Source organism: Pseudophryne corroboree, assembly GCF_028390025.1.
Source record: "Pseudophryne corroboree isolate aPseCor3 chromosome 3 unlocalized genomic scaffold, aPseCor3.hap2 SUPER_3_unloc_15, whole genome shotgun sequence".
Taxonomy (NCBI): Eukaryota; Metazoa; Chordata; class Amphibia; order Anura; family Myobatrachidae; genus Pseudophryne; species Pseudophryne corroboree.
This window is the reverse complement of record NW_026967503.1, coordinates 460,125-532,213: the sequence shown is the minus strand read 5'-3', so window position 1 is coordinate 532,213 and position 72,089 is coordinate 460,125. Positions and strand designations below refer to the sequence as shown.

Here is a 72,089-nt window from a genome sequence, read left to right as displayed (position 1 = left end):
TGGTTTGAAGGAGAGGGAGGAGTCAAGGATTACTCCAAGACAGCGCACTTGTGGGCTAGAGGAGATAGTAGTGCCATCAATAGATAGTGAGATTGTAGGAGGTGAGGTTATGCGGGAGGGAGGAAAGATGATCAGCTCTGTCTTAGACATGTTAAGTCTAAGAAAGCGCTGGGACATCCAGGAAGAGGTAGCAGAGAGACAGCTGGAGATGCGAGTGAGGAGAGCAGGGGAGAGGTCTGGAGAGGAAAGATAGATTTGGGTGTCATCAGCATAGAGATGATATTGGAAACCAAAAGAACTAATGAGCTTACCTAGTGAGGACGTATAGAGAGAGAAGAGAAGAGGACCAAGGACAGAACCTTGGGGTACACCTACAGTTAGTGGAAGTGAGGGGGAGGTGGAGTCATGAGAAGAGACAGAGAATGAACGGTCAGAGAGGTAGGAAGACAGCCAAGAGAGGGCAGTGTCACGCAGACCAATGGAGTGAAGAATTTGCAGTAGGAGAGGATGGTCAACAGTGTCAAAAGCAGCAGAGAGATCAAGTAGAATAAGTATAGAGTAGTGTCCCTTAGATTTAGCAGCATGGAGGTCATTGCATACTTTTGTAAGGGCAGTTTCAGTGGAGTGTAGAGGACGGAAGCCAGACTGGAATGGGTCAAGCAGTGAGTGTGAGGATAGAAAGGAAGTAAGGCGGTTGTAGACAATACGCTCAATGAGTTTGGAGGCAAAAGGGAGGAGAGAGATGGGTCGGTAGTTGGAGAGAATGTTTGGATCAAGTGTAGGTTTTTTAAGAATAGGAGAGATGAGTGCATGCTTGAAGGCAGAGGGGACAGTGCCTGATGAGAGGGACAGATTGAGAAGGTGGGAAAGATGGGAACAAGCAGAAGGAGAGAGGTAGCGGAGGAGGCGGGAGGGGATAGGGTCAAGTGGGGAGGTGGTGAGGGGACAGGAACGAATGAGGGCCATGACTTCCTCTCCAGATGCATGTGAGAAAGATGTCAGAGTAGGTGCGAGGGATGGGGAGGGATGGTGAGGGATGGGAGAAAGCTGGTTACTGGTGGTCTGGTGTGATGTGATGTCCTGACGTATGGAGTCAATTTTGGATGTGAAGTAAGTGGCAAAGTCAAGAGCAGAGAGTGAGGAAGGGAGACGAGGTGGAGGTGGGCAGAGGAGTGAGTTGAGAGTGGCAAAGAGGCGCCGGGGGTTGGAAGACTGGGAGGAGATGAGGTTCTTGAAGTATGACTGTTTTGCAAGAGAAAGGGCAGCACTGAAGGATGAGAGCATAAGTTTGAAATGAAGGAAGTCTGCCTTAGAGCTTGATTTCCTCCAGTGTCGCTCAGCAGTACGTGAGCATTTTTGCAGATATCTGGTGCATTTGGTGTGCCAGGGTTGAGGTGTTAATTTGCGAGGGTGAATAGTGGTTGGTGGAGCAACAGAGTCAAGAGCAGAAGTAAGGGATGCATTGTATGTGGAAGTGGCTTGTTCAGGGCATGAGAGAGAGAGAATAGGAGAGAGAAGCGATTCAAACAGGGAGGAAAGGAATGTGGTGTCAATAGCTTCAATGTTACGCTTAGTGATGGTAGCCTTGGGAGGTAGAGATGGGGAAGTCGAGAGTGATAGGTTAAAGGAGAGCAGGTGGTGGTCAGAGAGGGGAAATGGGGAGTTGGAAAAAACAGAAATATTACAGCGGTGAGTGAAGACCAGATCCAGTGAGCTCCCATTCACATGGGAGGGTGAGGAGGTCCACTGGGAGAGACCAAGTGAAGAGGTGAGGTTAAGGAGTTTAGAGGCAGGGGATTGTGTGGGGATGTCAATAGGGATGTTGAAATCGCCTAGGATAATGGAGGGAATGTCAGAAGAGAGGAAGTGAGGAAGCCAGGAAGCAAAGTTGTCGATGAATTTGGAAGCAGTACCAGGAGGCCGGTAAATGACAGCTACTCTAAGATGGACTGGTTGGAAGAGGCGTATGGCATGGACCTCAAATGTAGAGAATGTAAGGGATGGTTCTGGTGGTATGAGTTGGTAGGAGTAACTAGAAGGTAAAAGGACCCCAACACCACCCCCATGGCGACCCCCAGGTCGGGGTGTGTGTGTGAATGTGAGGCCCCCAGCGGAAAGAGCAGCAGGAGAAGTAGTGTCAGAGGGCGTAATCCAAGTTTCAGTAATGGCTAGTAGGTGTAGGGAGTTGGAAATGAAAAGGTCATGAGTGGGGACCAGTTTGTTACAAACAGATCTGGCATTCCAGAGGGCACAGGATAGGGGGTATGAGTTTGTGGGAGAGATGTGAATGAGATTATTAGGGTTGCTGTAGCGGTGATGTGAGTGTAACTTCGAGGGCAGGGATGATGAGAGAGTAGTGATGGTGCGGGTGCCTGAGCTAGGAGGGGAAACTGCAGGAGGTGGGCAGGGAGGGAGGTCAGTGTGATGTGGATGGGGGTGTGGGGAGGTGACAGGGAATGGAGAAAGGGAGCAGGGCTGAGTTGTTGGGTAGCAGGACCATGGGGCAGAGGTAAATGAAAGTGGGGTAACAGGAAAGGAGGGGGAAGGAAACAGAGGGAAGGAGGGGAGACAGAGGAGGAGGTGTAGGAGACTAGGGGGGAAGGATAAAGATACATTATTAGGTAGACACTGAGTGATGTGGGGAGTATAAGAAAGCCTTGACATAGTGATAAGCAGCTAACTAGGTTGAGGGAAACTGGAAGTAGGAGAGGAGACTGTGAGGGAATCAGAGCAGAAGAATGGCAGAAATGCAGGTGAGAAAAGCAGTGTAGTCTCAATGGGTGTAGATATTGTATGAAATGAGTCAAAAGCGTAGATAAAGTGGGTGTAGAAATGTATATGGGCTGTAAGAAATGAAAGGATTATGAGAGGGTTAAGAAGCAATGATAATTCTGTTAGATTTTTTAAGTGTTTGTAGATGAGAAGATGAACTCACAATTGTCCCAAAGAAGATATTTGTGATCCTGAAACCAGATCTTACACTTTTCTGCGCATGGGTTGCATAGTGGTCACAGAGTGAAAGTTGGAGGGTGGTAAATTTGCATATGCAGTTGATATTGATAAGTAGTTCATCTGTTGTTGTTTGAGGTTGTTTGCAGTTGTTCGTCCAGTTGAAGTCCAGGCTAAGTCCAGGCTTTGATATTAAAATTATATATCTGCTCCCTTTGAGCCTCCTCCCTTAGAGTCCTACACACTGGATCAATCAGCCTGGCTTAATCAGCCAGCTATACTCTAATATGAACTAACATTAACATGTGTAAGGTATAGGTTCACTGATTAAAACCCCACCCATTGCCCAACACCCACTGGTGGCAATAAAGCTAAAATAAACAACTAATGATAGGGGAGGAGGACATCCCAAATTCCCCAAATATCTAACAATTAAACAGGCTAAAATATGTACAAAACAATAACTTTTGATTACCTAGGCAAACAGACACTGTATAGTATCCTAGATCACTGCAAAACTGCTGGGAGTTGTAGTAATTATTTTGATTACCTAGGCAAACAGACACTGTATAGTATCCTAGATCACTGCAAAACTGCTGGGAGTTGTAGTAATTATTTTGATTACCTAGGCAAACAGACACTGTATAGTATCCTAGATCACTGCAAAACTGCTGGGAGTTGTAGTAATTATTTTGATTACCTAGGCAAACAGACACTGTATAGTATCCTAGATCACTGCAAAACTGCTGGGAGTTGTAGTAATTATTTTGATTACCTAGGCAAACAGACACTGTATAGTATCCTAGATCACTGCAAAACTGCTGGGAGTTGTAGTAATTATTGTGATTACCTAGGCAAACAGACACTGTATAGTATCCTAGATCACTGCAAAACTGCTGGGAGTTGTAGTAATTATTTTGATTACCTAGGCAAACAGACACTGTATAGTATCCTAGATCACTGCAAAACTGCTGGGAGTTGTAGTAATTATTTTGATTACCTAGGCAAACAGACACTGTATAGTATCCTAGATCACTGCAAAACTGCTGGGAGTTGTAGTAATTATTTTGATTACCTAGGCAAACAGACACTGTATAGTATCCTAGATCACTGCAAAACTGCTGGGAGTTGTAGTAATTATTTTGATTACCTAGGCAAACAGACACTGTATAGTATCCTAGATCACTGCAAAACTGCTGGGAGTTGTAGTAATTATTTTGATTACCTAGGCAAACAGACACTGTATAGTATCCTAGATCACTGCAAAACTGCTGGGAGTTGTAGTAATTATTTTGATTACCTGTAGGTGAGAGAATAAGATGTTAGGAGATCACAGTCCTTTGCCTACTGTATTTAGTCCAGGCTAAGTCCAGGCTTTGATATTAAAATTATATATCTGCTCCCTTTGAGCCTCCTCCCTTAGAGTCCTACACCCTGGATCAATCAGCCTGGCTTAATCAGCCAGCTATACTCTAATATGGTGCGTCCTTTCTTGCCAGAGGTAAGGTCAGAGGAAAGAAGCTGCACAACACAGCTAGTTCCCAGGAACAGAAGTCCTCCCCGGCCTCTTCAAAATCCACTGCATGACGCTGGGGCTCCGCTAAAGGACTCCGCCCCAGTGGGGGCACGTCTTCGGGTTTTCAGCCACATCTGGGTTCACTCGCAGGTGGATCCCTGGGCCATAGAAATTGTGTCTCAGGGTTACAAGCTGGAATTCGAAGAAGTGCCCTCTCGACGATTTCTCAAATCGGCCCTACCATCTTATCCCCAGGAGAGGGAGACGGTGTTAAATGCAATTCACAAATTGTATCTTCAACTGGTGGTAGTCAAGGTTCCCCTGCTTCAACAAGGAAGGGGATATTACTCGACCCTGTTTGTAGTCCCGAAACCGGACGGTTCGGTCAGACCCATACTGAATTTAAAATCCCTGAACCTATACTTGAAAAGGTTCAAGTTCAAGATGGAATCGCTAAGAGCGGTCATCGCCAGCCTGGAAGGGGGGGGATTTTATGGTGTCTCTGGACATAAAGGATGCATACCTTCATGTCCCCATTTATCTACCTCATCAGGCCTACCTAAGATTTGTGGTACAGGATTGTTATTACCAATTCCAGATGTTGCTGTTTGGTCTTTCCACAGCCCCGAGAGTTTTCACCAAGGTAATGGCGGAAATGATAGTGCTCCTGCGAAAGCAAGGTGTCACAATTATCCCGTACTTGGACGATCTCCTCATAAAAGCGAGATCAAGAGAGCAGTTACTGAACAGCGGATTTCACAAGAGGGGATGGCCTGCTACTGAACAGACGCTAGCAAGATGGCTTCGAATGACTATTTCAGAAACATATTCTCGAGCTGATCTCCCTGTTCCGGCTAATGTCTCTGCTCACTCTACATGTAAGGAAGGTCCTTCATGGGCAGTACAACGTGGTGCTTCAGCAGAACAGATATGTAAGGCAGCCACATGCTCTTCCATTAACACATTCATTAGACATTATGCCATGGATACCTTTGCCTCTCATGACGCTGAATTTGGGCACAAGGTTCTCCTGTCTAATCAAGAGCTTTGGGAAATCCCATTTTCTCTTACGTCCTAGAGGATGATGGGGGCTCCGTAAGGACCATGGGGTATAGACGGGCTCCGCAGGAGACATGGGCACTCTGAGACCTTTTAATGGGTGTGAGCTGGCTCCTCCCTCTATGCCCCTCCTCCAGACCTCAGTTAGATTCTGTGCCCAGCGGAGACTCGTCACAAACTAGGGGAGCTCTACGGAGTTTCTCTGAAAAGTCTTTTGTTAGGTTTTTTATTTTCAGGTAGACCTGCTGGCAACAGCCTCCCTGCATTGTGGGACTGAGGGGAGAGAAGCAGACCTACTTTACTGATAGGCTCTGCTTCTTAGGCTACTGGACACCATTAGCTCCAGAGTGTCAGAACACAGGTGTCGTCCTCGCTGTTCGTCCCAGAGCCGCGCCGCCGTCCTCCTCGCAGAGCCGGAAGATAGAAGCCGGGTGAGTATAGAAAGCAAGAAGACTTCAAAGGCGGCAGAAGACTTCAGATCTTCGTGAGGTACCGCGCAGCGGTCGTGCTACACGCCATCTCCCACACACACACATACACACACACACACACACACACACACACACACACACAACGGCACAGCAAGGGCGCAGGGGGGGCGCCCTGGGCAGCATTTTTTACCTCATATATAGGCTGGCACAAGTATAGATACTGCTGAGGCAGTATATAAAGCCCCGCCAGTATAAAGAAACAGCGGGACCGAAGCCCACCATCGAGGGGGCGGAGCTTGTTCCCTCAGCTCTAACCAGCGCCATTTTCTCCACAGCGTGCTGCAGAGAAGATGCTCCCGGACTCTTTCCCCTGCTGTACACAAGTAACAGGGTACAAAACAAGGGGGGGGGGGGGGGGGGGGGGCACATTAATTTGGTGCATAATGTATTATTATAAAAGCGCTTACTAGTCTGGGACTTTGTTTCAGAACCACAGGGAGCTGGGTGTGTGCTGGCATACTTTCTCTCTGTCTCCCCAAAGGGCCTTATTGTGGGTCTGACCCCATATCCATATATCCCAATGTGCGTGGGGTGTCATTACGTATGTGTCGACATGTCTGAAGCGGAAGGCTCTTCTAGGGAGGATGCAGAGCAGATGGTAGTATTGTCTCCGGAGGCACCGCCGACGGCTAATTGGGTTGACATGTGGAATGTTTTGAATGCAAATGTGGCTTTATTACATAAGAAATTGGAAAAAGCAGAGTCTAAATGCCAACCAGGGAGTCACTCCATGGCTCTTACTGTGTCACAAGACCCTTCAGGGTCCCAAAAACGTCCCTTTACCCAGTTAGCAGACACTGATACCGACACGGATTCCAACTCCAGTATCGACTATGATGAGGCAAAGTTGCACCCAAGGGTGGCAAAGAGTATTCAATACATGATTATTGCAATAAAAGATGTATTGCATATCACAGAGGACCCGTCTGTCCCGGACACACGGGTCTGTATGTTTAAGGGGAAGAAACTCAAGACAAGAAAATGCAGATTCCCAAGAGAATTATAATGGTGTATCCCTTCCCCTGACAGGACAGGTTACGGTGGGAATCCTCACCCACGGTGGACAAGGCCCTGACGCGCTTGTCCAAAAAGGTGGCCCTACCGTCCCCGAACACGGCGACCTTAAAAGATCCTGCGGATCGCAGGCAGGAAACTACCTTCAAATCAATTTATGCGACTACGGGAGCCCTGCTCAGACCGGCGGTAGCGTCGGCATGGGTGGGGAGCGCAATTGCAGCATGGGCAGATAACTTGTCTTCTGACATGGACACCCTCAATAAAGACAGTGTTTTGTTGACATTAGGTCACATAAAGGACGCAGCGTTATATATGAGGGAGGCTGCGAGAGATATTGGTCTCTTGGGTTCAAGAGCAAATGCCATGGCAATTTCAGCTAGGAGGTCACCCGCCAATGGACTCGGGATGCTGACTCCAAGAGACTTATGGAGGCTTTGCCTTACAAGGGTGAAGTTCTGTTTGGGGAAGGCCTCGCGGACCTGGTTTCCACAGCTACTGGGGGTAAGTCTTCTTTTCTGCCTTACATTCCCCCACAGCAAAAGAAAACCCAGATGCAGTCCTTTCGGTCTCATAAATTCAGAAAGGGGCGCGGTTCATCCTTCCTCGCCAGAGGTAGAGGTAGGGGGAAAAGAACACCAGCTTCGGCTAGTTCCCAGGAGCAAAAGTCCTCCCCGACCTCTACCAAATCCACCGCATGACACCGGTGGGGGCACGTCTTCAGCTCTTCAGCCAGGTCTGGGTTCATTCAAACTTGGATCCTTGGGTGATAGAAATTTTGTCCCAAGGCTACAAACTGGAGTTCGAAGATGTGCCTCCACGCCGATTTTTCAAATCGGCCATACCAGCTTCTCTACCAGAGAGAGCAATAGTTTCGGCGGCTAAACAAAAGCTGTGTCAACAGCAAGTGATTATCCAGGTTCCCCAGTTGCAACAGGGAAAGGGGTTCTATTCAACCCCGTTTGTTGTCCCGAAGCCGGACGGCTCGATCAGACCGATTCTGAACCTAAAATCCCTAAATCTATATTTGAAGAGATTCAAATTCAAAATGGAATCTCTCCGGGCAGTGATCTCCTGCCTGGAAGGGGGGGATTTTATGGTGTCACTAGACATAAAGGATGCATACTTACATGTCCCCATATATCCTCCTCATCAGGCGTACCTGAGATTCGCTGTACAGGATTGTCATTACCAGTTTCAGACGTTGCCGTTTGCTTTCCACGGCCCCTAGGATTTTCACCAAGGTAATGGCAGAAATGATGGTGCTCCTGCGCAAGCAGGGTGTCAAAATTATCCCGTACTTGGACGATCTCCTGATAAAAGCGAGATCAAGAGAACAATTACTGAAGAGCGTGGCTCTCTCTCTGAGGGTGCTACAGCAACACGGAACGGCAGAGGGTTTTTCTCCTAGTGGAAAAAGCTCTGGAACTCCAGAACATGGTCGGGGTTCTGCTGAAATCGAAAAGAGTGTCGATTCATCAATGCACTCGAGTGTTGAGAAAGATGGTGGCGGCCTACGAGGCCATTCCGTTTGGCAGGTTCCATTCAAGAACTTTTCAGTGGGGCCTATTGAGCAAGTGGTCAGGGTCCCATCTCCAAATGCATCAGATGATAAGCCTGTCCCCCAGCGCCAGTATATCTCTCCTGTGGTGGCTCCAGAGTGCTCACCTTCTAGAGGGTCGCAGGTTTGGAATTCAAGATTGGGTTCTCGTGACCACGGATGCGAGCCTCCGAGGTTGGGGAGCAGTCACACAGGGAAAAAACTTTCAGGGAATATGGTCAAACCAGGAGGCTTGTCTGCACATAAACGTGCTGGAATTAAGGGCCATATACAACAGCCTGAGACAGGCGGAGCATCTCCTTCACAACCTATCCGTTCTGATCCAGTCAGACAATATCACAGCCGTGGCGCATGTAAACCGCCAGGGCGGAACAAGGAGCAGAGCAGCAATGGCGGAGGCCACCAGGATTCTTCGCTGGGCGGAAAATCATGTAAGCGCTCTGTCCGCGGTATTCATTCCGGGAGTGGACAACTGGGAAGCAGACTTCCTCAGCAGACACGATCTCCATCCAGGAGAGTGGGGACTTCATCAAGAGGTCTTTGCAGATGTAACAAGTTGTTGGGGACTCCCTCAAATAGACATGATGGCGTCACACCTCAACAAGAAGCTTCGGACATATTGTTCCAGGGCAAGGGACCCTCAGACAATAGCAGTGGATGCGCTAGTAACACCGTGGGTGTATCAAGCGTTCTATGTGTTCCCTCCGCTTCCGCTCATCTCAAAAATATTGAAAATCATAAGAAGAACAAAAGTTCAGACGATACTCATTGTCCCAGATTGGCCTCGAAGGGCCTGGTATCCAGATCTTCAGGAAATGATCGCATAAGATCCTTGGCCGCTTCCCCTCAGAGAGGACCTGTTACAACAGGGGCCGTGTGTGTTCCAAGACTTATCGAGATTAAGTTTGACGGCATGGTGGTTGAACACCAAATCCTAGCTAGGAAAGGTATTCCAGGGGAAGTCATCCCTACTCTACTTAAAGCTAGGAAGGAAGTAACGGCGAAACACTATCACCGTATCTGGATGAAGTATGTGTCTTGGTGTGAATCCAAGAATGCTCCTACGGAAGAATTCCAGCTGGGTCGTTTTCTCCATTTTCTACAGACCGGAGTGGATATGGGCCTAAACTTAGGTTCCATTAAGGTGCAGATTTCGGTCTTATCAATATTCTTTCAGAAGGAATTGGCCTCTATTCCAGAAGGACAGACTTTTGTGAAAGGAGTACTGCACATCCAACCTCCTTTTGTGGCACCGTGGGATCTGAACGTGGTGTTGCAGTTCCTTAAATCACATTGGTTTGAACCACTTCAAACTGTTGAGTTAAAATTTCTCACGTGGAAAGTGGTCATGTTATTGGCCTTGGCATCTGCAAGGCGGGTGTCAGAATTGGCGGCCTTGTCCCACAAGAGTCCCTATCTGATTTTCCATGTGGATAGAGCAGAATTGAGAACTCGTCCACAATTTCTACCTAAGGTGGTTTCGACGTTTAACATGAACCAACCTATTGTAGTGCCGGTGGCTACAGATGTCTTGGAGGAATCCAAGTCCCTTGATGTAGTCAGGGCTTTAAAAATCTATGTAGCTAGAACGGCTCGTGTTAGGAAAACAAAGGCTCTGTTTGTCCTATATGCGGCCAACAAGGTTGGCGCTCCTGCTTCCAAGCAGACTATTGCACGATTCAGCAGGCTCATTCTACGGCAGGATTGCCGTTACCAAAATCGGTGAAGGCCCATTCCACAAGGAAGGTGGGCTCTTCTTGGGCGGCTGCCCGAGGTGTCTCGGCTTTACAGCTTTGCCGAGCTGCTACTTGGTCGGGTTCAAACACTTTTGCAAAATTCTATAAGTTTGATACCCTGGCTGAGAAGGACCTCCTGTTTGCTCAATCGGTGCTGCAGAGTCATCCGCACTCTCCCGCCCGGTCTGGAGCTTTGGTATAATCCCCATGGTCCTTACGGAGTCCCCAGTATCCACTAGGATGTAAGAGAAAATAAGATTTTAAACCTACCAGTAAATCTTTTTCTCCTAGTCCGTAGAGGATGCTGGGCGCCCGTCCCAGTGCGGAATAAATCTGCAGTACTTGTACATAGTTACTGATGTAGTTACACGAGAGTTGTGTACGGTTGAGATCAGACTGTTGCTGATTTCTGTTGTTCATGCTGGTAACTGGTTTAGTTATATACCATGTTATACGGTGTGTTTGTGGTGTGAGCTGGTATGTCTCTCACCCTTACATAACAAAATCCTTTTCCTCGAAATGTCCATCTCCTCTGGGCACAGTTTTATAACAGGTCTGGAGGAGGGGCATAGAGGGAGGAGCCAGCTCATGCCCATTAAAAGGTCTTAGAGTGCCCATGTCTCCTGCGGAGCCCGTCTATACCCCATGGTCCTTACGGAGTCCCCAGCATCCTCTACGGACTAGGAGAAAAAGATTTACCGTTAGGTTTAAAATCTTATTGTTATCCTGTGGATAACCTGTGGACCCAGCCGGAGAAATATACGTTATGGTAAGAACTTACCATTGATAACGCTATTTCTCCTACGTCCACAGGTTTCCACAGGGATCTCACCCTGACGCACTCGATTTGAGAAACTTTATACTGACAAACCTCTTCCCTCTTGCATGGAAGGGTGTGCAAGTGTGTTCTTCTCGCCTGAATAGGGTTCTACATAAAGCTCCTGCCTAAATGCTTTGGAATACAACTGATTTGACTGAGCCAGTGGACGGGGATATATGGACGGGCCCGTTGCATCCTGAGAGCCCTGAAAGCTTGTGATCATTTGGTGCCAATCCGCTGTCGCTCCATCATATCCCATTGTTATCCTGTGGAAGTGCAGAATAATAAATGTGCAAGTGCGCAACCAACAGCAGCAGGTAAGAGGAAGGTCAGTTCCTCAAAAAAACCAAAACAGTATAAAGAAGAATGTATACCAGCGCTGGCTGAACAAATTAATAAAAAGATGGTTTGCTTTATGTAAAAGAGATAACAATTTATTAACAAATCTTATATAAAGACAATTTAAAAAAAAATGAATTCCTGTTGTCACTAGGTGGCAATGAAAATGTCTTATCTGGATAAGTTGATTAAATGAATTTAGCACTCTCCTGTGTTAGCAATGTCCATTCCTAAAGGCTAGGATAACCTCCCCGTGTGCATTCACCGTAAGGTAAATAATTACCAGATCCACAGAATGATAGGCATCAGCATTAGGATAAATCCATTTTATAGCTGTAGAGGTGGATCAGACCGTTTTGAAGAATATGTCCAGTGATGGGAGAGAGGTCCAAATTGTGCCGCAGGATGACAGGAACCTTGCAATTCGGTTTGGAGAGTCAGATTCAGATAAATGGAATAAGCTCAACGCGTTTCACTGGTATAATCCAGCTTCCTCAGGAGCATAAATCCCATGAGTATTGGGTGCTCTATTTATACCCATCCTAATGATTTGATAAGCACCACCTGTTTTGGGCCATTAAAATACATAAAAGCAAACCATCCAAAACAACATAAAAATCTAACAATTAAGATCACAATCATGATATACATTTATACAATATATTTCATTTAAAAACGAGTGTTATTACCTTATTTGTAAGGAATAAAGCATAAGATAGTGCCGATCATGTGATGTGCCTCATCACATGATCGACAAAAGTGGCAGTCTCATTGGTCCTGAAGCGTCTCTATAGTCATGTGATCTTTATCACATGACCGGGTTTCAATATCCCCTTCGTCTGAGGTACACTCATTCTCTTAGAGTGACCTCGGAAATTAGTCTATCCAATAGGTCTGCCTGCATCACCTGACGGAGCGCGTGCTCACGTGACGCACGTCATCACTCCGCCGGTCACGTGGGCGTGTCGTCCATATCACAAAAGGTTTCCCTTCAAACCAAGGACCCGGAACACATTATAGAAGCCCAAATAGGAGTGTTAAAACCACCTCGGACCTTCCCCATCACAGTTTATCCAATCGTTACGATGGAAACCCGTTTACAGAAGCTAATTTGTCACATATTAGTTCAATTCCTGCATCTTGATATATTACTCTGTTGTTAGAAATATAACAACAGAAAAAGCATTACATGAATGAACTAGAAAAACCTAATCATATATCTGACTTTCATTCTAAAAATGTAATCACAAGTTTGAAAATCCTATGTTGACAATTATAAGACTCCATGTAATTTAATTATGGAAGAAGGGGAATTCCTGGTTTCTCTGGCTATTAAGGATGCATATCTTCACATCCCAATATGGCCGCCTCTTCAGGCTTACCTCAGGTTTGCACTGCAGGACAGTCACTACCAAGTCCAGGCCTTGCCTTTCGGTCTATCAATGGCACTGAGGGTGTTATCAGGGGTGATGGCAGAGATGTTGCTACAACTCCACAAGCAGGAAGTGAACATTGTTCCATACTTGGACGATCTCCTCATAATGGCTATATTCAGAGCACTTGATGGAAAAGATCAGCCTTCAAACACGACTACTCACGGATCATGGGTGGATTCTCAATCTGCAGAAATCCCTCCTAGGACCTACGCAGAGGCTTCAGTTCCTGGTAATGATATTGGACACGGTGTTTCAGAAGGTGTTCCTTCCTATGGACAAGGCAAAGATAATTCATACGATGGTACGTTCCATTTTGAAGCTGAACAAAATCTCAGTACATCTTTGCATAAGCTTACTGGGAAAGATGATGGCCTCCTGTGATGCAATTCGATACGGAAGATTCCATGCATGACCATTCCAGCTGGATCTGCTGGACAAATGGTCTGGGTCACCTCTGCACATACGCCAGATGATATGCCTTTCACCAAACGCCAGGATTTCCCTCTTATTGTGGTTGCTGATCTCCCTCCTGGAGGGTTGACACTTCAGAATTCAGGATTGGATTCTGTTGACAACGGATGCAAGCCTCCATGGTTGGGGTGCAGTGACCCTAGGGGCTCGGTTCCAATGAAGGTGGTCTGATCAAGAGGCTTCCCTTCCGATAAATGTTTTGGAACTCAGGGCGATTTACAATGCCCTTCTGCTGACCTCTTTTATATCCTTCAGTATCAGGCCATACAGGTATGGTTGGAAAACGCACCAACTGTGGCATACATAAACCAACAAGGAGGTCCAAACAGCAGAACTGCAATGAGGGAGGTGTCACAGATACTCCTCTGGGTGGAGCGGAATCCCAAGGCCATTTCCGCCATATTAATTCTGGGAGTAGACAATTGGGGAGCAGACTTCCTCAGTAGACACTATCTGCACCTGGGGGAATGGGGCCACTACCTGCAAGTGTTTCAGCAGATATTTCATCGGTGTGGCTACCCGCAAATCAACTTGTTGGTTTCTCAGCTTACCAAGAAGCTTCTGCGTTACTGTTCTGGGACGAGGGATCCACATGCCGCAGCAGTGGACTCTCTGGCGACACCGTGGATTTACCGGTTGGTATACTTGTTCCCTCCAGTTCCTGCAATTCCAAGAGTTCTCAAAGGACTTAAGGGGACAGGGTTCAGGCAATTCTGATTGCCCCCACTGGCCCCGCAGGGCCTGGTATGTAGACATTCTAGCCTTATTACTCGTAGGCCCCTGGCTTCTGCCAATTGAGGATGATCGTCTTACACAAGGGCCGCTCGTCTATCTGTTATGCACACCAGTGCTTGCAGGAATGTACTGGTGTTTGAACTGTTATGCACACCAAATGGACTCACAGACAGACTGGGGAATATGACATAACGTACACAGAAGGTGATAGGGTAACAAAATACACACAAAGTGAACAGAGAAGACCAGAGGCTAAGGAACTGGGTATCTCCCTTGTATAAGAAATGCTCAGATGGGAAAAGCAAGATGTTGTGTTTTAATACATAGAGAACCCGAAATGCTGTTGCTAAGGGCAACAGCAAAACCCTAAAGGGTTACCAACGGGTGTGGCAGTAAACTCCTTGGTCAGAGATGGAATGATAGACACAAGGAGAGTCTCCACAATCCTAATTCTCACTTGCAGTGCACAGGTTCAGCTTACTGACACTAAACTGACCCCTGACACCTAGCACAGTGAGACAGGATTAGACAGGCAAGTCTTAGAATACAGCCGCAAACTTGCTAAGTTCACAGAGTAGTAACAGAACCCCTGCAAGCTAAACGACTGACTCCAGTCTTACTGCTAGGTCTGGATGGGCAGAGTGTAATACCAAATCCCCAGGCCTATTTGCAGTAAGCAACAAACAAATACAAAGCTACACAGTACTGGCTAACTTTCAGAAACTGACTAACCAACAAAGATTCAGCAGCATCTGTTTAACCTGGAAAGAGGCCTTATAAAGCAGGTGCTGTCCACGCCCCACTCAGACCTCACAGACTGTGAGCACAAAAACCAGCACCGTATCCCCTGCCGTGCACAGAGCCTATAACCACTGCACAGCAAAAGACCCGAACCGGAGTATCAGCTGCGCTCAGGTTACTCCGCTAGCACTTGTCTCCCGGTTGCCATGACGACGTGGCAGCACAGGGCAGGAGACCCTAACAGTACCCCCCCTCTGACGAGGGGTCAAAGAACCCCTACCACCGGGTTTATCGGGGAACTGCGAGAAGAAAGAGCGTATCAGTCTGGGGGCATGAAGATCACAACTGCGCACCCACGACCGCTCCTCCGGGCCATACCCCTTCCAGTGCACCAAAAATGACAGCCGACCCCGAACCATCTTGGCGTCAAGAATCCTTTCAACAACAAACTCCCTCTGGCCACGTATCAGAAGAGGGGAAGGTCTTCCACTGGAAGAAGGATTACTAATCGCCCGTTTTAAAAGGGAACAATGAAATGTTTTATTGATACCCAAAGAACGGGGCAGATCTAACTGAAATGCCACCGGATTGATAACCCTGGTGATCTTATAAGGGCCGATGAACCGGGGGCCTAACTTATGAGATGGCTGTCTCAACTTCAAATTCTTGGTAGACAACCAGACGAAGTCTCCTAACTTGAAGCTGCAGGGTCTTTTCCGCTTATCAAAAACCCTTTTGGTCACTAATGACACAGACACAAGGGCTTTCTTCACTTTCCGCCAAATACCTCTAAGGACCGAAACCACAGAGGAACCACCAGGTGTGGAGTCCAGGGGGTCAAAAGAATTGGCCTTAGGATGATGCCCATACACACAAAGGAAGGGAGAGATCCCTGTAGCAGAGTGAGCCGCGTTGTTATAGGCAAACTCCGCCATGGACAGATGAGCAACCCAGTCAGTCTGACACTTGGAGACATAACACCTGAGGAACTGCTCCAAGGACTGGTTCACCCTATTCAGTCTGCCCATTAGACTGCAGATGGTAGCCTGACGACAAGCTGACAGAAATCTGGAGATCGGAACAAAATGCCCTCCAGAATTTGGCCACAAACTGGGATCCGCGGTCAGAGACCACATCAAGTGGCAACCCGTGGAGGCGCACAACATGCAGCATAAATAATTCAGACCGGCGTCTGGCCGATGGCAGCCCAACCAGTGGAACGAAGTGCGCCATCTTCGAAAACCTGTCAACGACAACCCAGATGGCTGTCATCCCCGAGGATTTGGGCAAGTCCACCACAAAATCCATTGAAATGTGGGTCCATGGCTTAGATGGGATAGAGAGTGGATGTAATGGGCCAACAGGAACCCCTCTAGGAGTCTTATTTCGGGCACAGATGTCACATGCCCGAACCCACTGATCCACATCCTTAGCCACCGAGGGCCACCACACCGCCCTAGATAGCAACTCCCGAGTTCTGGCAATACCCGGGTGACCTGCCGACTTCTTGGCATGGAATTCCAGGAACACTCGCTGTCTTAACCTAGGAGGCACAAACAAAAGACCTACCGGAAGGTCTGGAGGAGCCTGCTCCTGTGCTCTAAGGACTAATGATAAGAGGTCCTGGGTAATGCCCACTTTAATACATGATGGGGAAACAATGGGCAACGGCTCCTCGGTGGTCTCCTGGATTAGAGCAAAACTCCGCGAGAGCGCATCAGCCTTGATGTTTTTGACCCAGGGCGATATGTTATCAAAAAATTAAAGCGAGCAAAAAACAAAGCCCATCGTGCCTGCCTGGCATTGAGACGCTTTGCTGACTCTAAATATGCCAGATTCTTATGGTCAGTGAGAATTGAGACCACAAACTTAGCCCCCTCAAGCCAGTGTCTCCACTCCTCGAGTGCATCCTTAATAGCCAACAATTCCCGTTTATCCACGTCATAATTCATCTCGGCAGACGAAAATTTACGGGAATAGTAAGCACAGGGATGAAGGCGATTATCAGACACTCCCATCTGAGAAAGCACTGCCCCAATACCCATCTCAGAGGCATCCACCTCCACCACAAAAGGACGCTCTGGATCTGGGTGTCGCAGCACCGTGGCCGATACAAATGCCCTTTTGAGACGGGCAAAAGCCGCTTTAGCCTCACAAGACCAGTGAGCAACATCCGCCCTGTCGAAGTCAGAAAAATGTCTCTATGCACGTTGCCATATTTGCACCGCACACTGGTCCGTGCTGCGCATGCGTGCGCTCTCCCGTGGAGGCGCATACCCGCAATAGCGTGCACTCGCAGGCGCGGTATGCGTATTTACGGTAGAGTTTACGTAGTCGTAGCGTGCGACCCATTCGTTACAACTGTTCACAATTAATGTAGTTTATAGATCATGGTCCCTTTGATAGATTCTGAAAGTTTGGTTAAAATAGAATGTCCCTGAGCTGAGGAATCCCTCTTTGCATCGTACGAAGGGTCTAACAGGAATCATACAGCAGTGTTTGGTACCCATCGGAAGAGTATTTAATTAGCAATATTCCGGTGTTGGTTTGGAGCGTATTAATCGCTCGTGCGAATAGTTATGGACATAAGAAGTTATGTCCATTTATTTATTATTATTTGTTCTTACTTAGTCATGCATCTGAACAGTTGGAGACAGGCATCAGTGGGTCTCAAATGTCTCTTTGACCTCAGAGATCCCCCAAACAATAGTTTGCATGTTAAGAGGGCCTCATATCTACACATGCATAAGGTAAACACAGGAATAGTAATTGAAGATCAATTGTACTCCAAATCAGTATCTTTCCCGCAGACGGAGTACAATAGCCTTTAATTACACTGAGCTTTTGAGACTCAATAAGGAGGGCCAACACCTGTGTTTACAAATGGGGCTGGATTTGTATACAGGAGAATGAGGGCTGAGATGTCATTGTCTCAACTGAAAGTGGACATCATGAATATAGAACAGAACCCAGACAGGATTCTGTTTTGTATTCGCCAAACAATCGCTCTCCAGAAGACAGGAATGTGTTAGTCATCACCCATTGTTTTGCATAACCAGGGCCACTGATATGAATCAACTTATGACCTTTTGTTATGATGCAGGGCCGAATTCCTTCGGCCAATGGACAATGGGATTGTAGGGACTATGAGATTGCATTGTGTGTGGGGCATAAATAGGCAGGCCGACCATATCCAACTTCACTCACTCTCATCAACGGTTATCTGCTGATAGCCGGGAGCTGGATATCGAGGCGCATGCGATCGTTACCCTTTGTGCGTAAGTTTCTCTCCGTAATCATTGTCTTTCTGTGAGCCAATTTCTCTCCATCTCTCTCTCTCTTTCTCTCTCTCTCTCTCTCTCTCCTCTTTTCTCTTATATCTCTCATAGTATTATAGTATTGTATTGTATTGCATTTAGGTCAGTGTAGTATTGTCTTTTTGTATTTATTGTTTAGTTCTGTGGTTAGGAAGTCTCTGTTATATTGTAGTGTATCATTTGTACTGTTATCCCCTTTTACAAGTATATTAGATATAATACAGTTAATAGGCTTTGGAACCTAAACCAGTATCTGTGTATTTTCTATAGTGTTAAGTGTTCACTTGAGCGTCGGTGACGCTCAAGCAGCTTTGTAGTTAGTCAGGTTACACAAGGTTGCACTTACACCCTGTACTCACATTAAGGTATTCAGTGTATTTCATTGGTATAAGGTTTTAACATAAAGGTATAGTGTTGTGAGCGTCTGCATCGCTGGTGACCTCCTCGTGGTCTCGAGCGTAAGCTACGCCATAGCGAATCATTACCCTAGACATAACCAATAACGTGTCCTGTGATCGCTGGGCCGCGAGCGAACGTGACGCTTGAGCGTCTCGCCTACGGCCGAGCGATCGTTACGCCAACAGCGTACCATTACGGTACTTCTTAAGTAAACAGCGTACAGTGTTCTTAGCTTCATAAAGGGTTGTTTATACGACAAAGGAATTTAGCATTGTCAATTGGGAACTCGTCCTATACTTCTCACATCTGCACTAGGTAGATCAGCAGACATTATCCCCCAGCAAAGGGTGGGAGATTGTCTCATAGTGCTGGCGGGATAAGCGTCTGCTTCGCTTAGATAAAGAGTGCTGAAGGAACCCGGTAACCGGAAGTAAGAACAAAACGCTTGTGTCTTTTTAAAACTGTTTATTTTTCTTTTGTCTTGCGTACGCACGCATATATCTGCATTTCTGTTTCATTTTCGTATATCACTATTCCTGTTTGCCAATTTTATAGTTGATAGAAAGTGCTAAAAAGAGATTTGCTGTTATTTCATAGTAGAGGTAATAGTTAAAGTATAGAACAAACACACGGTTTGTCTGAGATACAAGGCAGTCAGTGTGGATTGCGGTAGATGATCAGGGATCATTTACATTGATAAAAGTATATATTGTGTTACGGTGGATCCTTTGCATTGCGTACACGTGTCGCTAACAAAGACTAGCGTACGCAATCCAAAAGGCAGACGCACGCAGCGTACATTACGCAACGTAGCATCCGGTTACGCCCACGTAGCTCAAGTTGTGATAAAGTGAAGTAACGCAAAGGCGATAAGTAACGCACAGCGGTAGATAACGCGACGCGGAAAATAACGCAAGTCTATTTTTGGAGAATCTGAAATTTAGTTTAACAGATCCTGCTCCTAATTGGTAACACTGTTGGGCTAAAGACAAATTTCTGCGCAGAAATAGATATAGAAACAAAAGTGTACATGTGTTGAGTGAGTGTGTTTTGTATACAAATGTTTATATAACTGTAAGGTGGAACCAAAAGGAAAGCCGGGTACTCGTCAAGGGACATACGTGTAAGTGACATATACGGTGGCTAGGGAGGCATCCCTGGTTAAATAATATTTGAGCATTAGAGTATAGCGGACCATAAGGTAACAGACCAGGAGGTCATAAGGTAACAGACCAGGAGGTCATAAGGTAACAGGTAAAATAGACAAAGAGGTCCGCTATAAAAGTCCAGTGGCACAACGCCTGGGGTGTTGGTGCAGAACCCATATAGGCCATAAGCTCTTGCTGAAGGAATCGCGGCCGGAAACATCGATTCCATTGATCTCTCAGTACATAACAAGTAGTGCTTGTGTACTGAACGATTGGACCACACGTAATTGTGTGCAGTAGTTAGTAATCTGACCTAATACCATTAGAGTAAAGTGGTCACAAACGCTATTTGTACATTCTGACGTGATTTGTGTAATTTTTTATTTTTGGAAGGGAAGTTCGCTGGTCACTCAGGAACTATCCAACAACCGATACTTGCTGGGGAACGCGCCCCAGTAAATAAAGGTTCACAGGGGCCCTGGGTTGGGTACCGCAGCTCTGGATACAGTGATTGCAGCACAGGCCAACGTGGGCGAGAAGTAAGTGGGGTACTTGGTAAACCGCCACCGCCGGCCTGCCCAGGACTTCTTGGTTTGTTTGTAAGGGTTCGCTGAAAGCCTTGATATTCAAGGAGGAATAAGCAACGCCTGCAGATTATGGGGGCCAGTTGTTCAGGTAGGGGGCGATCAACCTCGGTTCGGGTTGATTCAGAGAACCGATCAATTGGGTCGGCAAGGTACATCATGTGTGAAAAATACGGAAGTCACACAGAAATTTTATGTGATGAATGGGAGAGAATGACTGTACAAGACAGGGACAAATTCCCAAGAATAGGTAGCTTCAGTCCAGTAGTGTTACAAAATTTAAGGAGGAGGATAAGTCTCATTGAACCAACGAAGAGACAAAATAAACATTATGAATATTTACAGTTATGGCAACAGGAAAGTGAATTACAAAAAGAGTCTATTGACTTTTCTGACTCTTATCTTGAGAGGAGAGACAGTGGCATCAGGAGAGGGGTTGATTGCGGAGAGAAAGACACAAGGGTGAACAATAAAAACGCTCTTAGCAACTGTAATATAGATTATAAGAATAAGTGTAATAAATGTAACAATGATTATTGTAATACTGTTGAATGTACAACTATTAACCTGTGCAAGCTGCACCCCATGTCAAACCTCCCTCAGGAATACAAACAAGAAAGTGAGCCCAGAACGATGTCAGCACCTCTTCCAGCAACCATCACAAATGCCATCCAGGTGGACGCGACCAAATTGGTAAAGGCAATAATCGAACCCCCTAACGGAGGGTCAGGTGAGGTCGTGTCCACAGGTACGTACAATGTTTCATATCACGCACAAACAGATGTACCCCATATTGTAAGACCAACACAAGATGATGTAACTGAGCTCGATCTGGCCAGGGTGATCACAGTCCCCAATGGGAAGACTGACGATCAGGGAATCATTCCCGTCAAGGACAGTGCAATGCGCTGTCTCTTGTCCCGGACCGAATTGAGATCAATTATGTCTGAATTTCCTGATCCGAGGAAAAATCTAGCCAAATGTCAAAGGTTTATTAAAGAACTAGGAAACGCCACAGAACCCACCAACAAAGAGTGGCGGACAGTGCTGAGGGCATGTTTGCCCTCCAGTGTTGACCCTGAAAAATTCATTGCTGATTGTAAATTAAACACGGAGGTACCCTGTATGGAGGAACACAATCAGGAATGTATTAGGCAGATTAACCGACAGTTAGGAATATATTTCCCAACCACTGTCAAGTGGAATGAAATTTTCTCCATAAGGCAAAACGAAAAGGAAAATGTTTCTAATTATTTCAATCGAGCACTGCAAATAATGGCTAGAAACACTGGGATCGCAGACATCAAGACAAATGCACAACATGAAGGAATAGCGGTTAAGGTATTAATGAATGGTTTAAAGGATGAATTAAAAACAAGGGTACAGACCACCAACCCAAACTGGAGAGAGATCTCGGTGGCCGCACTAAGAGAGGCCGTCATTAATCATGACCAGAATATCACCAGGTACAGAGAGTCACTAAGAGATAAGTTAATGGCAGCAAATATACAGGCCCAAACCACAAGACCACCCCAACAAAAGCCACACACCCCTGCGAGAAATCCAGATATGGAAATCTGTTACAATTGTCATAAAAAGGGACACATTGCAAGAGATTGTAGATCAAGAGAAAGACAACACCATAATCATAAAATCCAAGGAATCAGGGAAGTACAGGGGAAACGATTGATGATGATGAGCATCCGAGCGTTTGAGGAGGCATCAAATCAACCAAAACCTCAGGTCATTGACACGTGGAGGAAGCCCAGGATTTGTTATCATTGTAGAAGAGAAGGGCATTATGCTAGCAACTGTAACAGCCCACATAAAGTTAGACCCCCTAGACCAAGAAATGAGCAAAATTACAATACACACCATTATAATCAAGGATCACATAGGCAGGAAAGGTGATTATTAGGAATGGAGGCAAGCCTGAGGTAACGGTTAATGAAGTGGGAGGTCATTCACTGAAGACACAGGAATGACCAGGTGAAAAGTTGTAAATGTATTTGTGAGAAATGTTTTTTTTTTTTTTCTTTCTCTCTCTCTATCCCCATCTCTGACGAGTATTGGTAAGAATTCACACATTGCATATCCACTTGGTCCTTGCAGAAGTCTACCAAACCCCAGCATGACCTCCGCCACAATGTATTTCTGGCCAGATACAGACAGTGGAGTAATGCAGGTGCTGGTGGGAAGGGACTGCTCAGGGAGACCATTAGACACATAGATATGACAGCCTAATAAGTCTGACAATGTTTTTCTAATGCTAACAATGTTTTCTTACAATGTTTAAAAATGCTTTGTTTCTCTTTTCTTATTGATGGTTATTGTCGAGTTATGTAATGTATATATGCACATGAATTGTTCTCTATCTCTTTTGTTTTTTTATTTTCTCTCTCTTCTCACTCATGTTTCCATGGTTTAAAGATGCTATGTCACCCCTCAGTTGGACCAATGGTAATGCCAGATTTTTGCTCCTTACAGAAAGATCGTCGGTTAGGAAGGAATATTGCATCACCAGAATGATCGTTTTTGAAGACTGAGAGACAACACCTTTGAGAGGACAGCAGAACAAGAAGAACAACAAGACGAGAGAACTTATTATCGTAACGAGTTCTCTCCCCCTCAAACTGATTTTCTTATACCCCATTTACAAATTTCTTCTTTTCTCCTCCTGTAAGATGGACTTGCCCCAAGAGACTGTGATATGGATTTTTCCCGTTAACCATGATGTTGACCAGAGCAGTCTGTTTCGGTGAGAGTACCAGTGAGGTCGAGAAAGGATCCAGAAAGGTCCTGATGACTGAGACGGAGGTGTAAATTTCCAATAGCAACCCAATCACCAAGCAAAGGCGAGTACCGGGCACGATCTAACAACCATGTTATTTGTAAACAACTGTGAAGGAATGTTAGTTCAAAAAGAAAGTTGTATCTGTAGGCTCTGTAACAAAGAAATGCCAATCCAGTTTTAATATCCATATGGACCGGCATCCATTGAGTGACTATCACTCCTTAGTGGGTAGTGTGTTAAATAAAACAGATTGTTGGGTATGCTCTCAAGTACCTCAGGGTCATAGTAAATCAGGGCTAGTACCATTTCCTTTAACGGTAGGGGAGGTACTTGAGCTAAAGGGTGGGAGACCGGTGGATAGGAGGTTTAATATCTCCAGCCCTCCTAGTTTGAAGCTCCACCAATACCATGTGGATAGGTCCCTATTATGTTTTAATATCTCCAATCCCCGTAAGCCGGGAAATTGGGAAGTGTCATGGAGCAACCTTACCATGACCTTTTCACACAGAGCAGATAGAATGCCTACAGATACAGAGCTCGTACGCCACATAGCCAGTAGAGGAAAATCTTTCCGGTATCGATATACCTTAGGAAATAGGATTACTAGAGTTGGAGAGGTATCACCAGGATACTGTGCACATATCGTACAAACTGATACGTGCATTAAGCAGATGGAAGAGTTAGGGTCAGGAGATTTCACCTGGAAGGTTTGTAACATGGTCATGTCCTTCTCCGTCCCTTATGTTCTCCCCGATGATGCATATTTCATATGCGGGAGAAAGGCGTACAAGTGGCTTGCCCCAAACTCTGAAGGATTGTGTTATATTGGAAAAGTATTGCCTGAAGTGATGACTGTTACACATGACAAAATGAAGGACCTACACCGTGATGCCCAAGCTCCTTATACTCACACTCATTACGAGCACCGAGTTAAAAGACAACTGTCAGAAAGGTTAGAGCATCCGGCCTCTGATCTTATCCATGAATCCACCGGGATTCAGGTTCTGGTAGCGTTAGATTTCACTCGTACTGCTCGAGGAGTGATGAATTATAGATACATTTCCGCACTCGCCAATTTGTTAGATAATATCACTGAAATGTATGATGACACGTTTAGATACACTGGAAGAGAACTTCAAGCTTATAAAACAGAACTAGTTCAGCATAGGATGGTTCTTAATTATCTTACAGCAGTAACAGGCGGATATTGTGTTACATTGGCAACACAGTACGGCATAAAGTGTTGCACGTATATCACAAATAGCACAGAGGATCCGGTAGAGGTCATAGACCAAAAGATGGATGATATTCTCCAATTGAAGTGGGAATTTCGTCGAAAACACAATCTCACCCTTGCTGCTGTAGGTAATGAGCTGACTGGTTGGGTGTCATGGTTGAACCCGCGAAATTGGTTCTCCGGTTTAGGAGACTGGGCTCAAGGAGTCATAATGGATGTTGGAAAGTTTCTCCTATGTATTTTGGGTGTTGTTATATTTATTGGATTGATATTTAGATGCGGGCAGGCTTTAATGAGGTGCAAACAAAGTACAAAAGTGATGAGCTTGAGGAGTGAGGAAACCGTAATTAACCTGGATTTGATTTATGACCCAATGATAGAAACCAGAATGTGATGAAAATGCGATTATACGGTCCGTTTCTTTCACCTGTTTTTCTGCTTTTCTCCAAGATACAAAGACCCCTTGGACAAGGAAGTTGACGAGACGGTATACAGACAAGACAACAGACAAGACCAAAGATGAAGTTTTTGACCACTTGAGAAATGGACACTTGATGAACTTTGCCATGGATCCCCAGTTTCCCTAGTACTTTTAAACTCACGCTAGCCCAACATTTTTTTGTAAATCTGATGGCTCAGACAAAGCTATTTGCTCATGCCTAAGGAGCAATACAGCGCAAAGAAGACGACTCTCAACAGATACCGAACACAACCTCAACGACAGATGTACATTTCCCTGACATAGAATATCATTGCATTCTCCATAAGTGTTCTTTATCTTCATCTCTACAACCCTCAGGTAATGACACACATAGTCGATAGGGAATACAGGCACAGATATCAGCAACCACATACCTCCCCCATTCATGTATCATCAACTAAAATGTGCATCCCCATTTTGTTACAACCATAGCCGAAATGAGCTCGGTAGAGTTTGACAGCCCATCCACAGACCCTTAGTACGGGATAAGAAGGAATTCAAATGTATACTTCGCAATACCTCGAAGCTTGATTTACCACACGTACGGCACGATGATACATGACCCTCCAAACATGGACTCATACACACATGCTTCTACTTTCTCACTAGGTCATACCCTTTTCACACCTACTCCTCTCTTCTTCCTTACCCCACCATGGAAATCAATTAACCCCTGACTTACATTTTTCTCCTTAAATGTTTTGTGGCAGTTATTATTGACTGCCAAAGGGTGGACTGTCGAAGTCAGAAAAATGTCTCTATGCACGTTGCCATATTTGCACCGCACACTGGTCCGTGCTGCGCATGCGTGCGCTCTCCCGTGGAGGCGCATACCCGCAATAGCGTGCACTCGCAGGCGCGGTATGCGTATTTACGGTAGAGTTTACGTAGTCGTAGCGTGCGACCCATTCGTTACAACTGTTCACAATTAATGTAGTTTATAGATCATGGTCCCTTTGATAGATTCTGAAAGTTTGGTTAAAATAGAATGTCCCTGAGCTGAGGAATCCCTCTTTGCATCGTACGAAGGGTCTAACAGGAATCATACAGCAGTGTTTGGTACCCATCGGAAGAGTATTTAATTAGCAATATTCCGGTGTTGGTTTGGAGCGTATTAATCGCTCGTGCGAATAGTTATGGACATAAGAAGTTATGTCCATTTATTTATTATTATTTGTTCTTACTTAGTCATGCATCTGAACAGTTGGAGACAGGCATCAGTGGGTCTCAAATGTCTCTTTGACCTCAGAGATCCCCCAAACAATAGTTTGCATGTTAAGAGGGCCTCATATCTACACATGCATAAGGTAAACACAGGAATAGTAATTGAAGATCAATTGTACTCCAAATCAGTATCTTTCCCGCAGACGGAGTACAATAGCCTTTAATTACACTGAGCTTTTGAGACTCAATAAGGAGGGCCAACACCTGTGTTTACAAATGGGGCTGGATTTGTATACAGGAGAATGAGGGCTGAGATGTCATTGTCTCAACTGAAAGTGGACATCATGAATATAGAACAGAACCCAGACAGGATTCTGTTTTGTATTCGCCAAACAATCGCTCTCCAGAAGACAGGAATGTGTTAGTCATCACCCATTGTTTTGCATAACCAGGGCCACTGATATGAATCAACTTATGACCTTTTGTTATGATGCAGGGCCGAATTCATTCGGCCAATGGACAATGGGATTGTAGGGACTATGAGATTGCATTGTGTGTGGGGCATAAATAGGCAGGCCGACCATATCCAACTTCACTCACTCTCATCAACGGTTATCTGCTGATAGCCGGGAGCTGGATATCGAGGCGCATGCGATCGTTACCCTTTGTGCGTAAGTTTCTCTCCGTAATCATTGTCTTTCTGTGAGCCAATTTCTCTCCATCTCTCTCTCTCTTTCTCTCTCTCTCTCTCTCTCCTCTTTTCTCTTATATCTCTCATAGTATTATAGTATTGTATTGTATTGCATTTAGGTCAGTGTAGTATTGTCTTTTTGTATTTATTGTTTAGTTCTGTGGTTAGGAAGTCTCTGTTATATTGTAGTGTATCATTTGTACTGTTATCCCCTTTTACAAGTATATTAGATATAATACAGTTAATAGGCTTTGGAACCTAAACCAGTATCTGTGTATTTTCTATAGTGTTAAGTGTTCACTTGAGCGTCGGTGACGCTCAAGCAGCTTTGTAGTTAGTCAGGTTACACAAGGTTGCACTTACACCCTGTACTCACATTAAGGTATTCAGTGTATTTCATTGGTATAAGGTTTTAACATAAAGGTATAGTGTTGTGAGCGTCTGCATCGCTGGTGACCTCCTCGTGGTCTCGAGCGTAAGCTACGCCATAGCGAATCATTACCCTAGACATAACCAATAACGTGTCCTGTGATCGCTGGGCCGCGAGCGAACGTGACGCTTGAGCGTCTCGCCTACGGCCGAGCGATCGTTACGCCAACAGCGTACCATTACGGTACTTCTTAAGTAAACAGCGTACAGTGTTCTTAGCTTCATAAAGGGTTGTTTATACGACAAAGGAATTTAGCATTGTCAGCCCCTTTCTTAGTGAGTGCCACCAAGGGCGCCACTATAGATGAAAATCCAGCGATAAATCGTCTATAAAAATTTGCAAAGCCCAGGAAACGCTGAAGCGCCTTCAAACTAGTGGGCTGCACCCAATCCAGGACTGCCTGTACCTTGGAACCCTCCATTTGGAAACCTTCTGGGGAGATAATATATCCTAGAAATGCGATTTGCTGAACTTCAAATTCGCACTTCTCCAGCTTCGCCCCAAGCCGGTGGTCTCTGAGTTTCTGGAGGACTAAGCGTACATGCTTCCGATGTTCCTCCAGGGAATGGGAGAAGATTAGGATGTCATCTAAGTATACAACTAAGAATCTATCCAAATATTCCCTGAGCACATCATTCATGAAATCCTGGAAGACTGCCGGGGCATTACAGAGCCAAAAAGGCATCACCAAATATTCATAATGCCCTGAGTGGGTATTAAAGGCAGTCTTTCATTCATCCCCCTTTCTTATTCGGATTAGATTGTACGCACCGCGTAGGTCAATCTTAGAAAAAATGGTGGCAGTACGAAGCTGGTCAAACAAGACCGAAATGAGAGGCAGTGGGTATGAGTTTTTAATCGTGATACGGTTCAATTCCCTGAAGTCGATGCAGGGTCGCAACGAACCGTCCTTTTTACCCACGAAGAAGAACCCCGACCCAACTGGAGACTGTGAAGGTCTGATAAATCCCTTAGCCAAGTTCTCCTGAATGTACTCTGCCATAGCCTGAGTCTCAGGACGTGACAGGGAGTACAACCTGCTCTTGGGAAGCTTAGCATTTGGCAACAAATCAATGGCACAGTCATAGGGGCGATGGGGAGGTAGTACCTCTGCAACTTTTTGGGAGAACACGTCCGCAAAATCTGCATAACACCCTGGCAATCCTGGCAAACTAAGCTGCGAGAGCCTGACTGGAAGGCTCAAGCAACTCCTGAAACAATCAGTACCCCAACTAAGAATCTCCCCAGAGACCCAGTCAAATTGAGGATTGTGGTCCCTTAACCAGGGTAACCCCAACACCAATGGGGCAAAAGTACAGACAGTCACATAAAAGGACAATTTTTCAGAGTGTGTGGCTCCAATAAACAAAGAAATCTGGCTAGTGCAAGAGGTAATTTTACCCGTTTAACCCACAAATCTCAATTTCCGATGCCAAGGGTACTAAGGGAACAGAGTGTTTCAGGGCGAATTGGCGGTCCATAAAAACCCAGTCGGCCCCACTGTCCACAAAGGCCTCAGTCTTGACAGTTTGACCGAGGATCTTCAAGGTCACCGGAATGATAAAAGTCTTCTTGGGAAATTCTGACTTCTGGCCTGACAGGATATTTCCCATCACCCTCAGGCCCTGAAGTTTTCCGGCTTTTCTGGGCATGATACTACCACATGACGTTTATTCCCACAGTACAAACACAACCCCTGCTGTCTCCTCTGCGTCTTCTCACGCGAGGAGAGGCGGGTAGCCCCAATCTGCATAGGCTCCTCGGAAAATTCCTCAGAGTCTGAGGTTCCCTTGGGAAGGAAGGAAATCTCAGTCTCCCTTTCAAGCCTACGCTCTCTCAGCCGTCTATCCACCCGGATGGATAACTGCATGAGCTGATCCAAGCTATCAGGCAAGGGATATTGTACCAGTTGGTCCTTTATCTGGTTAGAAAGACCTCTTCGGTACTGGTGTCTCAGGGCTGGGTCATTCCACTGGGTATCATGGGCCAACCTCCGAAACTCCGTACAGTAAACCTCAACTGGCCTTCGCCCTTGCTTAAGGATCGAAATCTGAGCCTCGGCTGAGGCCGTCTTGTCAGGGTCATCATACAACATGCCCAGTGCCGTAAAAAAAACATCAACACTTTTAAGCGACGGACAGTCAGGCTGCAACCCATATGCCCAGACCTGTGGGTCTCCTTGTAGCAAGGAAATCACTATGCCCACCCGCTGAATCTCTGACTGAGGCCTAAGCCGGAAGTATAGCTTGCAGCTCTCCTTGAAACAAAAGAACTGCGAGCGATCTCCAGAAAAATGATTCGGGAGATTTACTTTTGGCTCCTTAACCCCTGCAGGTGCTGCTGCTGCGGGAGCTCCGCCAGCAGCCTGGGAGGTGTGCATTTTAATGGACAGATCATTAAATTGTCGAGTCAGGACCTGCACCTGATCGACCACCTATTGCAACGTATTTTGAGGGGTATGCTCCATATTCCCACAAAATTTCAACAGGAGTATTAGGCTGCTGAATATGTTATGCACACCAGTGCCTGCAGGAATGTACTGGTGTTTGAACTGTTATGCACACCAAATGGACTCACAGACAGACTGGGGAATATGACATAACGTACACAGAAGGTGATAGGGTAACAAAATACACACAAAGTGAACAGAGAAGACCAGAGGCTAAGGAACTGGGTATCTCCCTTGTATAAGAAATGCTCAGATGGGAAAAGCAAGATGTTGTGTTTTAATACATAGAGAACCCGAAATGCTGTTGCTAAGGGCAACAGCAAACCCCTAAAGGGTTACCAACGGGTGTGGCAGTAAACTCCTTGGTCAGAGATGGAATGATAGACACAAGGAGAGTCTCCACAATCCTAATTCTCACTTGCAGTGCACAGGTTCAGCTTACTGCCACTAAACTGACACCTAGCACAGTGAGACAGGATTAGACAAGCAAGTCTTAGAATACAGCCGCAAACTTGCTAAGTTCACAGAGTAGTAACAGAACCCCAGCAAGCTAAACGACTGACTCCAGTCTTACTGCTAGGTCTGGATTGGCAGAGTGTAATACCAAATCCCCAGGCCTATTTGCAGTAAGCAACAAACAAATACAAAGCTACACAGTACTGGCTAACTTTCAGAAACTGACTAACCAACAAAGATTCAGCAGCATCTGTTTAACCTGGAAAGAGGCCTTATAAAGCAGGTGCTGTCCACGCCCCACTCAGACCTCACAGACTGTGAGCACAAAAACCAGCACCTTATCCCCTGCCGTGCACAGAGCCTATAACCACTGCACAGCAAAAGACCCGAACCGGAGTATCAGCTGCGCTCAGGTTACTCCGCTAGCACTTGTCTCCCGGTTGCCATGACGACGTGGCAGCACAGGGCAGGAGACCCTAACACTATCCAGACTTACCACGGCTACGTTTGATGCAATGGAAGTATATTGGGAGGATTTTTGCCAGGAAAGAGATTCCGGGCAAGGTTATCTCGACTATGCTCCAAGCCGGCCAGATGGCCACATCGAAACATTACCATCGCATATGGAAGAAATGTGTCTCTTGGTGTGAGGGTCAACCGTATTCTGCTGTGGATTTTCATCTGGGACATTTCTTGCACTTCCTGCAGGCTGTTGTGGATGTGGGCCTACGTTTAGGCTCCATAAACGTTCAAATCTCAGCCTTGTCTTTTTTTCTTCCAGGGAAGTAGATTATAGTGGTACTATATAAATAGAAGGTAGTTTCACCTCCAGGCAAATTCTTCAATTTAGTGTAGTGACCCCGGTCCAGCCGTCAGGACACTTATTTATATTAAACCTTATTGAAGGCAGAAGGCAAAGCATACGATGGCCACGCACCAGGATCCAAAATGGCAGTCATCTCCCTCCCCAATATCACCGCTGGGCTCCGGTGACTGTGGGCAGCCCGTTCTGTCCCCAGCAGTAGCGGGAGCTACGCACCTGTGTTACCTGGAGAGCAAGTACTCCCGTCTGAGCCAAAAGCACCTTCAAGTCAGGTATCCGGAGCATGCAGGAAAGTCTGGGCGCACATTGTCCCAGAATACAGCCCGTGGCTTCATAGGCGTCACTAGGCTGCGGCAGTGAACAGTGCCCGGAGTGAGCAGAGCGAGCGGCTTTTGGGCAGTAGAAGTGGGGGACTTAATAGATTGGGTCTTGGTCCCAGCGGCGGCTGAGAGCTATCAGGTAGGGTAGATAAGAAGCCACTTAGTGAGGAGAGCTCCAGAAAGCATGTCTGGATGGACCACGCTCCTCTTATTTATTATTTTATATACTAACAGGGGTGACAGGTGTGGTACATCCCTGCAAAGGCAGATCCAATCTCTTTCTCATCAGACTCTGCTGTCTTCCCTGCACTCTCACTCAGATGTTCACTGCTGCCAGTAGCACACGTATGAGAAGCAGAAGTATGGCGGCAGCTGTATAGATCCTGATATGTAATTCTCTATATCATACTTACTATACACACATCATCCTTATTACTATTGAGAGTATTGAGGTAAGACACTGATGATGGGGATGTAAAAATAGGATTTTAATTACCTACCAGTATATCCTTTTCTCGTAGTCTGTTGGGGATTCTGGGGTCCATTTAGTACCATGGGGTCTAGACAGGTCCTTTGGGACCCACTGGCACTTTAAGAGTTTAATAGTGTAGGCTGGCCCCTCCCTGTATGCCCCTCCTACCAGACTCAGTCTAGAAACTGTGCCCGAGGAGACGGACATACTTCAAGAGAAGGAAATACACAGATAGTGGTGAGATTCACACCAGCTCAAACATAACAAAAAGCCAAACTAACCAACTTGGAACAATTCAGCAACGGCTGATCCAACAATACTGAACCAAGTAACAATGCAGTAATACGAAGCATAGGGCGGGCACCCAGCATCCTCTATGGACTATGAGAAAAGGCTTTATCGGTAGGTAATTAAAATCCTGTTTTCTCTTACGTCCTAGAGGATGCTGGGATCCATTTAGTACCATGGGGATGTACCAAAGCTCCCAGTACAGGAGTGAGAGTGATGAGGTTCCTACAGAACTGCTTGCCCAAACTTGAGGTCCTCAGAGGCCAAAGTATAGAACTTGTAAAACCTAGCAAACATGTTCGACCGTGACCAAGTAGCTGCTCGGCAAAGCTGAATAGCCGAGACACCCTGGGCAGCTGACCAGGAAAAACCCACTTTACGGGTAGAGTGGGCCTGAACAGATTTTGGAATTGCTAATCCTGCCGTGGAATAAGCATGCTGGATAGTAAGCCTGATCCAGCGAGAAATTGTCTGCTTAGAAGCAGGACACCCAATCTTGTTGGGATCATAAAGTACAAATAGTGCGTCCGACTTCCTATGACGAGTAGTTCTCTTCACATAGATTTTCAAAGCCCGCAAGACATCCCTGGACTTTGAGGTAATTGAGGTGTCAGTAGCCACTGGCACCACAATAGGTTGGTTGATATGAAAAGCCGACACAACCTTAGGGAGAAATTGCTGACGCATTCTGAACTCAGCTCTATCCTCATGGAAAATCAAGTAGGGGCTCTTGTGCAAAAATGCCCCCAATTCTGACAGACGTCTGGCAGAAGCCATGGCCAACAACGTGACCGCCTTCCAAGTAAGAAATTTGACGTCCATCTCCTGTAAAGGTTTGAACCAATCCGATTGCAGGAACTGCAGCACCACATTAAGATTCTAAGGTACCATAAGAGGCACAAAGGGTGGTTGGATGTGCAGAATTCCTTTCAAGAAAGTCTGAGCCTCAGGGATAGCAGCCAATTGTTTGTGGAAGAAAATAGACAAGGCCGAAATCTGGAACTTGATGGAGCCCAAGCGGAGAAAATGTCCCAGTTGAAACTCCACCGTAGGAAACTTCTTGGATTCACACCAAAACACATACTTTTTCCAAATCTGGTGGTAATTTTTAGACGTTACCCCCTTCCTAGCTTGGATCAGAGTAGGAATAACTTTATTCGGAATGCCCTTCCAAGCTAAGATCTGGCATTCAACCTCCATGCTGTCAAACGTAGCCGCGATAAGTCGTGATAGGCGAACGGCCCCTGCAGTAGAAGGTCCTCGCGAAAAGGAAGAGGCCTCGGAAGATCCGCGTGCCAAGCCTGCCTTGGCCAGTCCAGAGCAATTAGGATCGCCGGAACTGTTTATCTTTTTATTAGTTTGAGAATCCTTGGGATGAGTGGAGGGAACACATATACTGACTGGAACACCCATGGCCTGTGGGTCTCGTGACCTGGAAAAGTACCTCCGAAGAGCCTTGTTGAGGCGAGAGGCCATCATTTCTATCTGAGGTACACCCCATCGGCGTTTTACTTCTGTGAATACCTCCGGGTGGAGGCCCCATTCTCCTGGTAGGAGATCGTGTCTACTGAGGAATGAAGATCGCCTACAGTGCCAGCGCGTGTCTTTTTGCCCAGAGGAGGATTCTTGTTACCTCTGACATTGCAGCCCTGCTCTTCATTCCACCCTGCCTGTTTATGTAGGACACCGCTGTGACGTTGACTGACTGAACCTGCATGGCTCGATATTGCAGAAGATGAGCCACTTTTAGAAGGCCATTGTATATGGCTCTTAGTTCCAGAATGTTTATTGGAAAGACCGATTCCTGGCTTGACCACTTTCCTTGGAAGTTTTCCCCCTGGATGACTGCTCCCCAACCTTTGAGGCTTGCATCTGTGGTTTGAAGAATCCAATTCTGAATCCCGAACCTGCGGCCCTCGAGCAGGTGAGAAGTTTGCAGCCACCAGAGTAGTGAAATTCTGGCATTCGGCGACAGGCATATCCGTTGGTGCATGTGAAGATGCGATCCCGACCACTTGTCAAGGAGATCCAGCTGGATGAAGCGTGCATGGAATCTTCCGTATTGTAGAGCCTCGTAGGAGGATACCATCTTCCCCAGAAGGCAAATGAACCGATGAACCGATACCCAGGGAGGTTTCAAGACATCCCGGACCATTGATTGTATCACCAAAGCTTTCTCCACCGGTAGAAACACCCTCTGCACTTCCGTGTCGAGTATCATCCCCAGAAAGGGCAGTCTCCTTTTTGGTTCCAAATGTGACTTTGGAAGGTTCAGGATCCACCCATGATCCCAGAGTAGTTGAGTTGAGAGTGAAATATTCTGCAACAGCTTCTCCTTGGAAGATGCTTTTATTAGAAGATCATCCAGATATGGAATTATGTTTACTCCTTGTTTGCGTAGGAGGAGCATCATCTCCGCTAGTACCTTAGTGAACACCCTCGTTGCTGTGGAGAGGCCAAATGGCAATGTTTGGAACGGATAGTGACAGTCCTGTAGTGCAAACCGTAGATAGGCCTGGTGAGGCGGCCAGATCGAAATGTGAAGGTACGCATCCTTGATATCCAGGGATACTAGGAATTCCCCCTCCTCCAGACCTGAGATTAACGCTCTCCGAGACTCCATCTTGAATTAGAAAACCCTCAAGTAGGGGTTCAACGCCTTCAGGTTCAATATAGGCCTTACCTAACCGTCCAGTTTTGGTACCACAAACAGGTTTCAGTAATAACCCTTGATTTTTGGGTGAGGTGGAACTGGAACAATAACATTTGTGCGTACCAGTTTTTGAATGGCTTCCTGTAGAATAGCACTTTCTGTCCGCGAACCTGGGAAGCCTGATTTGAAGAATCTGTGAGGTGGGAGTTGCTGACACTCCAGTCTGTACCCCTGGGTAACAATATCTGTCACCCAGGGGTCTAGGCATGATGACACCCAGACATGACTGAAATTTTTTAGTCTCACTACCACCTGCCTGATCTCCAGGCTGAGAGGTCCACCATCATGCTGAATATTTGGAGGAAGCTGAACCTGGATTCTGTCCCTGGGAATCTGTTGGTGCAGGTTTTTTGGATCTTCCCCAACCTCCTCTAAAGAAGATAGGAGGAGGTTTAGATTTTTTAAATTTTGCGGCCCGAAAGGACTGCAGTGTAGGTGTACGATAAGATTTTCTACCTGAGGCTGCTGCGGAGGGAAGAAATGTCTTACCCGCAGTCGCAGTGGAAATCCACGAATCCAATGCGTCCCTAAATAGTGCCTGACCTGTGAATGGCATGTTCTCCACACTTTTCTTGGATACTGCATCCGCAGTCCATTGACGTAGCCAGAGTCCTCTGCGTGCCGAGACAGCCATGGAAGTAGCAGGCCAATGTCCTTCATGGCCTCCACCATGAAACCTGCAGAATCCTGTATGTGACGTAAAAACAAGTCAATGTCACTCCTATCCATAGAATCTAAGTCCTCTAGTAAGGTGCCTGACCACTTTACTATGGCTTTAGAAATCCATGCACAAGCAATAGTGGGCATTAAAGCCACGGCTGTAGCAGTGTATAGTGATTTGAGCGTAGTCTTAATCTTGCGGTCAGCCGCCTCCTTTATGGCGGTTGAACCAGGGACAGGTAAAACCACCTCTTTAGACAGCCTAGATACAGAAGCGTCTACTATAGGTGGGTTTTCCCACTTCTTCCTATCCTCCTCTTTAGGGAAAGGCAAAGCAATGAGAATTCTTATAGGGATCTGGAATATTTTCTCTGGGTTTTCCCAAGATTTTTCAAACAAGGAGTTTTAACTCCTTAGAATCAGGGACGGTAAGCGAGGACTTCTTATTTACTGTAAAATAAGATTCCTCTACTTGTTCCGGAACCTTCTCAGAAATATGCAAAACATCCCTAATGGCTTCAGTCATTAGCTGCACCCCTTTAGCAAGGGATGCATCCCCCCTGCATATCCCCATCACGTCCCCCTGTATCAGAGTTGGTATCAGTGTCAGCTTGCATTATCTGGGCAAGTGTACGTTTTTTGGGGTATGTAGGTGGGGTTTTAGATGAAGTAGTGGGAGCTGAATACTTCATACCCACAACAGATTGTTTCAATACCTGCGTCTCTTTCTCAGTATGTGACATCCTTGTTGAAATCTGGGATATCATTCCCCTTAAAGAATCCACCCATGGGGGTTCGGATTCAGAAGGCTGAGACAGCACATGGCAGTCCTGAGTACATGGAATAGACTCCTCAGGAGAATATACACACTCTGCAGCACAGGACACAGAGTCCTTAGACATAATAGGAGCCAGCCACACAGCGCCCCTGTAGGCAGTTATTATGATAAAAGCCTGGCGCTGACTAACTAACCTTAATAGGGAGGGCAGCGCTCCCTGTCAGTGTCCTAGTTCCTATGATCGGCAGGGAGAAAATGGCACTGGTGAGTGCTGGATCCACTCTGAGAGGAAGCCCCGCCCCTTGTAATGGCGCATGGCTTCCTGCACTAATTGTTTATACTGGCCTGAAGATTTTAGCGCTAACAGGTATATTAGCCCCTGTTATCTGCGTGACCAGTGTAGGGTTTATGCGCGCGTGCTCAGGACGCCCCTCAAAGTGCCTACATTGTGTGTTGCTGAGCCTTCCTGCAGCGCAGCCTGTCAGAGCTGCGCTTCCACCCTTGCGCCGGCAACTCGCTAGCCGGGACGCTAGCGCTGTACTCACCACTTTCTTCTGGCTTTGTTAGGGGTTGGCGGCCATGCTGCGGGAGTGAGCAGTTGCCTCGTGGACTTGCGATCAGCAACCTCAGGAGCTCAGTGCCCTGTCAGCGGAGTAGAGAACCATTAACTCTTCAGGAAGTTGGTTTCTATCCTCCCCTCCCCCTAAGTCCCACGAAGCAGGGAGGCTGTTGCCAGCAGCCTTCCTATAACCTAACTAACTCTAGAAAATAAAAAACTAAGAAAACTCCTAGGAGTTCCTCTAGCTGTGACCGGCTCCTCCCGGCACATTTTCTAAACTGAGTCTGGTAGGAGGGGCATAGAGGGAGGAGCCAGCCCACACTATTAAACTCTTAAAGTGCCAGTGGCTCCCAAAGGACCCATCTATACCCCATGGTACTAAATGGACTCAAGTGTCCTCTAGGACCTAAGAGAAAGTTGATTATAATCTAGCAGATGATGATTACAGGATATCATATGGTGTATTGCATGTAAAGTACCTTGTTCCACACCTACTCTGCTGTAGCAATATACATTATATAAGGGTGAGTAACACATGTACAGGCTTACCAGCGTATGAGCACACACATAAAGGAATACTACCTTACCAATGCTTCCAGGAGTAACGTTAGGAGACATTTCTCTGATCCATCAGCTCATATGACTGATGTTATTGTTCATCTAGAATCTCCAATTCATACGATATGTTCCCCATCCATTGTTTTACATTGGTGCTGACATAGGACTTGGCGAGTGACTACATCTCCATTTATACTTCATGGATAGTTACCAGTACAAGAGAGCGATATATCTAAGTCTTATTATAATATTACATTTGTTATTGGGAGTGTTCTCAGGAGGGTGGACACAATGATAGTCTGAGACACAATATTATAAAGCCTTCAGTAAAAGTTATGTTTTATTATACACACACATTTACAATTAAGTGCCCCAGAGAGTCATCTTCTCCTATTGTTTACAAGATTAATATTGTTACAGAAAATGTCACATTTCCATAATGTGTTTTATTTCCAGCAGATGGACACACAAGCAGAAATATCTCAGAAGGACATCTAATGTTATCCCCGGATTGTGACATAAAAGATAATGACAGTAGACAGGATTCTCCAGGAGATAACCCCATTACCCCAATTATACATCCAGCTCTATCAGCTGATCCCGGGAAATGTTGTCCTGATCACTCTGATATTGGTGCATCTGTCACAGCTCTGACAGTAGATACAGTGTTTCCGTGTTCTATAGATGCCAAATGTTTTACAAAGAACACAAAGCCTAATAACCCACACACAGGTAAGGCAGGTGAGAGGCCACTGATATGTTCTGAGTGTGGGAAATGTTTTACATACAAATCACAACTTGTTAATCATCACGGAAGTCACACAGGTGAGAAGCCATTTCCATGTTCTGAGTGTGGGAAATGTTTTGCACTTAAATCACATCTTGTTAGACATCAGAGAAGTCACACAGGTGAGAAGCCATTTTCTTCTTCTGAGTGCTGGAAATGTGTTACACAAAAATCACAACTTGTTACCCATCAGCAAAGTCACACAGGTGAGAAGGCATTCCCATGTTCTGAGTGTGGGAAATGTTGTGTAAGTAAATCACATCTTGTTATGCATCACAGAAGTCACACAGGTGAGAAGCCATTTCCATGTTCTGAGTGTGGGAAATGTTTTGTAAGTAAATCACAACTTGTTACACATCTGCGCAGTCACACAGGTGAGAAGCCTTTTCCATGTTCTGAGTGTGGGAAATGTTTTGTAAGTAAATCACAACTTGTTACACATCTGCGCAGTCACACAGGTGAGAAGCCTTTTCCATGTTCTGAGTGTGGGAAATGTTTTGTATGGAAATCAGATCTTGTTATACATCACAGAAGTCACACAGGTGAGAAGCCATTTTCTTGCTCTGAGTGTGGGAAATGTTTTACACAGAAATCACAACTTGTTACCCATCAGCAAAGTCACACAGGTGAGAAGGCATTTCCATGTTCTGAGTGTGGGAAATGTTTTACACAGAAATCACAACTTGTTAGACATCAGAGAAGTCACACAGGTGAGAAGGCATTTCCATGTTCTGAGTGTGGGAAATGTTTTGCACACAAATCAGTTCTTGTTAGACATCAGCGAAGTCACACTGGTGAGAAGCCATTTCCATGTACTGAGTGTGGGAAATGTTTTGTAAGTAAATCACAACTTGTTACACATCTGCGCAGTCACACAGGTGAAAAGCCTTTTCCATGTTCTGAGTGTGGGAAATGTTTTGCATGTAAATCAGATCTTGTTATACATCACAGAAGTCACACAGGTGAGAAGCCATTTTCTTGCTCTGAGTGTGGGAAATATTTTACACGGAAATCACAACTTGTTACCCATCAGCAAAGTCACACAGGTGAGAAGGCATTTCCATGTTCTGAGTGTGGGAAATGTTTTGAACACAAATCACATCTTGTGAGACATCAGAGAAGTCACACAGGTGAGAAGCCATTTTCTTGCTCTGAGTGTGGGAAATGTTTTGCACACAAATCAGTTCTTGTTATACATCAGAGAAGTCACACAGGTGAGAAGCCATTTTCTTGCTCTGAGTGTGGGAAATGTTTTACACGGAAATCACAACTTGTTACCCATCAGCAAAGTCACACAGGTGAGAAGGCATTTCCATGTTCTGAGTGTGGGAAATGTTTTGAACACAAATCACATCTTGTGAGACATCAGAGAAGTCACACAGGTGAGAAGCCATTTTCTTGCTCTGAGTGTGGGAAATGTTTTGCACACAAATCAGTTCTTGTTATACATCAGAGAAGTCACACAGGTGAGAAGCCATTTTCTTGCTCTGAGTGTGGGAAATGTTTTACATACAAATCACAACTTGTTTCCCATCAGCAAAGTCACACAGGTGAGAAAGCATTTCCATGTTCTGAGTGTGGGAAATCTTTTGCACACAAATCAGTTCTTATTAGACATCAGCGAAGTCACACAGGTGAGAAGTAATTTCTTTACTCTGAGACATAAATCATCAGAATCAGCTTTATTGGCCAGGTTTACTCGCCTACACTAGGAATTGTTTGTGGTACAATGCATCGCCAAGCAGCAACATGAAAGGGAAATACATGGCATAAGAAGGGGGAAAAACATAGCATACATTACACATATGAGTTCATACTGCACATTGCAACTGTAAAATAGACTCAACATATTATACATGTAAGACTAAAGACGAAGGCTGCTTGGCAGAGCAGCACTGAGGCGCCAACTAGAACTCAAACAATGCACATAATACAGAAGATTTAAGTATTACACATCAAAATATAAACCAGACAGACAAAAAAAAAAGACACAGAAAGAATAATGCAGGATTGGTGTAGGTATTTTGAGTAATAACTTCCATGGGCTGTGTATTCCACCCTCACAGGGTACCAGGTGCGGCAGCCATCTTCGGCGCACTGCGTAGGAGTACCCTGGGTGGAGTAGTCCATCCTTGAGGGGTAGGCCTGTAAGGTACTACTGATGTTCTCTGCCAGAGGGTTAGTGGGCATAGTCCTGGTGATTTCATTTTCGAGGTTTGATGAGTCCTCATAATGGTCTGGATTTCTTTCTTGATGTTGTTGCTTAGAGATAGGAATGCTTTGAGTATTTTAACGCACAGCTGTGCATGGCTGAAGCTATAGATATATATACACACAATAGACATCACTCAGATTGTACACAATAGACATCACTCAGGTGAGTAACCATTTTAATCTTCTGGAATATACTCATCATTGCCATGCGTTGTTCTTCATGGTTCTTATCCTATCTCCTATGCTTTTTGTAATATACATGTTACCACTGGGTGAAATAATCAGATGTCATACCATTGTCTACCACTGCTATGCAGATGACCTGTCTTTGCTCTAGGTACTGAGAACCCAGTACCAATCCTAAATGGTTGTCTAGCTGAGCTCCAGGTGTGGGTGATGCCAGTTAGCTGTGATTCAGTCCTGGTGAAACAGGTCTTTAAGCTCACCAACAAAGAGCAGGGCTGCAGCTCCGCTTTACCTACCAACCAGACTTTGTTAGGAATGTCTGTTTGTTTTGCTTTGAATTCTCATTCCTGCCTCTAGAGGTCTCACTTGCTGCCTCAGGTCCGAATGGCAGTTGCACACTGTCTCTGCAGGATAATTACCTGATTGTGAGCACCTGGGGTCCAACACCTGGTGCTGCTATTTAACTCCAGCTCACCAGCATCTAGGTGCAGATCATTGTGGTTCCGTCTGGAGTGCGACTGGGCTCTCTCCTGTATTCCTGTCCTGATTCTGCCTTATCTACATCTTGGAGACATTCCCTGCAGTTTGCTGGTTCGTGTGCCTTGCTTCAAGACTTTTAACCCTGCCGGTTCAGCATCTGCATTCCTGGACTATTATTTGCAGTCTGTTTCCACCCCTGACTGATTACTACGTTTTTGGTATGTTATTTTTCCCCTGCTTGATTTAAACCCAGATACCTTCATGTTTATTTCTCATCTGTGTTTAACCTGGATTATACCAATATTCAAGCATAACCTTCCTCCTTGTTTATATTACCAGCCATTACTATTATTTGGAAATATCATGTTCGGTTTCATGTAATCAAGGATCCAGTTTATATTTATTTTTGCTACCATTTTTTCCACAATAAACCTTACTTAATTCTCACCTGGCTTCAGCTGACCTCATTTCAAGTATGCACACACAGAGAACCCTAGTAATCGTTACAGAATGATCTGCCCAAATCAATGTGTGCAGGAGTTTTGAGGTACAGCTGAATCTCATAAGATGGCTTTACTTCAGAGAAATTCTCTGCCTCTCGAGTTTATGCCGTTTGTGAGTTCTACATTGCTGGTGGATTTCAGAGAGAAACTGGAGAATATTCAAACCCTGTCCTCAGTGATACTGGGGTATATGCAATAGCGGGCGAATCGCGTCATTTTTTCCGCCCGTTTAAAATTCGCCTGCACTCGCCAGCCGCAGCCCTGCCGCCGGGACCATGAATTCACCATATGCAATGTAAAACGGATTCGACCCACCCCCAGGCGGATAACGGCCAATCGGCGAGTAGTGGGCGTCCCGAATTCGACTTCCCGCCGAAAGCAGCCCTTTATTAGGGCTTGTTTGCTGCGTGCTCTGCAGCCATTTTGTGAACCTGCAGAGAGGTGTGAGGAGGTGCAGAGCTAGCAATTTGGTTGTTTGCTGTGGATATCGTTTGGACACCCCAGCAGGCTTTATTCCAGGACAGTCAGGAGGATACATGTTACCCCGGAGGAGAGCCATTTTAGGAGCTTTTACAACATTTGTAGGTAAGTACCACATGTGGGTCTGGTGTTGCATGTATGTGTTTGTGTAGTGGGGGTTGCCATGGGGTGTTTGTGTATGTGTGCAGGTATGTGTATAGCTCCTGCTTGTGTTGCTGCATTTTTTGGGGGAGACTTGTGTTTTGGGGTAGTTTTTCACGTTTTTTTTCTTCTTCTTTAAATGACTTTTTGGGTCTTCTTTTAGCATTGGTGTACCTCCTGAGTGTGCTGGGATGCTTTCTGGCCATTTTGGGGTGATTTGGAGCAAGTTTGGTCGGCCATCTGGCCGACATGTGCTGTCGGCTGTTTGGCAAACATGTGTTTTCCCTCCAGCCATTTTGTGTGTGTCAGCCATTTTGTGTGTGTCAGCCATTTTGTGTGTGTGTGTCAGCCACTGGGGTCCCAGCAGTATGACGTGATTGCATTTAATTATGTAATGTGTGTGTGTGTGTGTGTGTGTGTATGTGTGTGTGTGTGTGTGTGTATATATATATATATATATATATATATATATATATATATTTTATTATTTATTTTTTTTAAACAGATGTCAAAGGACAAGCAGACCCGATCCGCCCCTTCCCCCACCCCCTCGGATCTATCCCTGCATAGCAACGAGGAGTGGGAGCCAACCCAGGAGGAGGATACGACCGACCAGGCATGTAGTGACCAGCCGCGGTCATCAAGGGCCCATGAGAAGTCTAAGAAAAAGCCTAGTAGAAAGGTACTAACCACACCTGTAGACACAAATAGCATCAAACTTTATCCACTCTAGTTTGCGCACTGCCATGCACACCTACAGGTATATGTGCGCAATGCCAGGGATACTGACACTCACAGGTACATACCGATCTTATTAAAAGATTTTTTATTTTTTTTATCCCTAAAGGCAAGAAGCCAGCCAGAGGAGCAGTCGGAGGAGGAAGCCTCTGATGAAGATGCAGGACCGAAAAAGCCGCGTGGACCCAGATACACTGAGGCGGAAAACTGTACCCTAGTGGATTGCGTCGACAGGTCCTACGACGTTTTGTATGGACCAAGGGCACAGTCAACATCAGCTAGGACAAAGCGAAGCATCTGGGAATCCATTGCGAGTCAAGTCACTGCAATATCTGGAAACCGCCGGAGCACCAGAAATTGCTTGAAGCGGTACAGTGATTGCCACAGACAGACCAAGAAGAAGATGGGGATTCAGCGCCGAAATGAGACAGCTACGGGAGGTGGCCCGGCTCTCAATCTGAAGTGGCTACCCTGGGAGAACGTTATTAAAAGGCGCATGAACCCTGCCATGGTCGAAGGAGTTCGTGGAGGTGTGGACTCCAGCCGTCCTGCTGGCTTTCCCCAGGAGGAAGAACCGCCCAGAAGACGGAAGAAGGCGGGAGACAAGCCGTCCAAAAGGAGGCCTGATGGTAAGAATACATTCACATGAGCTGTACTTCCCTTTAAAATTTTTGTATGTGCTAATGTGAGTGTTTTTTTCAGACAGGCCTGCCCAGAGGACATCACCTGCGCGCAGGACATTGCCAGCGCACGGACCATCACCTGTGCAGCAGGCATCGGCAGCAGCGCGCGGACCATCACCTGCACCGCAAGCATCGGGAGCGCACATATCGTCACCTGTGCGCCACAGTTCGTCAACGCGCAGTTTGTCACCTGTGCACCAGACGACATCAGCGCGCAGATTATCACCTGTGCTCCAGACATCAGCGCACATAACTTCACCTGTGCGCCAGACACCGTCGGCGACCACACCACAAGATGGGCGCCAAACTACAGCTCCTGCGCGCAGGCCATCACCAGATCGTCGTCTCTCCAGGAGCTCTGAGACTGTGACTGAAGAGCCTCGAGACACAACCCTTGTGGACCCATCACCCGATCTGTTTGAGTCTACAGGGTTAACAGACGAGACTTTTCTTGGGTTTGAGGACAGCCGTGCAGACGTATCCAGCCAGACCCTTGAAAAGTCTTCCGAAACGAGGACACGTGAAGCACCTGGAGCAGCGGCATCACAGGATGGAGAAGGTTTGTATTTATTTTGTGTGGGGGGGGGGGGGTCAGCAGTTGTGTAAAGTTTATTAACTTTCCCAAAAAAATTATTTTGCAAACAGTGGTGCCACGGACCAGCAGTGGACTAGCTTCGGGATTGGTTCCTACTTCAGGCCGGATCTCCTCATACAGGATTCGTCAGAGGATGACGAGGTGGAAGTGCAGGAGGCTGCAGTTGCTACATCCCTGTGTGAGTAAATTGAATTGTGAGCCTTCAAACAAATGTATGATGAATGTGTATAATATTTTCTAATTTTCTTTTCAGCTGCCCAAATGCAAGTGGTGGCAGACATCCAGGAAGGGCAGAATCCCTCAACTGTTCAGAGGGTTCACACCCTGGCATCGGAGATTGGGACCCGCCAGGATACGTACACAAATGTCGTGGGAAGCAGACTGGACAATATTGAGAGGACAATGGAGAAGATGTCAAACAGTCTGCTTGAACTGCAGAAGACTCTTTCCGACAGCACGGCCACAATGCTACAGGTCAGAATGCAAGATCAGAGGGATACTATGGAAGTCCTTCACATTCTGGCCGAATCCATGACCCGGCTCGTGGACAACACCTCATGTCTGAAAGAAAGCAATACTAACATGTCGGAGAGCCATCGACAATCTTCATCCAGCCAACAGGTCATCGCAACCACACTGCAGATGATCTATGATAAGCTCCCAGGACCAGCTCATCAACACGCTGGTGATCCACCATATCCGCCGTCGCAAGCCACAAGGACGCCTCGTACCCTTCCTCAAGTACCATCCCAGTACAGACAGTCACAGATGTACCAGGGATATACAGGGATGTATCCCACCCCCCAGATGCCTCCACCACCGGCTGCACAATCTACAGCCGCATGGGCACAGAGGCCCAGTCAACGTACTACCCAGCCTCCCAGGACATCGACGCCCCATCAGGGGGAAGAAGATAATCCGGACAGACTTCCACCATAAACCCGGTCGTATTGTTTTATTTATTTATATATGTTTTTCATGTATCCCTTTCTTCCCCTCCCATTAGTTTTTTTTTCTTTCTTACTATTGTTTTCTGTGTTGGTCTCCCCCACCCGTGACCGGGTACTACCAAGGAGCTTTGTGTAGGCATACATGCGCGGGCATGTATGCGGGCGCATGTTGTAACGGATGAAAGCTCCTTGTGGCTACATGTATGATGGGCCAAAGAGCTATTCTGATACCACTTTTTTCTTCCAAAAATCCTTTTTGTAATGGTGTACAGTAGGCTTTCATTGTGTGAATTTACTATTCACTAGTCTGTGTTTTTTACTTATTCATAGGATTGGTGGGAAAAATGAAGTGGACGGCATAAATTCGTGTTGTGCGTACCAAGGTGAGTAGAACCATGTTTCAATGTATCTATTCGAGAAACTTTGGCCCGCATGCCTTTGTGGAACCACACAGTCCAGCAATGGGTCATGCTGGGCTGTGTTGTTCCACAAATGTTAGCGTGTCAAAGTGCTGACCACTGACGCCACTATTTCACTTTGAACCGCATGCCTTTGTGGAACCACACAGTCCAGCAATGGGTCATGCTGGGCTGTGTTGTTCCACAAATGTTAGCGTGTCAAAGTGCTGACCACTGACACCACTATTTCACTTTGAACCGCATGCCTTTGTGGAACCACACAGTCCAGCAATGGGTCATGCTGGGCTGTGTTGTTCCACAAATTTTCATGGAAAAGAAATGAACATGAATTTAGTGTGTCTTTAATATACTTTTTTTTTCTTTTCCCCACAGATATCTATATACACAAGAAAAAGAATGTAAAGAAGAACAAACTAATTTTTTGTTTTAATTAACTTTCAAATTTTATTTAAAAAATAAATTCCTTTTTTTTTTCTTCAATAAACTTTCAAAAATAGAAGTTTCCTGTGGTTTTTATTAAAATTTGAAATGCAGTTGGATTGTACGTAAGTAGGTCGGCCATGGAACATCAGGTGAAATGTCGTGTCTCTCCACATCCACGCCACTTGGGAAGATACACCGCAGGACCTGTGGAAGAGAACAGTTTGAGCTTCCAGATATGGGTAATAGTGTCACCCTGGGACTGGAAAGAAGAGGTACATACAGTCCACACAACACAAGCGGGGAACAGTGGGTCCAAATGCAACCCTCCGGCACTTGCGTCACTACACATCCAAACATTCCCTGACAAGCATTGGTGTATCAGGGAATGTTTGGATGTGCAGTCTTGCAAATGCCGGAGGGCTGCACTTTGGACATGCCGGGGTGATTTTGGACAAGGGAGTTTTGGTCAATACATCTCACCTGAGGGGGGGTTGTCTGCTACATGGCGGAGGGTCAGGTCCACATCACCAGTAGGTCGCCTATGGTAGAGTTGGATAAAAGGGTCAAATATTTGCGGGGACCCAACAACAGGATAAAACAGGGGAACGAACTGTACAAACATGGCCTGGGGATATACATCAACAGGATGTAAAACTCTGAAATACATAAATGAAGAGGTTTTTTTTAAAATATTACAATGTCAGTTTACACGATAATACAAATGTTGTCAGTATACTCACAGGCAACTGCAAAAAAATTTTGGATCAATGTCCGCCGGGAATCCTCTCCTTCGTCCATACCCACCGGTAGAGCAGAAGACCGGTTCCCGCGTCGGAAAGCACTGCGACGAAGAGTCACCGGCAAACGGTTTGCGACACATGTTGTGTAAAATACAACATGCATTTACCATGCCGCAAACCTTCGCCGGTGAGTACAAAAGAGCACCGCCGGAAGTGTCTAAACATCGAAACCGGCTTTTAAGTACACCGAAGGCAGGTTCAATTATTTGCCTCGATGCAATGTGTGTCTCTTGGTAACGTTTTTCTGCTCTACCAACAGGATTAGACAATGGGGTCAACAGCCACGGTTTGTTTGGATAACCCGCATCGCCTATAGAAAATATAAAAAAAATGTTAGGTACTTTTAAAAAATAATAAAATAAAAAAATAATAAAAAAAAATTATTAAAATACATACCTAACAGCCAGCCACCAGGCATGTTTCCTGTTTCGAACTTGTCAAACAGCGATGACAGGCTTAGGATGAAGGAGTCGTGAGATGATCCAGGAAATCCCACAAAAATGTTCAAAAATCTCATGTTTACATCACAGACCGCCTGCACGTTCAGGGAATGGAACTGTTTTCGGTTCCGAAAACATTCCTCCGAATTCCGTGGCGGTCTGATCTGCACGTGGGTACAGTCAATCGCGCCCAGCACATTGGGAAATTTGTATTTGTTGAAAAAGCCTAATTTTATCTCACGACATTCGCTGTCCGTCTCTGGAAATGTGATGTACTGGATCGTCAATTTGCGGAAAGCCCTAATGACCTGGGTTATACAGCGCGACAGTGTCGACTGTGAAAAACCGCATGTTTGAGACAGTGTAGGCTGGAATGTGCCTGACGCCAAAAAATGTAACGTCCCCAGCAGTTTCTGAAAACCGCTGATTGCACGATTTGTCCGTGCCCGAGGTTCCAGGTCGGCCTCCAACAGAGCGTACAGCGAATATATGTCGCGAGTCGATAAGCGATAATTTTGTATCACCTCGAACTCGCTGAGATCCTCCAGTTCACGCCTAGTGCGATACTGGCGTGGACGTGGAAATGAAACCCGCAATACTGGCTCACCCAATGCAGACATTTGCTGACCTGGATCCTGATGTTCATCAGCACTTTCTTCCTCCATCATGCTTGCAGCCAGCATGAACATCACAATCTGGTCAGAAAAAGGCTCCATCATTGTAGTCAGTACAAAAATAGGAATGTGTTTTAAAACGCAGGAATTTTCCTAAAAAAACGATTCCACAAGAGAGCTGACTGTAATGGCTCCGCTCCCTGTAGTCTCAAACCCGGGAGTGAGGAGATAGGAGGGGCTTTGCAGAAGTGTATCCTGGGTAAAACTGTGGAATCATGGGTAAATTTCCCTCAGGAGATTGAAGAAAAAAATATTCCTTTAAAAAATCAATTAAATAATACTTGTGAAGCAAAAAAAGACAAACCAAGTAGATAATCCTTTCAAATATAAATAGATATGCTACTAGCAATCCTCAAATATTAAAAAAAATCATGTACTAAAAAAATTTTTTTAGATCCCGCCGGGCAACTGAGGCGGACTGAAATAGTCGAATTTGCGGTCGAAAAGCACTGCTGTCGAATTTCCAAACTTGAATTGAATATGCTTTGGGCGAATTGCAGCATTTGTACCATTGCAGAAAAGTCGAATGCGAAAAAAGTTGAATTTCCAAAAGTCGAATTTTGAATGTCCGTTTTTTTGCAAAAAGTACTGTACTGCATAGGCAAATTTTTTGGGGGGGCGAAAAAGTTCCGGAATTCGACTATTTATGTAATTCGACTGCAATTGCATATACCCCTATGTCTGCTCTGCCTGAATATTCAGTAAGATTACCAGTTCCCTTTAAGGAGACACAGGGAAAAAGGGGAAAAGATCAGTCTGGTGCTCTCAATTCTGGCTGTTGTTTTCCAAGCCTAAGCAAAGGCAAGTTTAGGAGCTTTCCACGACCCAGCCTCTCTGAGGAAGAAAAGAGACATAGAAGGGATAAGAAGCTCTGTTTTTATTGCGGCAGGTCGGGACATTTTATTCAGTTATGTCCTGCTCGCAAACATAAAAAGAGCTTTCCTCATTCTGCCATAGTGCCAAATTCTGCACTGTGGTGCTCAAATTTTGAAAGGAGGGGTGTCCGGCCAAGCGACCCCAGGAGGGGTGTCCGGCCAAGCGACCCCAGGAGGGGTGTCCGGCCCAGCGACCCCAGGAGGGGTGTCCGGCCCAGCGACCCCAGGAGGGGTGTCCGGCCCAGCGACCTCAGGAGGGGTGTCCGGCCCAGCGACCCCAGGAGTGGTGTCCGGCCCAGCGACCCCAGGAGTGGTGTCCGGCCAAGCGACCCCTGGAGGGGTGTCCGGCCAAGCGACCCCAGGAGGGGTGTCCGGCCCAGCGACCCCAGGAGGGGTGTCCGGCCCAGCGAACCCAGGAGGGGTGTCCGGCCCAGCGAACCCAGGAGGGATGTCCGTCCATGCTGCCCTTGCCTTCGGGCATGAGGTCCCTGCTGCCCTTGCCTCTGGGCACGAGGTCCCTGCTGCCCTTGCCTCACGGCACGAGGTCCCTGCTGCCTTTGCCTCACGGCACGAGGTCCCTGCTGCCCTTGCCTCACGGCATGAGGTCCCTGCTGCCCTTGCCTCACGGCATGAGGTCCCTGTTGCCCTTGCCTCACGGCATGAGGTCCTTGCCTCACGGGTCACTCAGTCATCCAAGTCCGCCTTGCCAGAAGTCCGAGAGGTGTCCGCCTTGCCAGAGGTCCGAGAGGTGTCCACCTTTCCAGAGGTCCGAGAGGTGTCCGCCTTTCCAGAGGTCCGAGAGGTGTCCGCCTTGCCAGAGGTCCGAGAGGTGTCCGCCTTGCCAGAGGTCCGAGGGGTGTCCGCCTTGCCAGAGGTCCGAGAGGTGTCCGCCTTGCCAGAGGTCCGAGAGGTGTCCGCCTTGCCAGAGGTCCGAGAGGTGTCCGCCTTGCCAGAGGTCCGAGAGGTGTCCGCCTTGCCAGAGGTCCGAGAGGTGTCCGCTTTGCCAGAGGTCCGAGAGGTGTCCGCTTTGCCAGAGGTCCGAGAGGTGTCCGCTTTGCCAGAGGTCCGAGAGGTGTCCGCCTTGCCAGAGGTCCGAGAGGTGTCCGCCTTGCCAGAGGTCCGAGAGGTGTCCGCCTTGCCAGAGGTCCGAGAGGTGTCCGCTTTGCCAGAGGTCCGAGAGATGTCCGCCTTGCCAGAGGTCCGGCCAAGGCCTGTCCAGCCCCAGGAGGGGGTTCTGCCTGTCCAGCCCCAGGAGGGGGTTCTGCCTGTCCAGCCCCAGGAGTGGGTTCTGCCTGTCCAGCCCCAGGAGGGGGTTCTGCCTGTCCAGCCCCAGGAGGGGGTTCTGCCTGTCCAGCCCCAGGAGGGGGTTCTGCCTGTCCAGCCCCAGGAGGGGGTTCTGCCTGTCCAGCCCCAGGAGGGGGTTCCGCCTGTCCAGCCCCAGGAGGGGGTTCCGCCTGTCCAGCCCCAGGAGGGGGTTCCGCCTGTCCAGCCCCAGGAGGGGGTTCCGCCTGTCCAGCACCAGATAGAGGTGCCTGCCATGCCCGAGATCCAAGATTTGCCCGAGGTATCTGCCCAGCCGAGGCCATCTGAGACTTCCCTGTCTAAGGTGCAAGAAGAGTCCGTCTTGTCTGAGAGGCCACAGTTGTCTATCCTCCCTGATGTAAAATCTAATTTGGAAAGCCAAGTCGTTGAGGAACTGCCTTACTTTTATGGAAATATCTCTCACTGTTTAGCCCTCTTCAGATATTATCTGAGTTTTGATGACTTGTCCCCTATTGATATCATTGCTAACATATGTATGAGGTTCAGAGGGAGGGCCTTGAAGTGGGTAAATGGTCTTATAGATGACGAAGATCCAGTTTTACAAGATTTGCCCGCTTTCCTCAAGGCAGTGTCCGAAAGATTCAGTCCACCAACTGTCCTCTCTCTCCTAGATGAATCTATTAAAGTGTGCCCGTCTGAGAACCTGCCTTTGCAGTCTGGGAAGCACCCTCAGTTTTTCAGATGTGGGCAGGTATCGCTAGGTGTTCACGCAGATTGCTCGGCAAGTTTGGCATCTACAAGTTTACCATCCGCTCTTGATTCCATCCAGGAAAATAAAAGGTCAGTTCTGCCGCTGGGTTGTGGCTCCGATTCTGAGAGCGAGCTTCTGGTTGATCCTAGACTCATTATTGATGGACCTGTATTGCCAAATAGTGTTTTTGTGACACCTTCAAATAGGTTTAGGCAACCCAGAAAGAGAAGAGGAAAAAAGAAGAGAAGGTGAACTTTGAGGCGTCTGGAATCCGCCTGTTTAAGGGGGGGATAATGTTAGGAATGTCTGTTTGTTTTGCATTGCATTATCTCATTCCTGCCTCTAGGGGTCTCACTTGCTGCCTCAGATCCGAATGGCAGTTGCTCACTGTCTCTGCAGGATAATTACCTGATTGTGAGCACCTGGGGTCCAACACCTGGTGCTGCTATTTAACTCCAGCTCACCAGCATCTAAGTGCAGATCATTGTGGTTCCGTCTGGAGTGCGACTGGGCTCTCTCCTGTATTCCTGTCCTGATTCTGCCTTATCTACATCTTGGAGACATTCCCTGCAGTTTGCTGGTTCATGTGCCTTGCTTCAAGACTTCTAACCCTGTCGGTTCAGCATCTGCATTCCTGGACTATTATTTGCAGTCTGTTTCCACCCCTGACTGATTACTACGTTTTTGGTATGTTATTTTTCCCCTGCTTGATTTAAACCCGGATACCTTCATGTTTATTTCTCATCTGTGTTTAACCTGGATTATACCAATATTCAAGCATAACCTTCCTCCTTGTTTATATTACCAGCCATTACTATTATTTGGAAATATCATGTTCGGTTTCATGTAATCAAGGATCCAGTTTATATTTATTTTTGCTACCATTTTTTCCACAATAAACCTTACTTAATTCTCACCTGGCTTCAGCTGACCTCATTTCAAGTATGCACACACAGAGAACCCTAGTAATCGTTACAAACTTGGGGGTTTAGAGTTACAAAATGCTGATCATGTGCGGAATCTTGGTGTCCTGTATGGTGGAGTGACACTTAGACATCAGTATCTGCCACAATCAGATCCTCATCTGAGGAACATAGCCAGACTCCAGCACTTTATTCCCTCAGAAGATCTTCCTACAGTCATACATTCACTTGTATCATCACACATAGACTACTGCAATGTCCTCTACCTTGGTCTCCCATCAATAGAATTGCACCGCTTGTAGCTTATACAGAATTCAGCAGCCAGTCTGTTACCTAACCAGCCCGTTCCTGCCACATAACACCCATTCTCTGCTCCCTTCACCGGCTACCTGTAAGATGGTGACTCTATTACATAATCTTACTGACTCCCAATCCTACATGACCAGGATCCATGGTACCAGAAGCAGCTTCTGCCTCCTTACTGCCCAGTTACTTCCACCTGCAGATGTAGGACTGTTACCAGCAGTACCAAGAATCCTCAAGCAGTGCTGAGAGGTCAGGGGGAAGACCGGGTGGTGGCACTAGTGCTGTAGTAGGGGCTGCCGGAGGCAGTATCTGTGAGAATCTTGTCCTCCAACAGCGCTAAGGTGTCAAAGGGGAGACAGGGTGGTGGCAGTAGTGGGGGGAGGCGGGGCGGGTGGCAGTTGGGGGAGATGTGGCAGTAGCAGAGATGGGGCAGTGGCAATAGTGGGGGAGACAGGGCAGATGGCCGCAGTGCAGTACCAGGGGCTGCTGGAGGCAGCAAAGAGGTGTATGGGTCCCACACAGAATCAGTTGATAATTAGACCTAATGATGATTATGCTTCCTTATTTCTAATTAATCCCTTGTATGTGTTACTGTTATTTGCTGTCAGCCTTTATGTGTGTTCTGTGTAATAATCCTGAAAGTAGTGCTGCTACCGATCTCATATCATTTGTAGTAACTTGGAAAAGATGAGATATGAGGTGCACTCTGGAAGCTTATAGGGGGTTACTCAGAGATGAACACAGATGTGACATCACGCAGCCCACCGGAAAATGGTCCCGGCCCGCCCGCATTCACCCCTCAGGGATGTGACCGCAATGTGTGTGTCTGTGCGGCCACTGCGCATGTGCATATTGCCACCACCAGCAAACTGCTGCGGGCCGCTATTGCGGCTGGGTCTGAATGACCCCCATAGGGTTTTGGCTCCTGATATGTAGCTGTTTTACTTACCTGCAATACTATAATGTAACTTTAATTGTTTCTGTGATTTAAACAATATTTTATCCATGTTGTGCAGAGTAAAGTATTTTTTAAGTTTAAAATATAGAGAAAAATCTGTGTATTAAAGATATGAAATAAAGTTTGATTTCTGTTGAGTCTTTTTATGTGTCTGTGTATTATCTTATTTCCAAATAATTGTTGCTATAGTGACAGAAACAATTTCCTGTTAATGTGTCACTTGTATTGTTACTTTTGTGTCCAGCGGGTGGGCTCGGAAATGTTATCCTTTTCCTCGCAGCCCCAGTTGCTGGAGAAAATGAAGGAGGAGCTGTTGACGGGTCACGTTCCACTTGAGCTGACAATTTTCTCACCAGCAGGTCTTTCCACCTCTGCAGACTTGTGTCCGGAAAGAGAGATACAACGTAGGCTTTAAACCTAGGATCGAGCACGGTGGCCAAAATGTAGTGCTCTGATTTCAACAGATTGACCACCCTTGAATCCTGGCAAAGCGAATGAAGGGCTCCATCCACAAGTATTTCCAGGGAAGACGTTAAGACCGAGGGACTATGCACAGGCCCAAATGATAATTGTTTTATGATCCTTCTATGTATGAACCAACCGATAGAGGGAATAATCCAAAAGTGTTAATACCAAAGATTAGCTAATCTGGTTGGAGGTGCGCCATTAAGCAAATTGCAATGACTGGTTAGGGGGTTTAGAAAAAAACGCTAGTGGGCTTATATCTAAAGAAGCCTTAATGTGTGGCGCACTCTTTTTCTTTGTTTCATGAATAAATTAAAACATAACTTTTATTTTTATTTAAGATAGATTTTTCAATAGGCATGAAATAAGTACCAACCAAGTATATCATTGTAAAACCCTGTACCAGATCAGAATCCTCAATCACATGTGTTACCCATTCAGTACATATATAAATTGATAATTGACCACATCACAAAGATATGCACATTGAATAAAACAATATTGTTGGTAATAAAAGGTGTTCTCCTGTGACTGAGCATATCATGTGTAACCCTGTAACAGAGAACAGTTCTCTAAGGCATGCATATCCAATTCTACACCTTTGTATCAATTCTGTGACAATATTGTTATTGAGAAGGGATGTTCCCTGTAACAAGGTATACAATATGAAACCCTGTCACAGAGCAAGGTATACATTATATTATCCCAAGGTTAGTGCATAGATAATATCCAGCTTTCTGCCTGTTTCATTCCAAAGGCCTGCTAAGTTGTCCCAACATGTATCTACACAATACTATTGCCAATCACTGAGTGACGCCTGATATAAATCTAAATCAGATAACGAGTAGTAACCAGTGACTAGTAATGACGTCTGTATGCAATGACTCCACAAATCAGGAGAACCACCTTTCTGTATCTCCAGCACCCGCTACAGAAATATAACATCTGAAGAATGAATGAGGTTGGGGAGAGAGTAGCAGCCTGTAATAATGATAATATATGCTGTTTTATAAACAGTGCTATAACCATTCTTCTGATAGAGATCGTTCCTCTGATAGATATAAAGAAGCTCTGGTGTATATAGGCTGAATCCCCCTTCTACTTTTATCCCATGTGCCGTGGGGCAGTGACTGGGAACAATGAGAGCAGGGAAAGCACCAACACCAGAGCAGAAGGAAAGATGAAGTGCAGCAGCTTCTGCTGTCCCCGGGATCAGTCGCTCCTGATAATGTCTATTTATCATAAAAGAATTAGGGAGTCTCTGTTGTAATGATATTCAGCATATACAATTTATTATCAAATAAGAGGGCACGCCTATTATTCTGCGCAGAGGAGCGTGACCCAAGACAGACTTCATCAATGATACCTGTGTCTTCAGGACATTTAGGCTTACATATATATATAGTACATGATCATACAATAATTCATAACTGATTAATCAATGGGGTGTGCATCTAGATATCATGGGGAACATGGAATGATTGATGGTGAATATCCGGAAGTGCCAAAGATGGTCAGTTGAGCTAATTGCACTGGCCGATCTTCTCCTGAAGATGGCAGACTGGCTCCATGAGTCTCGGATCTCCCATTCACATCAATTGGACTTCTCAGTAGGCCTTGTCAGCAAAGAGGTCATTCTTGTTCATCATGGCATGTTGTTTTTCCAAAGCAAAGGTCCATCAGATATTCATTATCATGTCCTCTTTCTCCTGACATAAAAACCTCATAAAATGTCATTAAGTTCTGGTTATCTAAATACAAGGGTCTCTATTGATAGATACGAAGTCTCTGTCAGGTGATAGAACACAAAGGTCGAGAAGAAAACATTACTGTCAGGAGAATTACCTCTATATGAGAATTGAGATATTAATTACCGATGCTAAAATGCTATATGTATAAAAGCACAACTTCTGAGGCAATACAGATGTATATTTGATTTTTCTTCATCATTCCTGCCTTTTGTTTAATCTCTAAACACAACATATAATGAATCAAATATTCATCGTATTCAACTTAATTTTCCCCAAATGAGTGTAGTAGTGTGAGATATGAGATAGGAAAAGGAAAACCCGTTCTCTGGATGCAATCGCCGGCAGAAGTCCACTGAGTATCGATGTGAAAAGTCTCAACTCTCCAGAAAACTTGGACAGATGAGGGAAATGAAAGAGGTAGCGACAGAATGTGTTCTTTTCTTCTTCAACCTGGCTATAAGTTGAGGTTCCTTCTCTATGTGTGTGTATTAGGAGCATGACCATGTTAGCACCTATTAAGAGTATATTTCTGATAATTTACCTATGTGTGATAATACTACTATATTGCTATGTGTGATAATACTACTATATTGCTATGTGTGGGCTACTGCAGTGTAGGTAACTGGGGTCATGACCATAAGCCGTGTGAGTATTTTTCTCTAACGTCCTAGTGGATGCTGGGGACTCCGTAAGGACCATGGGGAATAGACGGGCTCCGCAGGAGACTGGGCACTCAAAAGAAAGATTTAGGACTACCTGGTGTGCACTGGCTCCTCCCCCTATGACCCTCCTCCAAGCCTCAGTTAGATTTCTGTGCCCGGCTGAGCTGGATGCACACTAGGGGCTCTCCTGAGCTCCTAGGAAGAAAGTATATGTTAGGTTTTTTATTTTCAGTGAGACCTGCTGGCAACAGGCTCACTGCATCGAGGGACTAAGGGGAGAAAAAGCGAACCTACCTAAGTGGTGGTAGCTTGGGCTTCTTAGGCTACTGGACACCATTAGCTCCAGAGGGATCGAACACAGGACCCGACCTCGTCGTCCGTTCCCGGAGCTGCGCCGCCGTCCCCCTTACAGAGCCAGAAGCAAGAAGAGGTCCAGAAAATTGGCGGCTGAAGACTTCTGTCTTCTCCAAGGTAGCGCACAGCACTGCAGCTGTGCGCCATTGCTCCTCATGCACACCACACACTGCGGTCACTGATGGGTGCAGGGCGCTGGGGGGGGGCGCCCTGAGCAGCAATATTTACACCTTGGCTGGCAAACTAACACCATATATAGCCCCAGGGGCTATATAGGTGTATATTAACCCCTGCCAGATACATTAAAATAGCGGGAGAAAGCCCACCGAAAAAGGGGCGGGGCCTTCTCCCTCAGCACACTGGCGCCATTTTTCCCTCACAGCTCCGCTGGAAGGAAGCTCCCTGGCTCTCCCCTGCAGTCCTGCACTACAGAAAAGGGTAAAAAAGAGAGCGGGGGGCACAAATTAGGCGCAGTATAACGTTTTTATGCAGCTATAAGGGGAAAACACTTTTATAGGTGATATCCCTGTGATATATAGCGCTCTGGTGTGTGCTGGCATACTCTCCCTCTATCTCCCCAAAGGGCTTTGTGGGGTCCTGTCCTCTGTGTGAGCATTCCCTGTGTGTCTGCTGTGTGTCGGTACTGCGGTGTCGACATGTATGAGGAGGAAAATTATGTGGAGGTGGAGCAAATGCCTGTGAATGTGCTGTCACCCCCTGAGGGGTCGACACCGGTGTGGCTGGACTTATGGAAGGAATTGTGTGAAAGTGTCAACTCCTTACACAAAAGGTTTGACGACATAGGACAGCCGGCTACACAGCTTGTGCTTGTTCCAGCGTCTCAAATGTCATAAGGGGCTTTAAAACGCCCGCTACCTCAGGTGACAGATACAAACGTCGACACGGATACCGACTCCAGTGTCGACGGTGATGAGACTAGTGTACACTCCAATAGGTCCACCCGTTACATGATTGAGGCAATGAAAAATGTTTTACACATTTCTGATAATACCCCAGGTACCACAAAAAAGGGTATTATGTTTGGTGAGAAAAAACTACCTGTAGTTTTTCCTGCATCTGAGGAATTAAATGAGGTGTGTGAGGAAGCGTGGACTTCCCCTGATAAGAAATTGATAATTTCAAAATGATTATTGGCAGCGTACCCTTTCCCGCTAGCGGATAGGTCACGTTGGGAAACACCCCCTAGGGTAGACAAGGCGCTGACACTCTTGTCAAAGAAGGTAGCACTACCGTCTCCGGATACGGCCACTTTGAAGGAACCTGCTGATAGAAAGCAGGAAAATACCCTAAAGGCTATTTACACACACTCAGGCATTATATTGCGACCAGCGATTGTATCAGCTTGGATGTGCAGTGCTGCTGCTGCGTGGTCAGATTCCCTTTTGGATAATATTGATACCATGGATAGGGACAATATTTTGCTGACGCTTGAGCATATAAAAGATGCAGTCTTATACATGCGTGATGCACAGAGGGATATTTGCCGGCTGGCATCAAGAGTAAGCGCTATGTCCATTGCCGCCAGACGGGGGTTATGGACTAGGCAATGGTCAGGTGATGCCGACTCAAAGCGGCACATGGAGGTTTTGCCCTATAAGCTACTGCTGGGAAATCGACCTTTTTGCCACAGGCTGCCCCACAGCACCGTATTATCAGGTACAGTCCTTTCGGCCCCAGAAAAGCAAGAGGCCTAGAGGCTCCTCCTTTCTGCCGAGAGGCAGAGGTAGAGGAAAAAAGCTGCAACACACAGCTAGTTCCCAGGAGCAGAAGTCCTCCCCTGCGTCTGGTAAGTCCACAGCATGACGCTGGGGCTGCTCAGGCGGACCCGGGTACGGTGGGGGCCCGTCTCAAAAGTTTCAGCGCACAGTGGGCTCTCTCACAGGTGGATCCCTGGGTCCTTCAAGTAGTACTTCAGGGGTACAGGCTGGAATTCGAGACGTCCCCCCCCGCCATTTCCTAAAATCTTCCTTACCGGCAACTCCCTCTGCCAGGGAGGCAGTGTTGGTGGCTATTCAAAAACTGTATTCACAGCAAGTGATTGTCAAGGTACCCCTCCTTCAGCAAGGAAAAGGTTACTATTCCACACTGTTTGTGGTACCGAAACCGGACGGTTCGGTGAGACCCATCTTAAATTTAAAATCCTTGAACACTTATATCAAAAGGTTCAAGTTCAAGTTGGAATCGCTCAGGGCAGTTATTGCGAGCCTGGAGGAGGGGGACTACATGGTCTCCCTGGACATCAAGGATGCGTATCTTCATGTCCCCATTTATCCTCCTCATCAGGAGTACCTCAGATTTGTGGTACAGGACTGTCACTATCAGTTCCAGACGCTGCCATTTGGGTTATCCACGGCGCCGAGGGTCTTTACCAAGGTAATGGCCGAAATGATGATACTCCTTCGCAAGAAAGGTGTTTCATTTTTCCCATACTTTGACGATCTCCTGATAGAGGCGAGGTCCAAGGAACAGTTGGTAGGAAGTGCTACAACAGCACGGCTGGATTCTCAATATTCCAAAGTCACAGCTGGTCCCGACGACACGTCTTCTGTTCCTGGGAATGATTCTGGACACAGACCAGAAAAGAGTGTTTCTTCCAGTGGAAAAAGCAGAGGAGTTGTCAACTCTAATCAGAGACATCCTAAAAACCGGGACAGGTGTTGGTACATCAATGCACACGAGTCCTGGGAAAAATGGTAGCCTCGTACGAGGCAATTCCATTCGGAAGGTTCCACGCAAGGACTTTCCAGTGGGACCTGTTGGACAAATGGTCTGGGTCCCATCTCCAGATGCAACAGCGGATAACCCTGTCGGCAAGGACCAGGGTGTCGCTGCTGTGGTGGCTGCAGAGGGCTCATCTACTAGAGGGCCGCAGATTCGGAATACAGGACTGGGTCCTGGTGACCACGGATGCCAGCCTTCGGGGCTGGGGGGCAGTCACACAGGGAAGAAATTTCCAGGGGCTGTGGTCAGCTCAGGAGATATCGCTGCACATAAATATTCTGGAGCTAAGGGCCATTTACAACGCCCTAAGTCAAGCAAGACCCCTGCTTCAGAACCGGCCGGTGCTGATCCAGTCAGACAACATCACAGCGGTCGCCCATGTAAACAGACAGGGCGGCACAAGAAGCAGGAGGGCAATGGCAGAAGCCACAAGAATTCTCAGATGGGCAGAGAATCATGTGCTAGCACTGACAGCAGTATTCATTCCGGGAGTAGACAACTGGGAAGCAGATTTCCTCAGCAGGCACGACCTCCACCCGGGAGAATGGGGACTTCATCCAGAAGTCTTCCAGATGCTGGTAAACCATTGGGAAAAACCACAGGTGGACATGATGGCGTCCCGCCTTAACAAAAAGCTAAAAAGGTATTGTGCCAGGTCAAGGGACCCTCAGGCGATCACTGTGGACGCTCTAGTGACACCGTGGGTGTACCAGTCAGTTTATGTTTCATACCCAAGGTACTGAGAATAATAAGAAGGCGAGGAGTGAGAACTATTCTCGTGGCTCCGGATTGGCCAAGAAGAGCTTGGTACCCGGAACTTCAAGAGATGCTTGCAGGGGACCCTTGGCCTCTGTCGCTCAGACAAGACCTGCTGCAGCAGGGATCCTGTCTGTTTCAAGACTTACCGCGGCTGCGTTTGACGGCATGGCGGTTGAACGCCGGATCCTAAAGGAAAAAGGCATTCCGGAGGAAGTCATCCCTACCCTGATCAAGGCCAGGAAGGATGTCACCGTAAAGCATTATCACCGCATTTGGCGGAAGTATGTTGCTTGGTGTGAGGCCAAGAAGGCCCCAACGGAGGAATATCAACTGGGTCGATTCCTACATTTCCTGCAAGCAGGTGTGACTTTGGGCCTCAAATTGGGGTCCATTAAAGTCCAGATCTCGGCCCTGTCGATTTTCTTCCAGAAAGAACTGGCTTCACTGCCTGAAGTTCAGACTTTTGTCAAGGGAGTTCTGCATATTCAGCCTCCTTTTGTGCCCCCAGTGGCACCTTGGGATCTCAATGTGGTCTTGGATTTTCTAAAATCACATTGGTTTGAGCCACTTAAGACTGTGGATTTAAAATATCTCACATGGAAAGTGGTGATGTTGTTGGCTCTGGCTTCGGCCAGACGTGTGTCAGAATTGGCGGCTTTGTCCTGTAAAAGCCCCTATCTGATTTTCCATATGGATAGGGCAGAATTGAGGACTCGTCCTCAGTTTCTCCCAAAGGTGGTATCAGATTTTCACTTGAACCAACCTATTGTGGTGCCTGCGGCTACTAGGGACTTGGAGGATTCCAAGTTACTGGACGTAGTCAGGGCCGTAAAAATATATGTTTCCAGGACGGCTGGAGTCAGGAAGACTGACTCGCTGTTTATCCTGTATGCACCCAACAAGCTGGGTGCTCCTGCTTCTAAGCAGACTATCGCGCGCTGGATTTGTAGCACTATTCAGCTGGCGCATTCTGCGGTAGGATTACCGCAGCCTAAATCAGTAAAAGCCCATTCCACAAGGAAGGTGGGCTCATCTTGGGCGGCTGCCCAAGGGGTCTCGGCTTTACAACTTTGCCGAGCTGCCACTCTCCCGCCCGTTTGGGAGCTTTGGTATAATCCCCATGGTCCTTACGGAGTCCCCAGCATCCACTAGGACGTTAGAGAAAATAAGAATTTACTCACTGGTAATTCTATTTCTCGTAGTCCGTAGTGGATGCTGGGCGCCCATCCCAAGTGCGGATTGTCTGCAATTCTTGTAAATAGTTATTGTTACACAAATCGGGTTGTTATTGCGAACCATCTATTCAGAGGTTCCATTGTTATCATACTGTTAACCGGGGTTCCTATCACGAGTTATATGGTGTGATTGGTGTGGCTGGTATGAGTCTTACCCGAGATTCAAAATCATTCCTTATTGTGTCAGCTCTTCCGGGCACAGTGTCCTAACTGAGGCTTGGAGGAGGGTCATAGGGGGAGGAGCCAGTGCACACCAGGTAGTCCTAAATCTTTCTTAGAGTGCCCATTCTCCTGCGGAGCCCGTCTATTCCCCATGGTCCTTACGGAGTCCCCAGCATCCACTACGGACTACGAGAAATAGAATTACCGGTGAGTAAATTCTTATTTTTCACACGAGCGTCCAAGGACAGGCAGGCATTTGATTGTTACATAAATTATAAAGATTATAAGAATTATTATAACTGTAATATTTGGTAAAGCAATTTTTGAAATTCTGGCTCCCATCCATCGGAAGGGGTCCCAATCAGCCAATTGGGTCATATGTTCTTGTATATCCTGCAACAACTTAACCTTTTGTTCAATGGGATTATAATTATCTGAGATGTTAAAACAACACATTCCTTTAAATTGTTCACAACCACTTCCTGCTTTAAGTAATAGGTAGTCAATGGCTACTCTATTTGTATCATACCATCTCTTACTTCTCTGAGTTCTTCATTTATAAGAGCAATAGCCGTACTGCTGGCATTTATGGTTTTAGCCAATCCACAAGCCATGCTATTTATCACCCTTGTGTTATACAGGCTAAGTCCTGGGACTCCTATGAGTGAAAAGGCTAATGCTGAGTATTGTGCCTCGCTAAGTAAAGGGCCCTACACACTAAAAGATTATCTGTCCAATCTGGCTGATTGGAAAGAAAATCTGGCAATATATGGGAGCAAATGGCAATTTACTATTTGCTCTCAAAGATTGGAAAACAGACAAAAATGGACTTTAAGACAAATTGGTTAAGTTTGTTTCATAAAACAATTTATCTGAACTGTTTTTGTCCTTTTTTTTTATTTTGGTAGCAAATTGTTGATTGTCATTTGCTCCCAGCCATTGCCAGATTTTCTTTCCAATCAACCAGATTGGACAGATAATCTTTAAGTGTGTAGGGCCTTTAATGGTAAGTCTGATCGGCATTCAGGATCTAATGACCTTTTTTCTTTACTGTGAGAGTCCAAAGTAGTTATGTTTGTGTGAGCTGCTACAAAAGTGAGTCTGCCTAAATAGCAAATACCCATGTGATCTGCTGGGTAATAAGAATATGCAATATCCCCACATACTAAAAATAAGCCCCATGGCATGTATATATCAATTCTAGGGCTGCTTATTGTTACCAAGGAAGTACATTTTGGGGTAACCCCTAAAGACTCCAACTGTGGCTTACCAACAATATCCCAACAGATCTTTTCAGATATACTAGGCTCCAGCTTATATCTGATGGTGTGATACTGCCCGATTTTATCTTCCGGGTTGTTGGTCCCTAATGTTTCCATGTTAATGTCTATAAAGGTGATATTTTTCCTGGTAGCAATTCTATCTTCTGCATTTCTTCTATTGTTATTGGAATACATATAAAGCAGGTCTTATAAGCTTCTCCCACATGTTTGGGTGGTACTACACAGAAAGCATTACTATGGGTGGCAGCTAGGGCCAATTCTAAAAAGGTGTTCCTCTCATATACTCCAGCTTTTCTCACTGGGCCCTCATAGGGGTTGTCCCTTATCTTTGTGTTCTGCTTCGTATTTTCTCCTTCCTCGGGGTGCCATTCCTGATCATGGAGTGCATGGTGTGTGTCTGAGTATTGTGTCTGATTTCACTTCTCACCTTCATAACATCATACTATGCAATCATTCTGGGGGATCCTTCCACAGTGGGTACAGAGACATCTATACACATTTACCATTTTGTGGCATTCTGTCTGTTCTAGGGGGGCTCTGACTGTGCGTGCACCTCCAAAGAGCAATGGGTTATCGTGGTACCAATCTATACATCTTTGCTCAGGGTTCCGTCTACAATATTTACAAATACATCTGGCTATTGGGGGTAGCTGCTGACATCTATTTGGGTATACCTCTTTAGCCTCTCTTTTCTTTCTCTCGTTTCTAGTGTCTAGGGGTGTGATGAGAGGTACATAACTAGGATACTGATGTATTACCTCCTCAAAGGTCATCAGAGACATACCCTCTGGGGAAGCCACCTCGTGCACTTTATCAGACTGACCCTTCCCTGGGCCCTCAGTCATCCTTGTCAATAAGTAGTAAGTCAATAATCCCATCCATATAATTATTCCCCTTCTTACAACCAATACTCCAATCTTGATGGCCCGTCTGGATCTTTTCTTCACCTGATTGGGGTTTAGCAACACTGACTGTCCCACATCATTCTCAACATACATCTTACCAAACCAGGCCATTTTTATTATCTCTTAGTCTCTGGTTACTGGGGTTCCTCAAACAGAGCCTGCAAGTTCAGCGCTTCTGCAGCTTCTTCCTCTGGAGGGTTTTTCTGGGACTCTTCTCTTCCCATCCTCAGTCACTTTCTTGCAATGCGATGCATGTATCCAAGACGATTTCTCTGCAACCTTTACTGCCATGGGCATGGTCAACAGTACTTGGTAGGGTCCCTCCCACCTGTCTACAAATGAATCAGAGCGTAAGAAATTTCTAACCATTACAAATTCTCCTGGTTTCACATCATGGCATTTCAAGTCACTTTGATTAGCACCTTTAGAGAGAATTAGTTCTTTGTATTTGTTTGAATTGTTCATGCAAGTCTAGGACATATTTTGTGGTTAGATCATGTAGGGTGGAGTAGCTTTCTTCTGGGCCTATTATCAGGTTGGGATGTTTTCCAAATAACACCTCGTAATGGAACAGACAGAGGAGGTTTGGGAGTCACTCTAATACCGTGTAGTACGATGGGCAGTGCCTCTACCCAGTTTAGGCTTGTCTCTTCTATGACCTTGGTAAGTTTATTCTTTATGGTATAATTAGCTCTCTCCACGAGTCCATCTGCCTGGGGTCCATAAGGACAATGGAGTTTGGACTCCTTACCCATGATCCTACACATCTCTTGGAAGACCTTACCCGTGAAGTGTGTGCCTTGATCTGACTCAATGATCTCTGGAATACCATATCTAGATATAAACTCTGTACTAGCCTCTTAGCTGTGAAATGTGCTGTGCAGGCTACCGCTGGGTAGGCCTCAGGTCAACCACTGGAGACGTCAACACAAACAAGTACATATTTGAAATTTCTACAGGGTGGTAATTGGATGAAGTCTATCTGTATTGCCTGGAAAGGTCCTCGGGTATGTGGGATATGGGCAATTGGTGCTGGGACAGTCTTACCTGGGTTCTTTCTTAGACAGATAAGGCATGATTGAGCTTTCTTACCTGCATAGGATGAGAAACCAGGGGCAAACCAGTAGGCCCTTAGGGTCTTTACCATACCTTCCTTTCCCAGATGAGTGAGCCCATGGGCTTCTTCAGCCAGGCTTGCAGAATGGCTTTTGGTGCTACCGGTCTTCCTGTCGTGTCCATCCAGATACCAGAGGAGTCTGGATTACACCCTTTGAGCTTCCACGAGGATATTTCCTGCTTTGAACAAGATTGGTACAAATGCATTAATTTTCCAGTGTTACAGGTGAAAATATTTGTAATGAGATGAGACTCCGTATCTCTGGCACGGAGCCATGATTGTTTAATGCCACTGAGGTTGCTGCTTTTGCTGTTTGATCAGCATAGGTATTTCCTTTCTACACCGGGTCTGAGTGGCTTGTGTGAGCTTGACATCTGATGACTGCTACTTCTTTTGGTAGCAATACCACTTCCATGAGGTACTTAACTATCTCTGCGTGAGAGATCGCTGTTCCATTTGATGTTAAAAAATGTCTGTTTCCAAATAGCGGAAAAATTGTGCAGAATGGCAAATCCATATTGTGAGTCAGTATAAATGTTAACAATTCTGTTTCGTGCCAAGTAACATGCTCTCCCCAACGCTATGAGTTCTGCTTTTTGAGCAGAGTGGGGTGGTGGAAGTGGGAGTGCTTCAATGATGTGTATCGTCCACTATGGCGTATCCAGATGTCAGAATGCCCATGTCATTCCGGCGGTGGCAGCTACCATCAACATACAGGTTCAGGTCTGCATTCTGTATCTCAGTGTCTCATATCTAGTCTTGGAGTGTATAAAGTCTGGGTCACCTTTTCACAATCATGATCATCTACCTTCTCCTTACTTTGTGACTGTCCAGTCACACCTGGGAGAAAATTTGCTGGATTCAAAGTTGTGCAGCGCTGCAATATTATGTTAGGGGGCATAAGAAGCGCGAGTTCCCATTTGGTTAACCTGAACGCTGTGATGCTTTGTGGCTGAGCCATTTAATAAAGCAGCAACTGCGTGCGGGACATTCAAGTAGAGTGTGTGTGCCAGAACTATGTCTGCTGTCTTGTCAACAAGTGTAGCTGCTACAGCCACCGTGCACAAGTATTGTGGCAGCCCCCTAGCTACTGTATCCAGCTGTGTGCTGTAATATCCCACTGGGCGGTGCCAGTCCCTATTTTTCTGAGTTAGTACTCCAGCAGCACAGCCGTCGAGCTCTGTACAAAAGAGAAAAAATGGTTTAGTGTAACATGGAAGCCCAGAGCTGGGGTGGCAGTGAGGGCTTCCTTCAACTGGTGAAACGCTAGTAGTGTGGTGTCATCATGGATGGCCGGATCAGGCTTTTTTATGGCTACAAGTTCCTGGAGAGGTAGTGCTATAGCAGCATATCCTGGTATCCTATGTCTACAGAAAGAGGTCATCCCTAGAAAGGTGCGTATTTGCTTTTGGGTGATTGGCAGAGACATATTCTGTATGGCCTGGATGCGTGATGGTAGGAGATGGCGCTGTCCTTGGGAGTGGCAGTGACCTAGGTACTGCACTTTCTGCTGGGACAGCTGTAGTTTGGCTTTGTTGGCCTTCAACCCAACTGAGGCGAGGAAAGTCAACAGAGACACTGAGTCTTCCCACAATTCCTCCTCTGTCTGTGAACACAATAACAAATCGTCAAGATATTGAATAAGCACTGAGTTGTGTGTTGGGTACCAATTCTGCAATATATCATGGAGCGCTTGGCTAAAATAAGTAGGAGCATCCCGTTGCCCCTGGGGCATATGAGACCAGGTATGCTGTTGACCCTTGAATGTAAACGTAAACAGGTACTGACAGTCTCGATGGAATGGAATGGAGAAAAAAGCTGAGCATAGGTCAATAACTGTGAACAACAACGCATCCGACGGGACCTGCGTAAGTATTGTAGCCGGGTTTGGCACCACAGGGTGGCAAGCTTGTATGACTGCATTAAGCACGCACAAATCCTGCACGATACGGTAAGTTAGCACAGGGCCCGGTTTCCGAACTGGAAAGATCGGAGCATTTGCAGCACTGATGCCTTTGTGCAAGACCCCCTGGTGCAGAAGTGAGCAGATGGATGGTTATGCCCCTTCCTCCACTCCCGGTTTTAGCGGGTACTGCATGATGCATGGTGGGGACTTGCTTGCTTGCAGCTTACTTGAAGTAAACCTATCTCATCCTTATACTGTGCCCATAAGGAGCTGGGAACTGCTTGCAGTATGTCTTCACGCATATGGGGGTTGGTTTGCTCAAGGTGCAATGACAGGAGTGGGACTGGTGTGTCTACCAGCACTTGTGCATTGCTTTCTAGTGATTTGGGAATGTCTAAGTAAATACCATCCGCTGTGCAGTAAATGGTGGCTTTGAGTTTACATAGTAGGTCACGGCTAAGCAAGTTTGCTGGTGCGTTGGATGCTAGTAAGAAAGCGTGTGTATCATTCAATGGTCCCATCTGTATATTACTATCAGCTAGTATTGGTAAGTGCTGTAATTGTCCTGAGACTCCGACCGCTAGGACCATGTGCCCTGAAAACGTCTGTGAAGGTAGTGCAGTGGTAAGTAGTGACTTAGCCGCTCCAGTGTCTAGTAAAAAAGAAACAGGTTCATTATTTCCATGCACAGTAACCGTGGGTTCCTCAATGTGTTGGCATTGCACGCTGCATAATGAAGACACTGGATGGATTAAACATCAGTATGGTTGCTGCTGCCAGCGTGACAACTGATTGTGGGGGCCGTTGTGTGGGGCATGAGTGCCCATCTGGGGTCCTTGATTATAATGTTGGTGGTAGGGAGGATGTGTAGGGCCGCTGGGTGTTCCCGCATTTCCATGTGGGTACATCCTGTTCTGAGAAGATACTTGACTTCTGCAATATCTAGCTCTATGGCCATACTTACCACATATGAAACATGCCATTGGGTCTGGGTATCTAGGTCCTTGGTATGTTGGCCCTGTGTTTCTATTTGTGGTGGACTTACCTCCTTGTTGTCCCTGCCATGAATTTCTCTTTTGAAGGTTTTGCACAGGTGGTCCCTGACTGTTTTGGACTCCCTGGGGATTTGTTATATTTGTCAGTTGCTGGGGTTGTGTAGGAGCAATCTGATCTATAACAAGAACTGGAGTTTGACAAGATTAAGGTCATGAGATCTTGCTTCTCCCACTACAGTGTTTATTGGGGCGTCTCTCCATGCTAGTTTAGTACATTACTGCAGGCTTTAGACCTTCCACAAAACATGGAACTAGCCTCATTTGGTTTAACTATCACTTCTCCAGCAGTAAATGTGGGCACCATTAACTTAAATCTACCAAAATATTCATCCACTGTTTCAGTGTTTGCCTGTTTGATTGTGAATAAATCATCCCATTTGGGGACTGGAGGGCATAGGTCACGCAGGTTAGCATTAAGTGCATCTATCTTTCCTTTAGTTGGGTCACCATAATCATTTGCAGAGAGATTAATACTGGTTGTGAGGGATTCTGCTAAATCCTCAGGTAAACAAGTATATAATATCTGTTCTAGATCCCTGCAAGTAAACTTATGTACATAATACTCCTGTGAGAGGTACCTACAAGTGGCATTAGAGTTTTTCCTCGGGTCTGGGAATCCAGCTTTTATACTTAGATAAGTTTTTGATAGTGGGTAACTGACCTCAACTGAGGAGACTGGCACAGCCGGGCTTACAGCAGTATTGCCTTCACCTTTCACTTCTGCCCTACCCGGTAATTTCATTGTGTGCATAGTATTCAGTGCTCTGGTCTCACTGTCAGTATATACAATGGCTTGGTCTGTAGGCACTTGTATGGTGTATGCTGCAAGCTGATCTTGACTGCCTCAATGATTTCTCTTGTCCCTATGCGGTGGAATACACGCTGTCCTGTGTTATTTAACCGCTGAGCAGAAAGTTCCCACCATTGGTTACAATGGAGCGCATAGGCGCTACATTGTAACACTGCCGTGTGCCGCCTGTCAGTCAGTACAGGAGCACACAGCCGATCAGGAGGGTGCTACAACGTGGCGCTCCCTGACTGGCTGAAGAAACCCACTATGACATAAGTCAGAGTGGGTTTCTGGCAGTCGGGGAAAGGGGTCCCATGTGTAAACATGGGGCCCCTTTCAGTGCGAGGATCGGGTGTCCGTTTTTTTATTTTGATCAAGTACGTGGAATACAAATGGATTATCCGAGGAGCCTGGTACCCTGGATCTGGTGAGTATAATTTATTCAACAGGTACACCATGGATTCTACTGGACAAGAGGACCGACCTGCGTGGGGACATAGGTAAGTATGTATGTATGTTTGTGTGGATGGATGTAATAAAACTTTACTGTCAAGGTGTGTGTGTATTGTCTTTTTTTGGGTATTTTTTTAGTAATAGTACTACAGGTACCAGCGGGTCCGTTTTTTCCGCCGCATGCTGGTACTTGTGGTTCTTCAAGTACCAGCATGCGGGGGAGGCTTGCTGGGCCTTGTAGTACTGCTACTAAAAACAATATCTTACACTTTTACAAAAAGGCTATCAGCCCCCCATCCGCAGTCCATTGGATGGGGGGGACAGCCTCGGGCTTCACCCCTGGCCCTTGGGTGGCTGGGGGGGGACCCCTTGATTGAAGGGGTCCCCACTTCCCCAGGATACCCCGGCCAGGGGTGACTAGTTGGAAATTTGATGCCACGGCCGCAGGGCACTGTATAAAAGTGACCCCCGGCTGTGGCATTATCTGTCCAGCTAGTGGAGCCCGGTGCTGGTTTTAAAAATACGGGGGACCCCTACGCTTTTTGTCCCCCGTATTTTTGGAACCAGGACCAGGCGCAGAGCCCGATGCTGGTTGCTTAAATATGGGGGAACCCCTGTCACTTTTCCCCCCATATTTCTGCAACCAGGATTGGCTCAAAGAGCCCAAGGCTGGTTATGTTTAGGAGGGGGGACCCCACGCCATTTTTTTTTTTTTTTTTTACAGTGCTTATTTGAAAAAAAATAAAATAAAATGAACCCCAGCACGGATCACACAGATCCGGCCGTGATTCATTGTGATAAAGTCGGCAGTGTTTTGCTAATCACTGCCATAAAAAAAACGGTAAAAAAACACGAATGACATCGACATCGGAAAAAACGAAAATGCAGAATACGACAGCTTAGTAAATTAGTCGTAATAAATTCAAAAAGTTGCAATTTTACACTTTCGATGTCATTCGTGATTGAAATTTGACCTTTTTCCGAAAATTATGAATGTTAGTAAATATACCCCTAAGTCCTAACCTGACTCCATCCCCTCACATCCTGTAACCCTGAATAACTCTGCTGTTCTATCCTTATATATGTGCAGAAACATGCTATAAACTGAACATAGCAACCAGAATATAGGTCTCAAGATATTGCACTTCTGGTTACCAAGCACTAAGTCCTAACCTTACTCCATCCCCTCACATCCTGTAACCCTGAATAACTCTGCTGTTCTATCCTTATATATGTGCAGAAACATGCTATAAACTGCACATAGCAACCAGAATATAGGTCTCAAGATATTGCACTTCTGGATACCAAGCACTAAGTCCTAACCTTACTCCATCCCCTCACATCCTGTAACCCTGAATAACTCTGCTGTTCTATCCTTATATATGTGCAGAAACATGCTATAAACTGCACATAGCAACCAGAATATAGGTCTCAAGATATTGCACTTCTGGTTACCAAACACTAAGTCCTAACCTTACTCCATCCCCTCACATCCTGTAACCCTGAATAACTCTGCTGTTCTATCCTTATATATGTGCAGAAACATGCTATAAACTGCAAATAGCAACCAGAATATAGGTCTCAAGATATTGCACTTCTGTATACCAAACACTAAGTCCTAACCTTACTCCATCCCCTCACATCCTGTAACCCTGAATAACTCTGCTGTTCTATCCTTATATATGTGCAGAAACATGCTATAAACTGCAAATAGCAACCAGAATATAGGTCTCAAGATATTACACTTCTGGTTACCAAACACTAAGTCCTACCCTTACTCCATCCCCTCACATCCTGTAACCCTGAATAACTCTGCTGTTCTATCATTATATATGTGCAGAAACATGCTATAAACTGCACATAGCAACCAGAATATAGGTCTCAAGATATTGCACTTCTGTATACCAAACACTAAGTCCTACCCTTACTCCATCCCCTCACATCCTGTAACCCTGAATAACTCTGCTGTTCTATCCTTATATATGTGCAGAAACATGCTATAAACTGCAAATAGCAACCAGAATATAGGTCTCAAGATACTGCACTTCTGGTTACCAAACACTTATTCCTAACCTTACTCCATCCCCTCACATCCTGTAACCCTGAATAACTCTGCTGTTCTACCCTTATATATGTGCAGAAACATGCTATAAACTGCACATAGCAACCAGAATATAGGTCTCAAGATATTGCACTTCTGGTTACCAAACACTAAGTCCTAACCTTACTCCATCCCCTCACATCCTGTAACCCTGAATAACTCTGCTGTTCTATCCTTATATATGTGCAGAAACATGCTATAAACTGCAAATAGCAACCAGAATATAGGTCTCAAGATATTACACTTCTGGTTACCAAACACTAAGTCCTAACCTTACTCCATCCCCTCACATCCTGTAACCCTGAATAACTCTGCTGTTCTATCCTTATATATGTGCAGAAACATGCTATAAACTGCAAATAGCAACCAGAATATAGGTCTCAAGATATTACACTTCTGGTTACCAAACACTAAGTCCTAACCTTACTCCATCCCCTCACATCCTGTAACCCTGAATAACTCTGCTGTTCTATCCTTATATATGTGCAGAAACATGCTATATACTGCAAATAGCAACCAGAATATAGGTCTCAATATATTGCACTTCTGGATACCAAGCACTAAGTCCTAACCTTACTCCATCCCCTCACATCCTGTAACCCTGAATAACTCTGCTGCTCTATCCTTATATATGTGCAGAAACATGCTATAAACTGCACATAGCAACCAGAATATAGGTCTCAAGATATTGCACTTCTGGTTACCAAACACTAAGTCCTAACCTTACTCCATCCCCTCACTTCCTGTAACCCTGAATAACTCTGCTGTTCTATCCTTATATATGTGCAGAAACATGCTATAAACTGCAAATAGCAACCAGAATATAGGTCTCAAGATATTGCACTTCTGTATACCAAACACTAAGTCCTAACCTTACTCCATCCCCTCACATCCTGTAACCCTGAATAACTCTGCTGTTCTATCCTTATATATGTGCAGAAACATGCTATAAACTGCAAATAGCAACCAGAATATAGGTCTCAAGATATTGCACTTCTGTATACCAAACACTAAGTCCTAACCTTACTCCATCCCCTCACATCCTGTAACCCTGAATAACTCTGCTGTTCTATCCTTATATATGTGCAGAAACATGCTATAAACTGCAAATAGCAACCAGAATATAGGTCTCAAGATACTGCACTTCTGGATACCAAACACTAAGTCCTAACCTTACTCCATCCCCTCACATCCTGTATCCCTGAATAACTCTGCTGTTCTATCCTTATATATGTGCAGAAACATGCTATAAACTGCACATAGCAACCAGAATATAGGTCTCAAGATATTGCACTTCTGGTTACCAAACACTAAGTCCTAACCTTACTCCATCCCCTCACATCCTGTAACCCTGAATAACTCTGCTGTTCTATCCTTATATATGTGCAGAAACATGCTATAAACTGCAAATAGCAACCAGAATATAGGTCTCAAGATACTGCACTTCTGGTTACCAAACACTTATTCCTAACCTTACTCCATCCCCTCACATCCTGTAACCCTGAATAACTCTGCTGTTCTACCCTTATATATGTGCAGAAACATGCTATAAACTGCACATAGCAACCAGA

The 72,089-nt window shown here is 46.0% G+C and overlaps 1 protein-coding gene across 1 annotated transcript; it reads left to right on the top strand.

Annotated features, from left to right (window-relative positions):
- Positions 1 to 37,573: 37,573 nt before the first annotated feature.
- Positions 37,574 to 41,999, top strand: LOC134983441 (gastrula zinc finger protein XlCGF26.1-like). The gene has a single exon (XM_063949117.1). It carries the CDS (start codon positions 37,687 to 37,689, stop codon positions 39,619 to 39,621), a length of 1,935 nt encoding a protein of 644 aa, XP_063805187.1. The 5' UTR covers positions 37,574 to 37,686; the 3' UTR covers positions 39,622 to 41,999.
- Positions 42,000 to 72,089: the final 30,090 nt, after the last annotated feature.

Coding starts and splice junctions, on each gene's coding strand:
- LOC134983441 (XM_063949117.1), top strand. CDS start 37,687: ATGTTATCCCCGGATTGTGACATAAAAGATAATGACAGTAGACAGGAT.